Source organism: Benincasa hispida, chromosome 4 (genome assembly GCF_009727055.1).
Source record: "Benincasa hispida cultivar B227 chromosome 4, ASM972705v1, whole genome shotgun sequence".
NCBI lineage: Eukaryota > Viridiplantae > Streptophyta > Magnoliopsida > Cucurbitales > Cucurbitaceae > Benincasa > Benincasa hispida.
In genome coordinates, this window is record NC_052352.1 from 32,969,254 (window position 1) to 33,041,342 (window position 72,089).

General features: G+C 34.3%; 3 protein-coding genes across 4 annotated transcripts; 2 read left to right on the forward strand and 1 right to left on the reverse strand.

Annotated features, from left to right (window-relative positions):
• Positions 1 to 17,913: 17,913 nt before the first annotated feature.
• LOC120075439 lies at positions 17,914 to 28,008 on the reverse strand. Of its 2 annotated transcripts, none has more exons than XM_039028831.1 (14): positions 27,328 to 28,007; positions 25,797 to 25,883; positions 25,425 to 25,528; positions 25,242 to 25,292; positions 23,379 to 23,550; positions 22,946 to 23,266; positions 21,515 to 21,718; positions 20,901 to 21,413; positions 20,559 to 20,768; positions 19,927 to 20,115; positions 19,613 to 19,773; positions 19,010 to 19,162; positions 18,799 to 18,880; positions 17,914 to 18,716 (listed from the first exon to the last, which is right to left on the reverse strand). In XM_039028831.1, the coding sequence occupies exons 1-14, from the start codon at positions 27,796 to 27,798 to the stop codon at positions 18,327 to 18,329; spliced, it is 3,108 nt and encodes a 1,035-aa protein (XP_038884759.1). In that variant the 5' UTR covers positions 27,799 to 28,007; the 3' UTR covers positions 17,914 to 18,326. The 2 variants fall into 2 exon arrangements, with proteins under 2 accessions (XP_038884759.1, XP_038884760.1); XM_039028832.1 differs by having other exon boundaries at positions 18,592 to 18,733; positions 27,328 to 28,008.
• Positions 28,009 to 51,626: 23,618 nt separating this feature from the next.
• Positions 51,627 to 52,828, forward strand: LOC120075187 (DNA-directed RNA polymerases I, II, and III subunit RPABC5). The gene is made up of 4 exons (XM_039028384.1): positions 51,627 to 51,833; positions 51,992 to 52,050; positions 52,245 to 52,339; positions 52,452 to 52,828. The coding sequence occupies exons 1-4, from the start codon at positions 51,798 to 51,800 to the stop codon at positions 52,475 to 52,477; spliced, it is 216 nt and encodes a 71-aa protein (XP_038884312.1). The 5' UTR covers positions 51,627 to 51,797; the 3' UTR covers positions 52,478 to 52,828.
• Positions 52,829 to 57,219: 4,391 nt separating this feature from the next.
• LOC120076760 lies at positions 57,220 to 62,524 on the forward strand. Its single transcript, XM_039030662.1, has 5 exons — positions 57,220 to 57,390; positions 58,355 to 58,525; positions 60,014 to 60,878; positions 61,556 to 61,725; positions 61,912 to 62,524. Exons 2-5 carry the CDS (start codon positions 58,392 to 58,394, stop codon positions 62,018 to 62,020), a joined length of 1,278 nt encoding a protein of 425 aa, XP_038886590.1. The 5' UTR covers positions 57,220 to 57,390; positions 58,355 to 58,391; the 3' UTR covers positions 62,021 to 62,524.
• The last annotated feature ends 9,565 nt before the right edge of the window (positions 62,525 to 72,089 follow it).

The window sequence follows — 72,089 nt, forward strand, 5'->3', positions numbered from 1 at the left end:
TGCTGAGAGTGGTCAGTTCGTCGACTCAATATAACTACCATTTTGGGGATAAGGCCAAGTGGGTAGCTGGGAACATAATCATACAAGATGGATTTCACTCTTTCCTAACTTTAGGGTAAGTAGATGAGTGTTCCCATAAGTGGTGTCTTTGGGACTTGAACAAAGGACCCTACTGAAGAAAATCAAGCACGAAGATTTCCATGAGCAGCGGAATGATCATTCAAAATTCTATTCGAAATTGAACACAATCAATTACAGTACAGGAACGGAAACTAACAGGTCATGCACAAAAAGAAATTATAACAAACTAACAAGAGTATCAAGGGATAGAGCATGCATACCTTTGAAGAACATTCTTCATGAATCCCTCGATCAATCTCCAAGCGTCCAAAACCAGCAACGCTCGAATGCAACGACCGGTGCACAACACGATCAACAACATGAACACAACGAACGACCAATGACTCCTCGAAACCAATCGAGTTGAGTGAGGGTACCACCACAATGGTTACCTTAGTATTCTCGGTGTGAGAATCCAAGAGTTGTGGGCTCTATATGAACTTGGCTTGAGGAAGAGACTGGAGGACAACGATCGTGTAGACGATCAAGAAAGTGGGAGATAAGCAACTGGTCTATCGTATAGACGATGTGCTCGATCGTGTAGTAAATGGCAGCCTATCATATAGACTTAGCCATGCGATCATTTAGCTATGATCAGCTGATGAGCTATCGTATAGTCAATGCTCCACGATCGTTTAGTCTCTATACACTATCGCTTAGTGAAACACTTTCACTTGATAGCTTGTCCGTGAGTTACTTTCTGAATGAGGCAACAACTAATTTTAAGAAAACAATTTTCCTTTTCTCACGGTTACCATAAAACTACCAATAACCTCCTGCTCAATCGGTTATTAGAGAAAAAGATTTAATTATCAAATAATTAATATATTATAAATAAATATGATAACCAACTTACCATATTATATTTATAATCTATAGTTTTAATATTTCATCTCATGAAACATACAAACCATAGTTCTTTTCTATTTTATGGTACTTAATATAAATCATATTTACATTAATCCTCCACTTGATGTAGCTCATACATCATACCAATTATATCATATATAATTGACTTTTCTCTTGTTAATTTGAACACTTCAAACTAACCCCAAGAACTGATTCTCAACTTGAATCCATTGAGCTATCAAAAAGACCTTATGGACCTGTAGCTTAAAGCTTTAACGGTACGTGAATAGCTTACTAAACTCTTTAGCCACGAGATCCACCATCCATTAACTGTCGGACACTCCACTAAAGACTGATAGTTGCACTCTCCTCACTACAGATATATTTTTGTGTCCATATCAACCAATCAACGGTGCGATAACCCTTCACAGAATGCTCGTAAGTACAATTGGGCCAATTTACCGTTTTGCCTCTGCAGTTACATCTAACTCTTTAAGTACCACTAATTTCTCTAATGAATAATAAGTCATAGTCCTATTATGACTGGGTCCTCTATTCCAAAGAGAGGATGTGGCCACTATGTTCAAGACCTGGAATCAGCCCTTAAGGGAGCAATCTATCTACTAACCCTTACTTCAGGGAATGAGTGAATTATGTCCTGTGTAACTGAGTTCCCACCTCCCCAATCAGAAAAATCCCGAAAAAGTTAGGCTTGTTGAGTTCGCAATCTGGCCACTCTCACCCATACTAATCAAAGGACCGCCCTCAAAGGCAAGAGTTCCCAAAACACTCAGGATTAAGGTCATGTCACCTATGATCGCTTAGGTGAGATGAAGTCTCAAGTATCAACAGTGTTATATAAAGAGACTAATCATCTCGTGGTTCAGTCTTATACAAACTCTTTGTATAGTTTGTATAGGACACCCCCGTTCGCATGTCTCCACATGAATGGTCAGGATCAGACATCTATAGTAGTTCACAACATTTGTAAACCTCTACAAAGAGGGTCATATCCGTAATGTCACCAGAATAAGATATCCCTCCTTAATCTGTATACTACAGACCTTTTAGGCTATTACTTAAGGCACGATCCACTTGTATATCTCATATACGTTCTTAAGTTTACATACAATAACCATGAATCTTTGTTTATTGGATATGAGTAAATGCAAATAAAATAACTCTTATTTTATTAATAACAATGTATACAAAGTTTACAAACTACGAGTCTCTGGGAGAATTAGGACACCAATCCCAACAATCTCCCACTTGTCCTAATGCCTCGGGAGACTAATGTACAATACATGAAAAACAAGTACAATATACAATAAACTAAGGCATACTCTATACCCCAGGATCATCTCCCACTTGCCCTAGAGAAGATGTCGCATGTCCCGTAGAAACATATTTATCTTGCATGTGATATAATAAAATTACAAGCCACATATTTCTCTTGAGTCTGGTCAGTTCTTTAAGGATATATTTTCTTAATTTGAATCTGGAAAACTCTTACTCAAAAACCTTTGTCTCATTTCAAGCACTTTTGTATCATTTTTCTTTTCTTTTCTTTTTTTTTAATGCGCTTGTTTGAAAAGAATAACAATTTTTAACAGCTTGCGGTTACTTATTCAAATTATAGGCAAAGCGTTGAACTTGGTTACACCCTTCGTTTTGGCCTGTCCCAACGGATATCATGCGAACATCCAACTGTTGTTGCGTGCCAAGTTCAACTCAACTCTTATCTTAGCTAAGTTTAACTTTTTTCCAGACAGTGGAGTTATTTTTAATAAAGCTACTTACATTGTGTTGTTCCTGGTAATTTACCTTTGTTTTGGCTTACGTGCATGGGTGTTATGCGAAGTATCCAACTACGAGCAAGTTCTTTTCACAACTTAAACTCTTATCAGGTTGGGTTTCTCCCTTTCACTGATAGTGGAGAGTTCATTATTCATGATTTTTTTGTTTTTTTTTTGTTTTTTTTGTTTTTTTTTTTTTGTTGAAAGTGTATAATCGCAACATGTAAGTTAAACGCATCTGCTCAAACCTCTCCCACCCCCAAATTTTTTAGAATAGCAAGGTCCTCATTGCTTAAAAAAATGAAAACGAAATTACTCTAAATTTTTTAAAAAGATGATTGAGCAGAGGCTTGCGTGCATAAAATTTAAGACTGTCAAACGATGAAGAAGTTGCTAAGGCTAGGATAAGTATGCAACTCTTTGGGAGTGAACTAGAGAAGTACATAAGGATCTTCACAGTTGTTGATTTATCAACGTGCAAAAAGACATAAAATAAAGATAAATTGCAAAAGGATAAGCCATGAAAAATAACAAGACAAGAGGAGATAAGGCAGAATAATGAGCGCAAACAAACATAGAATTCATTTGATATAAGAAATCATGCGTTGAATTCAAAGTTGGTAAATAAAAACAAAGGAAAACAACAAATAGAGAAAAGAAAATCCAAATCCAAAACATCGTCATTGCATGGCTCGGAGGTGTAGGGCTTTGCACATTAGAAAACCACAAAGGTTGGCAGAGATGAGAGGGAACGGTCAAGCCATGAAGGTAAGCAATTAGGAAATTAAAGTACTCATGGTTTCATTCTGCTTACGTGTGTTGGAATTTGTAAAGGATGAAGATATTTCACTGCACATTGACGAGGGACTGACGGATGGTGTCTATGTCTTATTGCATGTTGATGAGGGATTGACGGGTAGGCACGAGCTGAGCCTTGAACTCTTGGGCAATGAAAACTTTGAGTTCATTAAGGCTGAAGGATGGAGTAGGTGGTGGTGAGGGGGTGAGGCGAAAGGATTGGTGTGGTGAAATGTCCAAATCCTCACTAGCTTCGATTTGGTACTGGTTAGATAGGCCAACGCTCAAATTTAATGGGTCATCAGATTTATCCATTAGATGCGGTGAGAGAGATTTTTCTTGATGGTCAGCGAAGGGAGACTTTTGTGGTGAAGGGGAGGTATGTTGTTGCTCAATAAAGGTTTGGCCTTTTGGATTAATAGGAAGAGGAAACAAACTTAAGGGTTCAGGCAAAGGGGAGATTAGAAGCAAAGGTTGTTGGGGAGTAAGGGTTTGTAACAACAATGGGGAGTGGCACGACTCTTTAAGATCAATGTGCTTATGGCTGATGTTGGCCACTTCTTTAACTTTGGCCTTAGACCTTTGGCGTTTAGCTGGTGAAGGCCAAGGGTCATTAAGATCGATGAGAACTAGGAACTTAGGGGCAGGTTCAAGGCAAAGCGGGGAATTCCTCAACAATCAACGTAGAATCTTATTAGTGATCAGCCTGTTTACCTTTGCCAAGGGCTCCTCTTCAACACCGAAGGCCACGCACAAGCAAAGACTTGTGATGGTCTAGGGAAAGAATATTTTTCATCTGGGCTTGTAGAATATTCCCTATATTTGTGGTGCGATGAGGCGCCTAACATCGATGGGGATGTCTCTTGCAATGCAGTAGGTAGCCATCAGGTGATCCCTTAGTACTGTTTTATCATGCGTTGTAGGGATTAGCCATTTCTTAATCAAATAGACCCAGAGTCTCTCTTTTGGAAGTAATCGGTTAGAAGCCAAAGTCTAGATGCCCTTTAGGGAAATCTTCCACTCGGAGTTAGGTCGTGTCAATATCTTTACCGCATCATCCATGTGCTCATTGCTCGACGCCTTAATCAGCCTATTGCCAGGTGCATCAGGTTGCCTTTTAACTTGAAGAGTTCATTGGTAACCTTGGCACTGAACGACACACTATGACCTGACACAGTCACCACATCGTCATCCTCATGCAAGTTGTCGTGGTAGAAGGCACGCACGAAGTTTGGCATAACGATTGAGGGACTCTGACAGAAATCCTCCCATCCCAACTCTGTGATGATGTTGGTGATGTAGTCGGGTAATGGCAATTGCGTTGGGAAGAATGCCATTTCCAATAGCATATCATCGCCTTCCTTCTTCCCTTTCAGTGTTGCTTCTTTGCCAGGAGATGACTCATCCGTCTTCTCCTTGCCCTTTGTCTGGGTTTTTTAGTCTCTTGGGCGCTCAACAGTTATGCACCCAACTTTTTGTTTCTTCTTCTCTTCTTCTTTATTCTCTCTTTCTCCCATTGCTCTCTTTCAATTCTCTTGTCCTCTTTTTTATGCAAAATTTTCTCTTTCCTACGCGCCTCTTTTTCTTCTTTTATTTTTCTCTCTTCTTCTTCCTCCTTTTCCATCTTTCAAACCAATTCTCTGGACGTTGTCGCAATGTGTTTATCTTCTTCTTTCCTTTTCTACATTTCTTCTTCTGTCATTGAATTTTCACAGTGGACTTTCTCTTGATGCAACCTCCTCCCTAAGTCTCCGAAAGCGATGTTTAGGCGGACTTTTTCCATCATATCTGCCTTTCTCTTCTTTTTTTTTTTTTTCCTACTGTTCTTTTTCCAACTCGATGCGCTCAGTTATCCGTACATCAGCTAGGTCCACAAAAGATCTAGTCGCAATGACCTCAGAACCGGTCACTTGTCCATCTACCTTGGGCTCAGCATCCCTTTCTTCTACTCTCTTTTTCCTGACCTTCGGATGAGAGGTGCATGTGTCGGGGTTGATGCCCTAAATCTCGTAAGGTCCTATAGTTTGTAATTGTATTGTACAAACATTTTATTTATGTAATGTATATATGATGTTTTATTTCAAAATTAGTTACATTAACCACAAACCAATAAACTAACATCCAAGATTGTCTTGTAGCTTAAACATGTATGTAGAGGTATACGGGTGGATCATGTTTAAGTGATAACTTAAATGGTCTGTAGTAAATGGATAAGGCTAGATACTTTATCTTGGTGACACTACGAGTTAGCCCGCTTTGTAGGTGTTACAATTGTTGTAAAGTGATACAAATGATTTGATCCTGATCATTCATGTGGAGACATATGAGCGGGGGTATTCTATACAAAAGAGTTTGTATAAGATCGGACCACGAAATGTTTAATCTTATTATATAACGCCGTTCATAATAGAGACTTATATTTCACCAAGATGACCATAGGTAACATGACCTAAATCTTGAGTGGGTTGTGAACTCCTACCTATGAAGGCGGTTCTTTGATTTGTATGGGTGAGAGTGGCCAGATCGCGGACTCAACAAGCCTACCATTTTGGGGATTCGTCTGATTGGGGAGCTGGGAACACAACTACACAAGAAGAAATTCACTTCTTCCCCAACGTCGAGGTAAGTAGATAAATTACTCCCTTAAGGGCTGATTCCGGGGCTTGAACAATGTGGTGTTGCACCCTCTCCTGGCCCAAGAGGGGTTTGGTCATAGTTGAACTATGATTTATTGTTCATTAGAGGGATCAGTGGTACTTAAGGAGTTATGTGTAACTACAGGGGCAAAACGATAATTTTGGCTCAACTCTACTTACGAGCAATTTGTGAAGGGTCATCGTACTGTTGATTGGTTATATCCAATGAACATAGAAATATATCTGTAGTGCGAAGAGTGCAGTTGTCGATCTTTAATGGAGTGTCTGATAGTTAACAAATGGTTAATAATTTAATTAAAGAGTTTAATTATTTATTCACGTACCGTTGAAGCTTCAAGTTACAAGTCCATGACGTCCCCTCAGTAGCTCAACGAGATTTAATGAGAATCAGTTTTTGAATTAATTTGAATTGTTTAAATTAATTGAGGGAATTAATTAATTGTATATGATATAATTAATTAAATTTTAATTATATATGATACAATTACTATAATGTATTTGATACATTATAACATTAAGTATTAATTTGAGAGAAATTGAATATTTGAATATGATTCAAATATTAATTATGTGAATTGGATTCATATAATTCAATTTAATACAAATGAGATTTATATTAAATATCGTTGTTGAGAGAATTAAATTATAGGCTGTCTCTTATACACATCTAGATGTGTATAAGAGACAGGTTTTAGGGAGGGAGTTGTACTTTTCTCTCCACAACGTGCAGGAGTGGGAGGCAGGGGCTTTAGTCTTCTTCTTCCTGAAAGAAAAAAATTTCTCCTTCCTCCTCCTCCTTTCTCAATTAACTCTTCCCTCTAAAATCCAAATTAGTCAAGCACCACACATTTTAGATTCTCATCCAGAGAATACTGAGGTCGCCTTTGTGGTAATACCCAATTGAAGTTGGAGGGAATTCAATTGAAGATTCATTCTTCAAAGGTAAGGGTTATGAACCCTATTTTATATTCTGTAATTCTTTTTCTATCATGCTATATTTTTCTATTTTAGATGCATAATGTATGTTACTGTAAAATTCTGCATTCTGGAAAATTTTGGAGAATTGGAATGTTCCGTCTCTTCCGCTCATTGACCCTTAATTGGATCCTTCAAAAGTAAACTGTGTACAACTTATATCAGTTAAGGCAACATGATTATTAGTTATGTGCTGAAAATTATTAATTTGTAAGTTTTAAGAATTTATATAACATTGCCGCAAAAAAAGTCGTAGATTCAAATCTTATCCTCCTATTTGTATTTTTTTATGTAATATTCTAATTTTTCTATAAAAAAAAATAAAACAAATTGATTCAAATAGTTCAAAATATTTCGTCAATATTTTATTTTTAGCTTAAGAAAAATATAAGTTACAAGATAAGTCCTCCTCAGGTACAGTTGGAGATATGGGGAAATCTTGTCATACAATGGACAAAGTTTGCTGCAGATTTCCCCACGATAGTTATTGGAAGAGGAGAAAACAATCAAACATAACCAAAAGCAAATGAGGACATATCTGAAAGTGGAAACCAATCTATTATTGTTATTATTATGTGTGACCAAAATTGCCTTAATAATTGCTATTTTGGTTGTACAATAACAACATAACAGCAAAAATGGTATTCCCTATATTTTTTTTGCTATATGAGACCTAGTTCTAGCAGATCTTCTGACACAACTTCAGAATAATGACCACGATAGTAGCCCTGACATTCTCATCTACCTAGTCAAGGATAGTGACTATCCATTATGGGATCCTCGAGGTCGTCTGCGGATGGCTCTATAAATAGGGCCTTGACACCAAGGTCAAAGTATCCAGGATTTTTGCCTTAGGTAGATGTTGGAGTTGATGCCCTAAAGTCTCGTGTCCTATAGTTCGTAAACACTTGTGATGTATAATATATGATATTTACTTCACTTCTTGATTTTGTTTGCTTGAATGTTTTATTTGCTTTACCACAAACCAATAAACTAAAATCTCTGGTTGTCTTTATGTAACTTAAGCATGTATGTGGTGACATACAAGTGAATCATGTCTTAAGTGATAACCAAAATTATCTGTAGTATATGGATATAGGAGGGAAACCTTATCCTGGCAACGCTATGGATGCGGCCCGCTTTGTGGAATAGTTACAAGTGTTGTGACTTGTCACAGATGGTCTGATCCTGATCATTCGTGCAGGGGACATGCGAGCGGGGGCGTCCTATACAAAGAGTTTGTATAAGACCTGACCACGAAGTGTTAACTGTTAGGTTTTATGTCCTAAAACTCGTGGTATGTAAACAATGGAGCTTATTCTGAAAATCCAATAAAGGTGTTATTAAATAAATCTATTGCTTGAATAGAAATCCAATAAACCTAAAAGTCCCTTGACTATTGGATGAGTACTTGAACTTTATGTGAAGATATAAAGGTGGATTAGGTTCGAGTAAATAGTCAAAATGATCTATAGTACATGGATAAGGTTGGGTACCTTATTCTGGTAACACTATTGGATGCGGGCTGCTCTGTAGTTGTTACAAGGAGTTGTAAAGTGCTACAAACGAAGTGATCAGAATTCATTCATGTTGGACATGAGGAGTGAGGGTGTCCTTGTGTAAAAGAGTTTGTACAAGATCGGACCACGAAATGAGTCACTCTTACTTTATAACGTTGTTTACTGTTTAAGACTGACTATTTCAAAGCGATGACCTAGGTAACTTGACCTTAATCCTGAGCTAACTATGAACTTTTGTTTATCTGGGATTACCCTTAGATTTGCATAGGTGAGGGTTGGCTCAACAGCGCCGGCTCAATATGACTGCCATTTCAAAGGTAAGACTGGATAGATAGCTGGGGACATAGGATACAAGAGGGAATTCACTCCTACCCACTTTAGGGATGGTAGAGAGGTTGTTCCCTTAAGTTCTAATTCTGGGGCTTGAACAAGGGATCTCGCCCTCTCATTTGGTATGAGAGGGACTCGGTTTTGTGATTGGATCACAAAACAATTGTTCATTAGGGGAACAATGGGGACTTAAGGAACAAGAGGTAATTTTGAGGGTAAAACAAAGATTTGACCCAATTGTTATTACGAACAACCTGTGAAGGGTTAACTTACTAATTATGGTTATATCGAGTGGACATAATATATCTACAGTGGGGGGAGTTCAACTATGAACTTTAGTGGAGTGACCCATTAGTTAACGAATGGGGGTTAGATCCGTCTAATGAGTTTAGCCGATTAATCTCTGATCGTTGGAGCCCATGATCTGTAGGTCCATGAGGTCCCCTACTAGCTGAAAGTGGATTAGCTCTAGAGTAGTGTGATAAGTTAATTTGAAACATTCAAATTAGAATCAAATGGAATTGGAGAAAATATATTTAAATATGATTTAAATATATGAAAATGAATTTGTAAAAATAATTTAATATTGGATATTTAATTAATTAGAATTATTTAAATTGTTTAAATAATTATTTATTAATTTTATTAGAAAATTAATTTGTAAAATTAATAAATTTCGATTTTAGAAATAAAATATGATTTTAAAATCAAAATAGATTTTTGAAATTTGAAAAATTACACAAAATTGAAAATGGGTTTTTCAAAGTTCATCTTCAACTAGCTTACAAGGAACCCACCACCTCCTCCTTTGGTTTACTCCAAGCATGAGCTACATCCCATGCAGTATATCTCTTTGCATGATAGTCTACAATATATTAAAGAGATAGGAGTGAAGAAATGAAGGATAAACCAACTGAATTTTTGCTGAAAAATTCGGATGAAGAAGGTGTTCTTCAATGGGTTGGTTTAGTGAGCTTTCTCCATATTCCCTTTGATTCCAACTTATTTTGAGTCCCACAACTCAATCCAGAGTACCAAGAGGATAGTAGAGAAGATCTCATGGTGGTCTACACAAGGATTTAGAGGATTTAGCAGCTGGAAATAGAGATTTCGTTGGTTTGGCCAAGGTATGTTCTTGAAACCCATTATACTCTGTTTTTAGCATGTTTCTTTTCAACCAAAATTAATGAATTAGAGTGCTTATGGATCGTGATTTCTTCCGTTGCGTGATGGTGTCGATCCAACATTAACGTCTCGTTATATAACACCGTTCATGATAGAGACTTCACTTCATTAGTATGACCATAGGTAACATGACTTCAATCCTAATTAAATTGGGAACTCCTGCCATTGAGAGCGGTCCTTTGATTTGTATGGGTGCGAGTGGCCAGGCCGCCGACTCAAACCTACCACTTTGGGGATTTTTCTGATTTGGGAGCTGAGAACTCAGCTACACAAGATGGGATTCACTCTTTCCTCGAAGCAGGGATAAGTAGATAGACAACTCCCTTAAGGGTTGATTCCGGGGCTTGAACGATGTGACGCCACACCTTCTCATGGCCCGAGAGGTGTTCACACATAGTTGGACTATATTGTATTGTTCACTAGAGGGATCAGTGGTATTTAAGAAGTGAGATGTAACTACAGGGACAAAACGGTAAATTGGCCCAACTGTACTTACGAGCATCTGTGAAAGGGTATTGTACTCATGATTGGTTATATCGAATGGACACAGAAATATATCTGTGGTAAAAAGAGTTCAGTTGTCGGTCTTTAGTGGAATGTCTGCCAGTTAACGGATGGTGGATCTCGTGGCTAAAGAGTTTAGTCAGCTATTCACGTACCGTTGGAGCTTCGAGCCATAGGTCCATAAGGTCCCCTTGGTAGCTCGGATACAAGTTGAGAATCAGTTTTTGGGTCAGTTTGAAATATTCAAATTGACAAGAGGAAGTTCGATTACATATGATATAATTGAACTGGTTAATTATATATGATATGATTGACTAAATGTATGAGATGCATTATTTTGGAGGAAATTAGATATAAATATGATTTATATCAAGTAGAGGAGAAAACACTATAGTTGATATATGATATCAAACTATAGGTTAAAAATATAATATGATTACATTCATTATTTTATTAATTGGGCGATTATGAGATAATTGGCCAAAGTTTTCTCCGAATTCATGTGATAGTGGGAAGTTCAATTCAGTTCTAGTAACTGAAGAATAAAATGAAAATAGTTTTCATTTTGCAAAATACACGCTAAATTGCTCACGGTGTGAAAGTCTGGTATCGCTTAGTGTTGAGAGCCTATACAATAGCACCCGCTTACTAAACGATCGCCTGCGATTATCTAAACAATCGCTTACCTTTGCTAGACGATCACTTAGCACCTGAGCGTTTCTAAACGATCGCTTACCTTTTCATAAACGATCGCTTAGCAATTACTACACGATCGTGTACCCCGACCTAGATGATGAAGCACCCGACTATATAATAGTCTTCCCTTTCTCCCACTTGCTTGATCGTAGTACACGATAGTCTTTCCTCCTCCCCTCTACCAATTCCATCAAAGTCCACCCTTTGGACTCTCACTCCAAGAATACTGAGGGCTTCGATTGGTGGTGTCGTCCCCGTTGCCTGTTGTTCGTGCGCTGTTGTTCATGTAGACAATTGTGGTGTTGCTAGGAAATTGCTTGCTAGACAAGAAAGAGTGAGAGGAGTTCGTTCACGGGAGAGCGAGATTTCTGAAGAAAGTCTTCAACTGGTAAGTTCTCGATCTCTTGTATTTTATCTATAAAAGCATGCCAGTAATTAGTGTTTTCAATGGATATCTATATGTTAGAATGTATGTGTGGAAATTCTGTCACAATGAATTGAAAAGATCCGCTTCTGCTCATAGATACTCTTATATAAGAGTTCCTTCAGTAGAATCCTGTGATCATAGGCAAGAGCATAATCAAGAATTTCTCTGAGAGTTCTTCACTTCCACAAATCAACTTTGACGTACCACCAAAACTTTGTCGAAGCAAGAGCTTGAGAGAGGACCTTCTCCATTTCAACAACCATTTCTTCATCAGCAGCCTTGACATTACATCTGTTGGAAGCAAAAGATTGTTGAAAACTAGCATTTCACCATTCTCTCTTATCTTTACTGTTGTATTACATTTTAGCTTTAGGACATTAACACATTTTGTAATCAACGCTTCTATCTATATATCATTATGATTACTTCCATTGTCTTCTCTATCTCTACCATCTTTTCCTTCCTTACCATGAGTAGCTGATTTTCAATAGGGTAGGAGGGGAGCTCAATACCATGAGCTAAGCTCAGTTCTCGAGAGTTAATCCTGTTTGCTTAGTGTAAGGTGATGTAAATGCTTGCCTTTGATCACTTATAGAATCAAGTAGCTATAACCAACTGCCTATGAGGGTAAGTAGTTGTGGAACTTACTAAACAAAGTAAGTAGTGTTTCTAGAGATAGAAATAACCTTATGCTCAACGCAACATCACTCATGCGTCATATAGATATGAAAAATGTGGCTGGTCGTCGAGAGTGTGACGAATGGATGTTGCAGGCCTGGATTACCCTTGAAGCTAAACGTTGGAACTTGGCAATGACTTCCCCCCAAACCCTGCTTTCTCCATGCATTTTTATTGCACGTTAAAGTTGTTGCTTCCTTAAAGACTCTTAGAATTATTCTTCAAGTGCTCACTACTTGCTAATTAGTCTAATCGCATTATTTAGTTCACCGCATAGTAGTTTTAGTCGCATGCTTCTTACTTTTTTTTTCCTTACTATATTCATTTAGTCTTCACTGCAAACGCATTACTTCACAATCATTTTTTAGTTACAAGTCTCTGAGTTCGACCTCGGTTCACACCGAGAAACTTATAGCTTATTTATACTTGGTATTCTATACAAAAACTTGTGATAGGTGCAAATTTAACTGCGACTCAACGCATATCTAGTTCAGGGATAGTCATTCTAGCTCAATTCATGTTAACGGCATGCAGTAGTAGCCCCATGATGAGGACCACCACTGACCAATTCCCAATTTCTTCTCGTACCTTCATAGTACCCAGGGACGAAAACCCTAGAACGAATTTCAACGAAAGATGAAGGTGCTCTTCTTGCGTGATGTAGTTATATTTGACCACTTCTTCGTCGTACTCTTCATATTCTAAAAGCATTTCATCGTCTTCCCTTACCCACAGAACCCTTAGTTCACATGAGTCTCTCACCTTGCAATTGTGCCTCGAGGAGTATTTCTCATCACACTTTTAACACAACCCTCTCTCTCGTGTTTGCTTATACTCTTTGTCAGACAGTCGCCTGATCGTGGGCTCTCTTTGTTGGGTTTAGGCCTTGTTTGATAGGGTAACCATGCGCTTTGGATTCTCTTGAGCCTTGGGCTCTCCTTTGTTCATGATTCCTATCGGTTTCCATCTGATCACCTGTGCCTTAATGGTCGGACTCAATCCATTAAAAAAGGTGTTTTCTAAGACGTCGTCAGCAAGGTCGAAGAGAGGCGCCGAATACGTTTTAAATCGATGCTTGAATTTTGCCATTGTAGAAGTCTGTTTAATTCCCAAGAATTGCGAACAGAGGCTACCTTCCTGCGTGGAATGGAATGGTTCGAAGAGACGTGTTTTCAAATCAGCCCAGGTTTTAAACTTCTTTCGATTATGTGCCCATCTATACCAGTCCACCACATCATGATCAAAACTAATGATGGAGACCTTGATCTTCTTTGCATCGCTTACCTCGTAGATTTCAAAATAACTCTCAGCCTTGAACAGCCACGCATTCGGATTCTTCCCTAAAAATATCAGCATTTCTAAATGTTTGAACTTTTTTGTACCGTTGCTCTCTTTGCCTTTTGTTCTTGTCGTTTCATCGACTTCTTGCATTGTTTCCTGGTGTTCATTCTCATCTGTCTTCAACTATTGTTTTTCTGACAAGTTTGCGACTACCACCGCCATTTCTCTGCCCTTTTCCATTACCTTTATCTTATGCATTGCCTCCTGGTAGTTCTCCCTCATTTCGAGTGCAATCTTTTCTAATGTCTTGGAGAAGTTTGCCATCGTTTCCTTTATAGCGTTGGAAAGAATTGTCATCGTCCCCTGGATTATGTTCAATCCCTTCTCCGTATTCTCCAGTCCCTCTTCCAACTTCTTTTGAGACATTGTTTGTGTCTTCCCCAGAATGAATGTGCTCTGATACCGCTTTGTTAGGTATCCAAATACCTTTCCTGCAAGAACAAACAACAATAATAGAATACTAAGGGTGTTTGTTTCAAAGGTTGGGATTGGATGGGTTAGGCATCCTAAGCCCAACTCTTGTTTGGGGCATGGATTTAGGAATCTTTGGCTTCCTACATCCTTTTCCCCTATTCAAACCCATGGGACCCCTCTCCCCCCCTTTTTTTCTAATTTAATCTAGGAAGTACATCGGCCAACCTCCAGACATCACCTTCGATGATCACTGTGGCCAACTCCGGTCGCCGCCCTCCGACGACCGTCCTCGACCAACTCCGGCTGCCACCCTCTGGCAACCGCCGCGAGCCAACTCCAGCATCCACCTTCGACCAACTCCAATGAATGTCGCCGGCCAACTCTGGTAACCACCTCCGGGGAACGCCGCCACCTTGGTGACTGTCGTCAGCCAACCTCCAGTCACCACTGGCCAACTTCGACCACCATCGACCAACCTCTAGCAACCCCCCTTCCCCCCACAATGGCAAAATTCTGGCCACCAACTCCGTTGGCCATCCTCTGACTGCCACCTCCAGCGACCACCATCAACCAACCTTGAAAAACATTAATAAAAATACACTTAGTATATAACAAACTAGACAAATTTGTATACAAAAACATTTTTAAGAAAGAATTGCAATATATGTATTTTTTTTTTTTTATTTTAATGAGTTTCTATTAAAAGTGTTTAATTAAAAATGAATTTTTGAAAGATATTTTTTTTCTAAGTCATTCCAAATGCGTCAATAGACTACAATTGTATAGTTATATTTATTTAAGTTGTATGTGTAGAATTATATATGTTTGAAAGCTCTAATTTAATCTAATAACCTTTTGATTTTTTTTTTGTTTGTCAATTTAACTAGCTCGAACACTTAGAATCATTTTCTATACGTAAAGATTTAAAATGTTTAAAACAATTTAGCGACCAAATAAAAACTAAAACTCAAAACTTATGATTTTTTATTCTTCAAATGTAATTTGATAAGAAAAAAGTATAGTTTTTCAATAATTGAATTTAATCTTAAAATATTATTTTATTTCAACTTTAAGATAGTGTATTATGGTAAAAAAGAATTAATCATTTTCAAATTAGTTAAAGTGACAAAAGCCTGCGAAATTTTATTTCAAAATCTAGTAAGATTAAAATATAAAATTATTAAAACAATAGATTAAATAAAATTATAATTTTAGTCAAAACCTCTATTTTAATTTTTTTTAAAAAAAATATTCTTCTAAATTTTTTAGTTTATTTTAAACTTAACTATATTAAAATAATTAAGATGACAAATTTAAATTAATCTAAAATCTAACCGGTGATTAAATACAAGAAAATATTTCACAAACTAATATTTATAAATCTAGACTATTTAAGTCTGCACTCTAAATACAGGTTTTTTAAACCCAGACTTCCAAAACCTATACAGTTTTCTTAAACTCACGCTACCACTTAACATTCTCAGGTTTAAGATTCCAACGCGTCAAACGCCCCCTAAATGCTTTTAGGACAATATGCATTCACCAACCAAGATCACAAAATATAGAAGTTCCTAGCTATTCGAGAGAGCGGGTTCTCTCCAATACACAAGTCAAGACTCCAAAAAATACCCTCCTCCGCTTCAAGGTTCTCCAAACTAAATAAGCCTCCCTTCCACAAAAAAGGTAACTTTCCGTTCAACTACCTCTCTTACACAGCCACGTACACTGATATACGTAATTCCCGAATTGTCCTTCCTTTTGTACGTTTTGACTATTGGTGCCCTCACAGTCCATCAGTCGAGATGGAAAATATTTGGCTTTGTAAATGGATCACATTGTCAAATTAATTGTTACTATCTGCTTTAATCGTGAGGCTGAAATCTTTGTTAGATCAATTGATAAAGTACTTCCTGATACCTCGACTTTGATGATATCAGTGGCAACAAATTAGCAAGATCATTTGAGACAGTTCAACAGTCTTTCTGTCATTTCTTTTCTGCATACCAAGCGTCTAATTTTACGTTTTTTGTTGCATGTTTCAGTGTGTTTTGCGCTTTATTGAACAATGTTCTTTCTAAGTGTGATAATTTTTCATTCTAGAGGAAGTAAGGATGGGGATGTATGTGTGGCTGAAGTAAAGAAGATGGAAGTCAGTCATATGAGCAAGAGGCTACATCTGGGTACGTCCATAAAAACTCTAGAGTTCTTCCCTAGCCTTAAACCTCATTTCAGGTTGGCTTGTTTGCAGCATCATCCAAAGAAAACTGAGGCTTAATGTAGTTGTTATGATGAACTAGCTGTTGTCTGTGATCATTGAGTTAAAAGGACAGAAATCTTAATCATGTATAATTTATTTATCGTTTATGGTGATTTCCTACGGTTAATTTGTTTGATTATGGCCTCCATGAGTAGGCATATGTCATGCCATTGGTATTGTATCGTATAATGAAAAGTGTTAAATCTCATCAACCTCAAAATGTTTAAGCTAATTGATTATGGTAAATTTGACTACATGAATATGGAACGTTTTTCTCTGTCATGTTTTTCAAGATGGCTTTCATTTATTTAATTTATGTCCCATTTCGTAACCATTTGGTTTTTTGTTTGTCTTTTAAAATTAAGTCTATTTCATCCATATTTCTTACAATAATTTGAATATTTCTTATATACAATTGTGAAATTTTTAACCAAGTTCTAAAAACAAAAACAATTTTTTTAAAGCTTACTTTTTTTAATTCTCAAAATTCGGCTTGATTTTTTAAACCATTGATGAAAAGTAAATAACAAATGAAAAAATTTGGAGGTGGAAGTAGTGTCCATAAGCTTAATTTTCATAAACAAAAACAAAAAACAAAATGGTTACCAAACGGGACCTTAATTTTTTCTTGATAGCAATTTGAAATCAACACCAAATTATTAATGAAAATTTACTTTTTAAAATAAATCCACTCAGAAATATCCATAAACTATACTTTTTCATTAAGGAAAAAAATTGAAAGAATACAAGGGCATACATACAAAAAACTAAAAGAAAGAGTTTCCAACTAAATAAAATGTTGCAAAAGAAATAAATACAAAAAGTCTTCAAAATCGAAGGCCAAAGAGAACCATGAAACCTCCGCTAGTGACCAAACCTCACAAGAGTCCTATCCACACCCCGAAACACTCTATTATATCAATTAAGGCATACCAAAAAAAAAATCAAACCCACGAGTAAATAGTGAACAACTTAAATCAATTAAGGCAACATGATTATTAGAGCGTGCATGTGCCAAAAATTACTAATTTGTAAATTTAAGAATTCATATAACATTGTCACAAAAAAAGTCGTAGATTCAAATCTTATCATCCTATTTATATTTTTTATGTAATATTCTAATTTTTGTATAAAAAAAATAAAACAATTTGATTCAAATAGCAAATAGTTCAAAATGTCTCATCAATATTTTATTTTTAGCTTAAGAAAAATATGAAGATAAGTCCTCCTCAGGTACAATTGAAGATATGGGGAGAAGATATGGGGAAATTTTGTCATACAATGGACAAAGTTTGCTGCAGATTTCCCCACCATAGTTATTGGCAGGGGAGAACAATCAAACATAACCAAAAGCAAAACGAAGACATATCTAAAAGTGGAAACCAATCTATTATTATTATTATTATGTGTGACCAAAATTGCCTTAATAATTGCTATTTTGGTTGTACAATAACAACAGAACAGCAAAAATGAAATTCCCTATATTCTTGTTGCTATATGAGGTATGTTGAATATAAAAGAAAGAATCTTAAAAAAGAATATTTAGTACCTCTCTTTGGTAATATTGCCTCTAATAACCGAGCTGCAATTTTTCAGCTTTCCCTTTTTCCTCAGTTCTGTTGCCTAGAAATATTGCTCTGTAGAGTGATAAGAGTATAATTCAGAAAGAACTCAATTTCGTTTACGTACCAAATGTAATAGGAGAGTCTTTCTTTCTTTCCTTCAATCTCTTCTACCCAAGTCAGCCAGTCAGAAGTGCTTTCAGAATTCCAGCCCTTCTTATCCTCCAAGTGATTTTTGCTTGTATCCAAATTTCATCCTCTCCGCTAGTTTTACTTTTGTAGTTCTCTTCTTGTCCATTTTCACCCTATACCTTTCTTCTCTCTCTCTTTCATAAATTCCTTGCCAATGCACTTCTCCTGTTAACGGCCATAACCCCGTTTTACCTGAACTGCCTTCGTCGTCAACGGCTTCTGCTAAATCTTCATCCATACTTTTCAACAGCGTGAAGTTGAAATATTTTGCCCACATAAATTCCTTGCGTTGTTCAACCGGATGCTGCTCTTCGAGGAAACCGGATTGAGGATTGATATAAACTATTCTCCGGCCACTGTGGTAAGCCCAGACATTGACCAGCATTTCCAATATCCGACAGTAACAGTGTTTTTTCTGCTCAATCATAGAAACTAACAGGAGTTGAGAGAGAGAGAAAATAGTATGGAAGGAAAATGGATTGGACTCAAATCCTTACCTCAAGCTCTGAGGAAGCCAACAAACATCCATTTGGGTGACTCTGATTTCTATTCAGAGCATCAAGGTAATGGGTGAACATCCTGTAGTTACCACATCCAATTATAGAATTAATGAGATTGACTCGATTACATTAAAACAATGACCAAATAATGAAGAAAACTACTTTATATGCGTGGGTTATGAACACCAAGAAACTTGCTACTAATCACCTGGAAAACATGATGAATTCCAGGAAGGAAGGGGTTGGCATCACCCAACTATGGAGGGCAGACCAGCGACCACCATCTTCTGGCATAGGCGGAAGAGCTCCCATATTTGATGACAATCCATACATCTTGCGAAAGGTGCTCTTGAAGGTGGTTCTGCAATCATTTGGAGAAGAATGAGCCAAATTCAAATTTTAGTTATTTTCTCAACTATAATAAGGGTCAAGTCCACTCAATAGAAATGATCATAAATAAAAATAAACAAATAAAACCACATTTTAGAGCATTCTCAACATATTTTATATTGCATTTGGCACTTATGAATGTATGCACATCCACAACGGACATTGAAGCAAGTATCGGTGCTTCAAATACAATTTTAACGTCTTTTCCAAATAATAGCTAGAAAATCAGAATGTTTCATATGTGTAGGAACAAGGGATGATGCAGATCATCGTTGCAGTTTCATGACTCAAACCAACCAAAAGCAGCAGAGAAGTAAATACGTACAAGTAAAATAGAATCAAATGATGCCATCCCTACACCAAGCATTCGTCCAAACTTGCTTTAGATTACATGCTTTTCTTATTTGACATGTAAGATTACCTGCAGAGACCACCGTTCAAGATATCACACACCGACCAGAAAGTGAGAGGAATGATTCCACGATTCACTTGCAAGTGTGCCCAGAAGTATATAACATCTCCTTTAGGGTTGTCTCGTATAGCGTCTTCCAAAGCATTTTCAGCTTTTTTGCACAAGGAAACCTGTTTAATGATAAAAGACTGAATGATATCTATAGTTCTGTAGGGCACCTACTCCCAAGGAGGAGGACCAAAGTTCACCTTTGACAGAATGGAGAGGGAAGGGGGACTCTAGCAAAATCTAAACTTTGTAATAGTCAACCAGTATATTAGTACCTTTCTTCCAGAAGCCCGCCATGACTGGAAACCAATCCAAGGTCTCTTATGAATGTTATCAATTTTATTTGCAATAGCAAACATTCCTCCTATCTCACAGAGAGTGTCCAGATAGTAAGAGTCATTGAGAAGAGGAAGCCGTCCAACAGCATTGACATCATCAGATTTTAACCTCAGTGCTTTCGTAGACTGCCATCAGATTTAAAATTCTTTAAAAACTCAAACATTACAAGGTCAAAACTTACTTGGCTGCCCTTAAGAAGCAAATGACAAACAAAAATATCCAATTCTATGTTTTCATTGTTTAATCTTATAGCGTCAATTATTTGAATAGAACAATGAAAAAGAAGGTCCAAGTAAAAGGGAGAAGAAGGAACTTATTCCGCACTGACTTCAGAAACTTTTAAGGAAATCTTCAAGAGCTAAAGCATCAGAAGTAAAAATTTGAACTAAATGAAGTAGCTACAAGAATGAATTTCCAACAGAAATCTAGCTTAGGAAAAAACAGTTAGGAGTGGTTCTAAGAAAATAGATGAATTAGCCGATTCTTATGCAATTGACTAAGAAAACAGAAACAACGAGAAGTAAATGGAAAGTGTCACTTGATAAAAGTAAAGATGAATGGAGCGCACAAGACTTAGTCCACGGTACAAAGAACCATGGTGCATGAATGGCCAAGCTCCAGCACCACTGTATATCTCATATATGGATACAGTCTGTCCTGTTCTTTCAAGCTCACCCTCATCCCGTTCATTTGCTTCAAACTTGAGTTTTTCTGATTTCCTAGCATTTCGATATATATCATCCCACGCACCTAGATCTCTCTCCATTCTTTCTTGAAACTACATAAAAGGAAGACGATTCTACATTAAGCTTTCTATTTGAGAAGGAAACGTGAGAAACGAATTTAAGAAACAGGGAAAGGAAATGGTTAGAGCAAGTAATCCAATTTCAAGAAGGGTACCGCAATATACCTCTTCCATTTCAACAGTTTCATACTCTTCAGCATTTTCTATTTCCTCCAAAACATCCCAGTCTTGAGAAGTTGGAATATCATACTCAAGAGTCCCATTTTCATTCTCAGACAAAATTGTTAAATTAACAGAATTAGTTAATTGCGCTTCAAGAGCAAAAATAACACTGGCTTTATTTTTTGCTGCAATTCTTTCTTCATCATCTGCATATTCGTCAATTTTCTTCACCATCTCCTTCCTGAACAAATTCCATTCCCATGCCCCTAGTTGAAGCTGGGAGGCAGAACTTGGAAGCTTAACATCTAACGGGAAATTCAGAACATTCTCCAGGAGCTGTGCATAACCGGTAACACATTCTGATGCAAGTATATTCTTAGCAAGCAATCTTCCAGAGGAAGCTATTGCTTGTGCAAATCTCGAGAGCTTCCCATCTGATATCATTTGTGAGAAAGAGCTCAATAGAGCATCAGGATTATGTTTTGGGAAGATGACCCCATGGACACCATCAACGATCTGAGAACCAGAGAAAATGCATGAGATAAGAACAAGGAAAAAGAAAAAGAGGATCGGGAGTTGTTCTGTTGCATTATGACAGCATATCTCAAAAAACTTACATAATTTCTCAAGGCAGGTAGATCAGGCACCATGATTGGGATTCCAAAGGACATGGCTCGAATGAGTAGAGGAGGAAAACTCTGAATTTCTTGTGAAGATCCATAAAGCACAATGTCAGCCATCATCAGTACATTGTTGACATCTCCATTTAAGCCATAATGTGTTATAGATCCATCAGGAAGTCCTAAACGTGAAGCAATTTCCTGCACATAGGTTTAAAGATAGATCCCTTGTCAGACACGCCTTTTCTCCTTGTTGTGAGACAGACTCCAAGTGCAAAATAAAAAGAAATTAGGAAGGATGATTTATCTTCCTTCTTTTTCATCTATTTATTTTGAGAAAATCAGGTATAAAACAACAATATAGACAATAACAAGGAAAGTTACCAAAAGGAATATATGGAGATCAAGAATAATGAGGCCAATAAAAACATTGTAAGATGAAGAAGAAAAAGAATCGTACATCAAAAGATAAACGATCCCTACAAATTCAATAAAACTTCAGAATTTAGATTTGAGAGAGAGAGAGACCAGGTAAGTGCGTGAAGCATTTAAAAAGAAAAAAAACATACAATTGAATTCCTAAGGCAAAGGAAGATCAATTATGTGACCAAATAGAACTTCATGCATGTATAACTGGTAAATTGGCAAATTATTAGACAGCAATATACAAGAAAATATTAAAATTTTAATATAAGCTCGCTTCACATGGTTTAGCTAGCTAGTGTATGACCGTTTTGAAGAAAACAAAAGGCTAGACTATGGAATTATATGTAGATCCATAATTTCATTAAGCATTTCATGAAGTCAATATTCACCCAAATCCTAAGATTAAGAATGGGAAAATCACTCGATTGCTAACTTAGAAAGTAACTGTCTGTTCTCTTTTTTTCCTTAATATTTTACATGCCTCTCTTTTGTTCATTTCCTCCCCACCACAAAAAGTTAAGAAAACATAAAAGGGAAATGAAGAAACAAACCACAAGCATAACCTTTATAGACAATCTTCATGTGCAATATAGAATGTAAGTAACAATGAATCATCCAATGGTCAGGGAAGAATCAAGTTAGAAATTTCAGATATACTCTTCAATCTCAACATCGGTACAGAACTAAATAATATTCTCTTCAATCTCAACATTAGTATAGAACTTGAATATCCATTCACACTTGAAGAAAAGCCACAATGCGCCCATATGATATATGAAACAGGTAAAAGTGTTTCAAGCCCTCGAGTTAACTTAATTTAAAGCTCTTGTAATCTCTCAAAGCTGGTCACGGGTTGAAAAACCCTCCCTGATGCAATGAGTGGATGTGAGCCGTGAGCATGATGCAAGGAGCGGAGTTCCAATACCCATCATAAAAGTATTAATAATAACAACAAATAAATAAATAAAATTGTAAGTTCCAAGTGCAAAAGAAATTAAATACCTTTAAAGCATCATGGGACCCATCAGTTGAATTACAACATAAGAAAACAAATTTAAATGATCCTCCTACTTCTTTCCTCCTTGCATATATTGAGAGTAGAGGACCAATGCTGTGCATAGCCACGGCATAGTCCCATGACAGCTCATTTGGGAAGAACAAACTTCCAACAACGAGAACCAGTATATCATCTTCACTGAATCCATTTTTCTCTCTTAATTGACTTTTGGAGTGATTGTTCTTGTAGTTTTCTGCAGCATAAACATCTGCTGGAGATCCAGGAATTACGTGGAAGTTTCCACTGTCCAAAGTGCTATACAACATCTGATATCATAAGGAAATTGCAAAGGCATAGGAGTGATGAATGTGAAACACAAAACTTACCATAAATAACCACAACATCCAATGAAATAATAGAGAAGAAAGAAAAATTTACTGGGAGAGCAAAATCAGGGAACACAACAACATTAGCCCTTCTAAAAGAACTCTTCCAATGTGAAATGAGATGCTTCCAGCCTCTTTGTTCATATACAGGCAAGCGGTTGGCTAATGTATCTTCTCGAACTATCCATATGAGTGGTAGAGAACAAAAAGGTTCCTGCATAAGGCTGCATAAATATAAACCTCACTAATCATAGTATCTCAATTCTCAAGCTACAACAATATGTCACATGATTATCATATGCTTTTAAGCACATGAAACAATTGAACTCAACTCAAAGTATTCTTATTTGCACAAACAAACCCATGAACTTACGACTTACCTTTTAATGGCAGTGTGTTTTACAAGTTACAAGCTCACGTGTAAACTAAAACATATTGTTTTTGGATAAGAAAACTAAAACATATTGTTTCTTTGAAACTCTTACTAATTCATCCAACTAAAATCAGAACCATCGGAATCTTCGTGCAAAATGTTCCCAAAATATAGGCACTGTTTATTTATAGGTTGGGTTCTTATTAGAATCATAAGCACTGATCATGGTTAATTTATTTTTTTTTTATCAATTTCAATGTAGAAATACATTGACAAAAGTGAGTAAAATTCTTTTCTGCAAGTCACCCTTGATAACTTCTCTATAGAATAGTTCTTTAAATCAAACTACCACACTACTCTGTAGTTAAGTTTATAAGTTGCTTTTTGTTTTTGTCATACCAGTGACAGCATATTTGGGTAATCACATTTTGAAAGTTGAATTTTCCACTTAGAGGAGACTTAATGGTTTAGAACATCTTTAATTGTTATCTCACTTGTGAAAATGAATTTAACTTACAACAAACTCAATCTTTAAAGCGAACAATTTCACTTATTTTATTTCATTTATGTTTAAATACTACTTTGGTCCCTGTACTATAGACTGTGGTAGATTTTGGTCCCTATACTTTTAAAATGTCCATTTTTGTCCTTTACTTCTAAAAAGTGACCATCTTTGTCCCTTCATTTTTATTTTTATTTCATTATTTAACTTTTAAAGAACCAAAATAGTCATTTTTATTGTGATCAATGGGCTTATCCCTTTATTTCATTCATCAATGAAATGTTTTTAATTTCAAAAAAGAAAAATGGTCACTTTTTAAAAGTACGGAGACCAACTTCGACCTTAGTTAAAAGTTCAAGGTTCAAAATGAATATTTTGGAAGCACATGAACCAAAATGAACCAAAGTTGAAATTGTAGGAACCAAAATGAACCAAAATCAAATGAACAAGGTCAAAGTAGTTTTTAAACCTTTAATTTATTTTCTTAGTTCAACAATGTTCGGGTGGAGATTCAAACATCTGACCCTTATGCGAGATGTATTATATTTTGACCAGCAGATCAAAGCTATGCTCAAGTTTGCCACCTATTTTGCATTTCTATAAACGTGTTGTTAGAGCTAAAAGGTTACACTTTAAAAATGAAATAATGTTATTATAAAACCTCTTGAAATTTTGTAATTCACATTTATCATGCCAAAGCACCATTAAATTGTGTACCAATGAACATGAGATTTACAGTGAATCACCTATTGATCCAGATTCACTAGAACGTGTTTATAAAAATACTAACACACAATCTAGCAAGGAAGAGATAGAGGCAACCCCAACTATAATAGTCTATCCTAAAAATTGCACTAGCTTGTACGCCTATATTCTGCAGTCATGCCTAATGCAACTAAGTTCACGAAGCACATCACAAATACTGTTAGACCAAGAAGTAGGACCAGTGACCACATTGCAAGTATACAAAGATTACATTAGTAAGATTTCACAAGGTACTTTAGGCTATAAAGAAAAAGAAAAAAGAAAAGTAAAAAGACCTTGCAATTGCCCCCTCTGCTTCCAAGGAGTCAGCAATAATACCATCATATCTGCAAAGAAAAATGATAATAGAATCAAAGTATCCCAAAGAGTTCTTGAAAGACCCAAAAAAAAAATATCTCAGAACATAAAATAAAAGAATGGTAACAAAACAGTTCGACAAACAGAAAGGGAGCCTGTACATTGACCAGTCAACACGACCATAATGCCTCGGACTTAATATTGAAGGCTGGCCACCTATCTGTTCCCATATTGAATGTTTATTTCCACTCTCTACTGCAAAAATCTGTCAGATACACCTTCATGAGGATCCAAAAGAAATAACTGTAACCAGAAGTTAAAACATCTTTAAATATGTAAGAGAATCCAATCACAAACAACTACATAAATCTACAAGAAAATCCATGCACCATATGAGCATTAGGAAAAAGAAACATAGTACCACATTACAACAGTGGACAAAAGAAGACAACCTACATGTGAAATAAATATCCCAAACAAATGTCTCTTTTTTAAGTATAAATCACCCAAGGGAAAAAAAATCAATGACTCACCTCAAGTAAATATCCAAGTTTCTGTATGTTCTTCATCACAGTAATCAACATTAATGATTGTGGATCATTCTCCATGCTTCCCAAGATCTGGTATCAACGAAAAAATTTGGAAAAGTAAAATTGGTACTTGACTTTATCCCTTGATGAATTCAGGTCCAGATACCATTCTTAAGTAGTCCAGAGTAAAACAGGAAGCCAAGCATATACACTGAAATTATTATGTTATCTCTTATCTGATTTCATCATTTGGTTTATCACCATGACATTGATAATTTATTCCAATCTGAACTTGCTGACAAACTAGTCAATAATTAATACATAGTCATAGCAACCTAATTATTAAACAAAAGTCACGAGAAAGAGAACATGATCTAATCTATACCACAAGGACTAGAACTCTAAATACATCATAGATTGGTAGAATTGTTCATGAACTAGAATATAATTCAAGATTAATTCCATTGAACAATCAGTACCGGTCAGTTATCCTCCTTTTTTTTCATTTTTATTTTTTTAAAATAATGATAATATAAAAATGGGCTGTTTTCAAATATAGAAAAATTAACTAACATATTTACAAATAATAGTAAAATATCACAGTCTATCGCAGTCTATCTATATGTGATATTTTGCTATTAGTTAGTAAATATTTTTAGCAATTTTGTCATTTAAAATAATTTCCCTATAAAAATGTACCAGACAATCATGAAATTATAAGGAGAAACATTGCTCAAAGCTTTTTGTCTCCTCTTTGGCTCAACCTTCTTATACTTTATTATATTTAATATTTCTATGACTGTATTCGATTAGAGAGTCATTTGTTTGAACTCCAGTTCCAAACGTTTTGCCTCCTTCCATTTAAGTTATTTGTTTGACAAGCCTCGTTTCTTTGTTTTCTTTTTTCTTTTTTTCTCTTTTTTTTGGGATAAAAAATTAATTCAAAGCTTTTGGATACAAACATCATTTCATGATCCAAAAATCTGACACTTTTGAAGAAGTGAAAACTGTCGTGTTATTGCAACTACAGGCATTCCTAAATAGTAAATTGTATTAAGTCTCCATGAACAATTATATTCATCTTACTTTCAATGTTTTCATAAAACTTGTTTGTCATAAATTGGAAATATCTTTCGAACTTGAAGAGATCCTCCAAATGGATTATAGTTATGGACCTAAGTTACAGAGGGGGTCCTATGTCGGTGTCATTGGATGGTGGTACAGGATCCAAATAAATGGTTCTAAGTTAATCTACTTCACATAGTTAATGTGGATTAATGTATACAAGTAACCACGACATCGGAGTTCACTTAACGTTCGGGAGAGGGAAAGGGGGGTGGGGAAGGAATGTTCCAACTGATGGGAATCTACAGCACTAGCTTTGACAAATCTTCCATTCGTGGGACTTGAGTGTTTGTGCACATAATCAATAAGAAATGCAATCAACTAAGTGGCATATGCTAAGTACTGATAGCTAATCAGTAACTTGAACGCAAGTAGTTTCAAATAGAAATCAAAAACTAGAAGAACTCACTAGAGCAAGCCTCGGTGAACGAACACCAACTCGGTCCTTCTTCCGCATCTCGTCAAGCCCATCACCTTCCACCAGCTTCCTGGAAATCCCCCCTGGCACAAACTTCAGCGAGCTCCCAAACTTAATACGCTCCATAAGCCACCGCTCCCTTTCACTTCCAGGGCTAGACATCAAGCTAATTGAGCTCTGCAACAACATAGACCCGGTAACAAATCCGAATACCGCAAAAACGACAATGAAGTAGAACAGCGTTTGCCCTCTAGCCGGAATCCACCAGAGCAAGCCCTTGCGATTGATCCGGCTCTGGTGAGATCGGGAGCGAGAGGCTGCGTGATCCAATGAGTCCTTGGCTCGTAAACGGAAGTGACTGGAATTCCGCTTGAAAGGAAAACGATCACGAATGGAGTGAGTGCCGGGAACGGCATTTCCACTCCCATTGTCGTCGATCTCAGAAGATGAACTTCGTCTCATTCAGATGATTTTGTGCTCTGAATTTTGAAGAGAACGTTGATGGAAAATGGATTTGTAATGATTGAAGAAGAAGAAGAAGAAGAAGAAGAAGAAGAATTTGAGAATGAAGATGAAATGGTGCGAAGAAACTTAGATGTGAATTGCTCTCACTGCCATGGCTTCCATTTAGAAGAAGACGAATCCAAAATGAAATAACAATAACTTTTCACATTAAAGAAAATTCGCCAAGTCGGCTAATTTTACAACCACCTTTTTTCTTTCCATGACTTTATTTTCATTGCCTTACATCGTAAATAAGTTTTTTTTTCCCCTTTTTTTTATTTTATTTACATTTATATTTTATGTTAAAATACCGATCTTAGTCCATAAATTTTTAATTTTTAAATAATAATTATTATTTTCGTGTGAAAAAATAAAATATTTTAATATATTTTCAAATTTTATAGTAAAAATAATATAAGTTACGAAAGAATATTTAAAAAATCGACAATAAACTAATATTGACGACTAAATTTAAGATTCATTGAAAGTACAAGGATTAAAATTAGACAACTGAAAAATAGAGATTAAAATTGAACAAACTTCAAAGTATAAGAACCAAAATGATATTTTAACCTAAATTTTATTATTAAATACCGTAAACTTGACTTTTGCAAAATTATGTAAATATACTATACGATTTTTTCAAGTTTATGGTCCAAGTCGATAGAAGAAAAGCTTATAGTTAAAATCACTTTTCTTAATACATCGAGTTTGTAGTGTTTTATGTCAATGGAGCAATAAGTTATGCTTATATTAACTCTAAATTACTTTTTTTCTTATTTTATGACATGTTTGATAATGATTTTGAGACAGTTAAAATCAATATTTGTATTTAATTAATTTAAAATATATTTAGATAATTCAAAATGAAGTTTAATGTATGGGAATAGTATTTAAAAAAAAATAAACCAAACATTTGATTGTTTTTAAATTATTAAAAACGTGATTGAATTGCTTGAGCCTTATTTGTTAATGATTTGATTTTTGAGTTTTTGTTTTTAAAATTTAATCTTATAGACACTGATTCTACCTCCAAATTTTTTCATTTGTATCTACTTTTTACCAATTGTTTAAAAATCCAAATCAAGTTTTAAAAACTAAAAATAGCTTTTAAAATTTTATTTTTGTTTTCTGAATTTGGTTAAGAATTTAATCACAATACTATATAAAATACAAATCATGATAAGAAATTGGAAGAAAACATACTTAATTTTCATAAATAAAAAATAAAATAATTATCAAACAAGTCATTCGTTTCTCGTCCCAATTCCCAACCCAATCAATCCATATGTTTTTTTATTCTATTTCATAAAACACCACCCATCCTTCCCATTTCTACAACTGGCCTCATTTACACCATCTTGTACAAATTAGAAGGGGAAATTTGACCGTGTGACACAATTCAATATTTGTTTTTGGAAAATGTGAAAATCCATAATTTTAAGGACGGTTTGGTTTAAGGGTTTAAAGAGGTCCAAAAATTAAAGATCTCTAAATAAAAAGCCTTCAAATAAGATTGCTAGAAATCAATAATGATTGTGTTTAGTTGTACATTAGAATGTTATCTATATTTTATGGTAACAAATTATATTTGTATTTAACTTATTTAATCATGGATACTTCTATAAAACTGTAACAGATTAATTGATAAACAATAAATTCAATTCAAAGTTTTTGAGCAAAATTAATCATTTAACAATCAAATAATAATATTAGTTAAATTATTAATTACAGGTATTAGTAAAACGAGTAATTTATAATTAAAGTTACTTGATTACATAATTGAATGTATCAATTTGATGAATTGATATAATTATGATATATTAATTAATAGAACAATCAAAATTAGTTTTAAAAAATCATTTTATGACTAAAAATTAATAAATTATAATTAATCAATGATAAACTAATCATAATTATTAAAAAGGTAATCTAATAAAATATTAGTGATAATGATAACTAATTATCTATATATATTGATGAATCAATAGTACCAATGCATATTATATATAATTTGTTTATTTATTTATAAATCTAGCGTAATTAAATTCAAATATTATAATCTAAAATTTAATATAATTTTCTAAATTATAAATATAATATTCATATATTAATCAATTTTAATAATATACAAAACAAGATAATAAATATAATGCATTAAAAGACGAGAGAGAGTGGACATAAAAAAATTCACAATTTTTGTATCATCATCGGCGAATATAAAGAATAAATAATAATAGCTTATTGTCATGTCTAAAGCTTTAAAATATATACCAAACAAGAAGATGTGTATTTCTTACCTATTTCCACTCCTATTCTCATTCCAAATCTCTCAATTACATATTTGTGACAAACATGAAATTTCAACTTTCCATAATTCTGAAATATCCTATGGAGAATTCACGTGCTAACTATATTTCTCTTCCAACTTTCATGTATTTATTCTTATTCAAACTTTAAAAATAAATAAATAAATAAATAAGGGAAAATTTTATAAATAAAAATATCGAAAAAATATTTACATTTTATAGTAAAAAGTTTTAGAGGTACTTTGTACTTTTAGAAATTTTTTATATAGATATTTTTACATGTTTTTTTTATTTAAAAAGGCCCAAAAAAATAAATTAAAAAAATGTCTATTTTCCAAATACAAATTTAAACATTTGAAATAGTCTTTTTATCCATTGTGGTTTGAATTACTGAATATTTCTAGTTTTGGGTGGAAATTAATTCATAATTAGGTGAATTGGTTTTTGACATTTAAGCGAATTATAGGTGAATTGATATTTAGTTGAATGGTCTATTCAAAATTAATAACTACTTTTTCCATTCTCTTTATAAGGGGAGTTACATATATCTATCTATATCATTTATCGTATTTCCATTCTCTTAGTTGTTGACCTTTTCAATTGGAGAGAAAATATGCATTTAATATAATTTTATTTTTTATTTAACGCATTTCACGTCTCAAGTAACTCGTTTTACTAGAAGATTCATGTTAGTTTTCGATATACCTTTAAATATTGTATTAGATTTTTGCAAATGTTCTAACTTATATATGAAATATACTAGTAAATATATTTGATATGTTCTCAAATTAATTGATTTGACGACAACTTGTTGATTTTTATGATAGATTTATGGTTATTTTTAAATATACCTTAGAACATTGGGTTAAATGTTTGCAAATATTATAACCAATATATGAAATATGAATATGCTCAAATAGATAGTTGTACAATTCGATTGTTTCGATATAATAGTATCCGTATGACAGTATAATATATAAATTACGAGTATATGTTGTTTAACCAAATTCATTTACCAGTTATACCACATTATATAAGCACATTTTGACTAAATGTTCAATATAAATCACACACACACACATATATATATATATATCATATTTCATTTATGTCACGATATATATCATAAATTCAAAAGTAGTCGAAAATAAACAAATATATATACTACAATATCTTCCACAGTATATAAATCACATATTGACTCAATGTTCAACATAAAACATGTATATGAATGTATATATCATTAAACAAAAAATATAAATAAAAAACCATCACCACTTATTTCAAAAAAACGTAGGCATACATCTATTCATTGGTTTGCCCAACGCCCAAACTATTCAACGACTACTCAATCATCGTCCGACGTCCATCTTCCGTCACCAGTTGCCGGCAACTCGCGTTGTAACGACCTGATCCTCTAGGACTCAAGCTAGGTCGTTACTAAATACATGCATGCATGAAATTTAAAACGACACCCTTTTATAGTAAAATAAATGCTAAATAAATAAGGTAAATTCAAAAGACCTTCATTAAATTCAAATATTAAAAACAAATGATAGAGTACCCATAAATCATAAATGATAATAAATAGGTATGAAAACAAATCTTACAGCAAGTTTCAAACATCAAAACTGAAAGTTGAAAAACATGAAAAGAAATCTAAATATCATGAGCGGAAGCATAAAACATGGAAGCACAACCTCTGGTGAACCCCAAAGGAGACATCACCTCTAGTAAATCCCGAAGGAAATACAACCTCTGGTGAATTCCGAATGAAAGCACCACCTTTAGTGAATCCCAAAGGAAACACAACCCTTGGTGGATCCCAAAGGAAACTACCACCTCTAGTGAATCCCGAATGATACATAACCTCTAGTGAATCCCGAAGGAAAACACCACTTCTAGTGAATCCCAAAAGACACACAACCTCTAGTGGGCATCTAACTAACGGTGAGGACACTATCACGATCTCAACATCACAAGTATCATATCATGGTTCTATAACATACATATACATCTCATCATTATAGTTCTATAACATAAATATAAATTTCATCATCATAGTTCTATAACATACATATACATTTCATCATTCTTAGTTCAACGAAATCTCCAATAATAATAATATACTCAAATCATGCTAGCATTAAAATATCTATATGCACATCTAGTCTTTTAAATCCACATGTCGCAAGGCATACATAAACCACAAACCATCATCCTCAGTAAATCATAACTACATTGTCTGGCACGTGGGTAGTTTCAGTAGTAAAATTACTTACCTCAAATTAAGCCCAAAAATTAATCCAAGAGAATAAACTCCTGTCTAGCTTCCCACAAACCATAAATTAGATCATAGAACACGAATAAAAAATCACTTTTAAATTTTAAGCCCAAATCCAACCAACCAATCATTCCAAACTTACCAACACGACTTACCCAAAAATTAGGATAAATCCAAATCCACTTTACTACTTCACCAATGGACTCCAACCTATACATAAATCACAATTAAAGATCATATAACTAATTTCCAACAATAACAATCAATCAAAAAAAGTTTCAAAACCTTCATACACACTAAAATCCTTAGAAACAACTTTGAATTTGCTGGAAAACGACTTATGACACACCAAAACTGAAGGAACTCTAATTCTAGAGAACCAGTGAGCGAAAGCAGATCGTTCCAAACTCCATTGTGAAAGAATACACACATGACAATCAAACAGCAACAGTTATGCATCAAGATGAATTACAACATGCTTCTTAGTTAAAAACAAGAGATCGAGTAAATAATACCTTTTGATAATCCTTTATTCACATATCCCTCGATCAAACTCGAACTCATTGATCAGCATAAATGTAATGAGCAAACTCAGTAAACAGCACGAGCTGAAAAATCCTCGATCACAACCGAGTAAAACTCGATTCTCAACCCTTGAATAGAGTTGGACACCACCACTCGATTGCCTTGGTATTCTCAATATGAGAATCCATGAGTTGTGGGATCTATATGGATTTGGGTAGGGGGAAAAAGGAACTAGAGTATGCAACAGAAAGAAGAATAAGTCTAAGTCTATTGTATAGACTTGGTACTCGATCATTTAGTAAGCGAGTAACTATCGTATAGTAAACTCGACTCCTATCATTTACTCCCTCAACAATTTATCGTATAACTTGATGCTTTTTGCACGTGGAATGAATAATGAAAACACTTTTCATATTTATTTATCAGTTAGCCATAAAACCGTGTAAAAACCACCCACTAAGGTGGTTATTGGAGAAAACGAAAATAAATTATCTCATAATTAATTAATTATAAATAAATACAATAACTAACCTATCATATTACATTTATAACCTATAGTTTTAATATTACATCATATGCAACATATAAACCATATTTCGTTTTCTCCTTTATGACATTTAATATAAATCACATTTATATTAATTCCTCTAAACATATAATAATGTATCAAATACAATTAATAAATTATATCACATATATGAACTAATTTAATTATATCATACATAATCAAATTCCCTCTTGTTAATTCAAACATTTCAAATTAACCCAAAAACTAATTCTCAACATGAATTCATTAAGCTACCAAGGGGATCTTATGAACCTGTAGTTTGAATCTCCAATGGCACGTGAATAACTAACTAAACTACTTAATCACGATATCCACCAACCATTAACCGTCGGACACTCCACTAAAGACCGACAGTTGCACTCTTCGCACTATATATATATATTTCTGTGTCCATCGGATATAACCAACCAACAATACGATGACCCTTCACAAATCGTTCGTAAGTATAGTTGGGCCAAATTGTGGTTTTTATAGTTACATCTAACTTCTTAAGTACCACTAATTCCTCTTGTGAATAATACATCATAGTCCCACTATGAGTAAACCCTTTTGGGGCCAAGAGAAGGTGTGGCGCCACATTGTTCAAGTCCCGAAATCAACCTTCAAGGAAGTAATTTATCTACTTACCCTTGCTTCGAGGAAGGAGTGAATTCCTTCTTGTGTCGTTGAGTTCTCAGCTCCTCAATCAGACAAATCCCCAAAGTGGTAGGTTTGAGTAGGCGATCTGGCCACTGCACCCATGCAAATCAAAAGACTGCCTTCATAGGCAGGAGTTCACAACTCATTCAGGATTAAGGTCATGTTACCTATAGTCATCCTAGTGAAATGAAAGTCTCTGTCATGAATGACGTTATATAACGAGACTAAACATTTTGTGGTTCTGTCTTATACAAACTCCGTATAAAGCATCCCCGCTCGCATGTCTAATACACAAATGATCAAGATCAGACCATTTGACACCTACAAAGCGGGCCACACTCGTAGTATCACCAAGATAAGGTACCCCTCCTTTATCCATATACTACAGACCATTTAAGTTATCACTTAAAGCATGATCCACTTGTATGTCTCCACATATATGCTTAAGTTATAACAATAACCAGAGATCTTAGTTTATTGGTTTATGGTTAATGCAACTAAAATATCTCATATTTCATAGACCGAAGTGAATAAAATATCTCATATTATAAATCACAAAACTGTTTGTTCATATAGATATTTACAAACTACAAGACCCTACGAGATTTAGGGCATCAACCCCAACAAAAGCAACCTTCAACCCGCTGGACATTATTTCAAAACCTTCAAACCTCTAAATCTAGCATCCAACCATAATGGGTAAATTAAAACCAAACCAAAATCAAGTGGGTAACAAAAAATTAACCAAAGAAAACCAAAAAAAAAAGAATCATGAATCTCTTTACCCACTAGATCCTCACCAGCCGTAGAGTTCTCGACGGTGGCGACTGCCAAAACCAGGCATAAATGGCAACTGGATATCGGATCTGGCGGGTCTAAGATGAACAATGGCGACTGACGTGAACAGGCAGCGGAACTAACTGAAGGCAGCTCAACGGACTTACCTGTAGTGCTGATTTGACCGGTGAAGAAGGCACCAGACGACCGCCGAGCGCAAGTGTTGGAGGGACGTGGTGAAGAAACTGATAGTGATGGAACCGGAGGCGTCCCTTCATATGATGGAAGAGGTCGTCGACGAAACCAACGACGCGGGGTTGACAATCCGCGATAGCGATGAAGGACAACGAGCGGCTGAAGGGCTGAGCGGCTGGAAACTAGTGGTTGGTGAGGGCATGGGGTTTTTGTGTGAAAGTGAAAACCGATGGGGGGTTGCTTGCACGTGAAAGAGATGGAAGGATTTGGGTTTTAAATAAAATAATGATGATAATAATAATAATAACTCAAAAGGAAAAAGGGATAAAATAAATATTTTATTTTATTCTAAAAAAACCCAACTTACTATACATATATATATATATATATATAACTATTTCAAATTCTTTCCTTTTCCTCTTTAAACCCAAATTTAAAATTAAACCAATTCTCCCAAATAAAATATCAATTATCAAAAATTGAATTTCCAAAATTCTAAAAATGTTCTCAGATATTAGAAGATACTGAAATTATTTTAAGAACAAAAATTTGGGGTGTTACATTCTTCCCTCCTTAAAGAACTTTCGTCCTTGAAAGTTCATTCCTGAAAAAGCTCTGAATACTAAGCCCTCATCTCATCTGCTCGTTCCCAAGTAGCCTCCTCGAACTGGTAATTATGCCACAAAACCTTCACAAGTGTTATTTCCTTATTGTGTAACGTCTTTACCTCTCTGGCGAGAATCTGCACATGCCTTTCTTCACAACTCAAGTTGTCATTTAACTGCAATGGCTCAAAGTCAACTACATGGGATGGATCTGTCACATACTTTATCAGTATCAAAACATGGAAGACATTATGAACTAAAGAAAGTGATGGAGGCATAGAGTTGGCAACGGGGCCGGGGCGGGGTGGGATGGGGCGTTGAAGGAAATCGAACACGAGGATTTCCATGAGCAGCGAAATAGATCAATCCAAATTACAAATAATGTATAACATTACAATTACAAAACATACAGTTATGCAATCACATACAAAATCTACAGCATGAAAACTACAAATGATCAATAAGAGAAATCTCTACACACATTTGTAAACTCGTCTCCACACTCCTTGATCACGAACACTTGAACAAAACAACCTCGAACGCTCGAACAACACGACCACTCCACAGCACGAACACCGCGTACTTGTCCTCAGTGATCGCCTCGGTCACAAACACCCCAACAGTACGAACGACCTCGACAGAATCTCGACGGCGTCGAGTTGAGTATATCACCACCAAAAAGGCTACCTTGGTATTCTCAGAGTGAGAATCTATAGGGTGGACTCTGTGTAGACTTGGTTTGAGGCAGACGAAAGAGGAAACAACAATCATGTACACGATTGGGTATGTAAGAGATGGTTGAAACTTATCGTATAGGTCGATGCCCAATCGTTTAGCAAAAGCTAAACGATCGTCTAGCTCATCGTTTAGCAACGTGTTTGTCGCCTACAAACACTACACGATCGTTTACCTTTTGTCAAATTGTCATTTAGTAAATTTGTATTTACTTGACAAGCTCCGTGATATTCTTTTTTCCGAGAGAAAATCTCAAAACAGTTTTTACAAAAACTTACTAAAATTAGGAAAACAATTTTTCTTTTATCTCATGGTTACCATGAACCACCAATAACCTCCCACTCAATTGGTTATTAGAGAAAAAGATTTAGTTATCCAATAATTAATATTATTATAAATATAAATGATAACCAACTTATCATACTATATTTATAACCTATATTTTAATATTTCATCTCATGAAACATATAAACCATAGTTTTTTTTCTATTCCATGGCACTTAATGTAAATCTCCTTTACATTAATCCTCCACTAAATGTATCTCATACATCATACCGATCACATCATATAAATTCGAATTATCTCTTGTCAATTTTGAACATTTCAAATCAACACTAAGAACTGATCCTCAACTGAATCCATTGAGCTACCAATGAGACCTTATGGACCTGTAGCTCGAAGCTCCAACGGTACGTGAATAACTGACTAAACTCTTTAGTCACGGGATCTGCCATTCGTTAACTACCAGACACTCTACTAAAGATTGATAGTTGAACTCTCTTTACCACAGATATATTATGTGTCCATGTTAACCAATCAACAGTGTGACAACTCTTCACAGATCACTCGTAAGTATAGCTGAGCCAATAACCGTCATGCCCCTGTAATGAACATAAATCATAGTCCTACTATGACTGAGTCCTCTCTTCCAAAGAGACGTTGTGGCCACTATATTCAAGCCCCGGAATCAGCCCTTAAGGGAGCAATCTCTCCACTTATTCCTGCTTCGGGGAAGGAGTGAATTTCATCTTGTGGATTGAGTTCCCAACTCTCAGATCAGACAAATCCCCAAAAAGGTAGGCATGTTGAGTTGGCAATCTGGCTACTCTCACTCATACTAATCAAAAGACCGCCCTCAAAGGTAGGAGTTCCCAAAATACTCAGGATTGAGGTCGTGTCACCTATGGTCGTTTAGATGAAATGTAAATCTCTAGTATCAACAGCGTTATATACAGAGTTTAGTCATCTCGTGGTCCAGGTCTTATACAAACACTTTGTATAGGACACCCCCGCTCACACGTTTTCACATGAATGGCCAGGATCTACCAACTATAGTAGTTTACAACACTTGCAAACCTCTACAAAGCGGGCCATATCCATAGTGTTACAAGGATCAGGTATCCCACCTTAATCCCTATACTACAAACCTATTTAGGTTATCACTTAAGGCATGATCCACTTGTATATCACATATACATGTTTAAGTTCACATAAGACAACCAAGGAGTTTTGTTTATTGGATATGAGTAAATGTCAGAATTAAATAACATTATTTTATTCATCAAACAATGTGTATCTTTACAAAACAACAAGACTCCGGGAGAATTAAAACACCAATCCCAACAATCTCTCACTTGTCCAAATGACTCAGGAGACTAATGTACAATACAATAAAAAAAACATGTACGATATACAATAAACTAAAGCATACCCCAGTATCATCTCCCACTTGCCCTAGACAAGATGCTGCATGTCCCGCAGACCCAGACTCTCTAGGTGACCCTCGAACACTTTAGCCGTGAGAGCCTTTGTAAAGGGATCAACAACGTTGTACTCCGATGCAATCTTCGTGACTATCACATCACTGCAATGCACAATCTCCCTGATTAGGTGATATTTCCGTTCGATGTGCTCACCCTGACGATGACTCCGAGACTCCTTCGAATTTGTCACAGCGCCGCTGTTATCATAATAAAAAGTGATAGCAAATCATATTTTGAATAACTTCCAAATCTGAAAGGAATTTCCTCAGCCAAATAGTCTTCTTAGCTGCTTCACAAGTGGTCACGTATTCGGCTTTCGTAGTGGAGTCCGCAATGCATCCTTGCTTGATGCTTCACAACTATATAGCCTCTTCATTCAGAGTAAACACTGACCCTGATGTCGATTTGCGAGAATCTCTATCGGTCTAAAATTCAGAGTCAGTGTATCCTATAAGGATTAGATCCTTATCTCCATACACAAGCATGTAGTCCCTCGTTCTCCGAAGATACTTGAGGATCATCTTGACTGTCGTCCTGTGATCAAATCCTTGATTAGACTGATACCGACTGACAATCCCTACTGCATAGAAAATGTCGAGTCTGGTACACAATTACATTGCATACATTAAGCTTCCGACAACAGAAGCATAGGGAATCCGTCTCATCTCCTCAACCTCTTGAGGTGTCTTAGGACATTGATCCTTAGACAGAATGATTTCATGCCTAAAGGGTAATAAACCCCTTTTGGAATCCTGCATCCTGTACCTGATCAACATTTGATCAATGTACGATGCCTGAGACAGGGCTAACCGTTTGTTCTTACGATTCTAAATGATCTAGATCCCTAGAACGTACTGTGCATCACCCAAATATTTCATTTGAAACTAGGCAGCTAGCCATTTTTTTAATGTTAGTCAGATACCCCACATCATTCCCAAAGAGTAGAAACAAACACTTTATTCTCACTTGGATCATAGAAGTATCCACCTCTCGTTTCCTTGGTGTAGCCTACAAATAGGCAAACCTTTAAACATGGTTCCAACTTCTTTGGGTTAGTCGCTAACATATGTGCCAGACAACCCCAAATCCTGAAGTGGTGTAAACTACCTTTACGGCCTCTCCATAACTCAAAAGGTGTTTCAGAAACACTTTTCGAGGGAACGTTGTTTAGGATATAACATGTAGTCTCCACTGCAAAACCCCAAAATGAGTCTAGAAGATGAGCATAACTCATCATAGACCTAACCATCCAACAAGGTTCTATTTCTCCTTTCAGATACACCATTCTGTTGAGGTGTACCAGGGGCCGAGAGTTGGGATGCAATCCCATGTTCTATCATATAGTTCTGGAATTGAAGGTCCATATACTCTCCACCACGATCAGATCGTAGTGTTTTTATCTTCTTAGCTAACAAGTTTTCAACTTCAGCTTTATACTCCTTGAACTTGTCAAGAGCTTCGGACTTACGTTGCATTAGGTAGAGATATCCGAACCTTGAATAATCATCTATGAAAGAGATGAAATATTCATACCCACCTCGAGCTCTGACATTCATCGGACTACAGAGGTCTGAATGTACAAGCTCCAAGGCTTCCTTGGCTCTGCAACCTTTTCTAGTAAAAGGTCGTTTGGTCATCTTGCCTTCGAGGCATGATTCACATACTGGCAATGAGATCTCTTCTAAACTCTTTAGAAGTCCACTTTTCACTAAACTCTTGATCCTATTGAGGTCGTTTGTATAGGTCGATGCCCAATCGTTTAGCAAAAGCTAAGCGATCATTTAGCAGCGTGTTTGTCACCTACAAACACTATATGATCGTTTACCTTTTGTCAAGCTGTCGTTTGGTAAATCTGTATTTATTTGACAAGCTTTATGAGATTCTTTTTTTCCAAGAGAAAATCTCAAAATAATTTTGACAAAAACTTACTAAAATTAGGAAAACAATTTTTCTTTTATCTCGCGGTTACCATGAACCACCGATAACCTCACATTCAATTGGTTATTAAAGAAAGAGATTTAATTATCCAATAATTAATATTATTATAAATATAAATGATAACCAACTTATCATACTATACTTATAACCTATAGTTTAAATATTTCATCTCATGAAACACTATTCCATGGCACTTAATGTAAATCTCATTTCCATTAATCATCCACTAAATGTATCTCATACATCATACCGATCATATCATATATAATCGAATTACCTATTGTCAATTTGAACATTTCCAATCAACATCAAGAACTGATCCTCAACTGAATCCATTGAGCTACCAAGGGGACCTTATGGACACCAAGCTCTAACTGATCCTCAATTGTACCAAGGGTACCACCAATCCCACTAATTAATATAAGTCACAGTCCTATTGTGACTGAGTCTTCTTTTCTAAAAAGAAGTTGTGACCACTATGTTCAAGCCCTAGAATCAGCCCGTAAGGGAGAAATCTCTCTACTTATTCCTACTTCGAGGAAGGAGTGAATTTCATCTTGTGGATTGAGTTCCCAACTTACATATCAGGCAAGTCCCCAAAAAGGTAGGCATGTTGAGTTGGCAATCTGGCCACTCTCACCCACACTAATCAAAGGACCGCCCTCAAAGCAGAAGTTCCCAAAACTTTCAGGATTGAGGTCGTGTCACCTATGGTTGTTTAGGTAAGATATAAGTCTCTAGTATCAATGGCGTTATATACAGAGTCTAATCATCTCGTAGACTAGGTCTTATACAAACTTTTTGTATAGGACACCCCTACTTACACATCTCCCGATGAATGGTCAGGATCTACCATATGTAGTAGTTTACAACACTTGCAAACCTCTACAAAGCTAGTCGTATCCGTAGTATCACCAGAATCAAGTATCTCACTTTAATCCTTTTACTACAGACTTATTTAGGTTATCACTTAAGGCATGATCCACTTGTATATCATATATACATGCTTAAGTTCACATAAGATAACCAATGAGCTTTGTTTATTGGACATGAGTAAATGTCAGAATTAAATAACATTTATTTTATTCATTAAACAATGTGTATCTTTACAAAACAATGAGCCTCTGAGAGAATTAGGACCCCAATCCCAACAGGCATCCCCCGTCCCTGGCCCCGTGGGGGAAATTCACCCCATCCTCGCCCTGTCCCTACTATTTAAAGGCAGGGATTTCCCTACTAGTTCCTCGTGAGGAATCCTCTACCATATTCAATTTAGGGTTTTTTTTTTTTAGTTTTTAAAGTTTGGGCTTAGAGTTAGAAATTAGATATTTAATATTGGGCTCCAATCCAACACTATATATTATAAACATATATATAAATAAATTATTTTATATAGTTATATTATATAAATATAAATACATCAAGTTGGGTCGAGATCGAGGACGGGGGCGGAATACCTCCCCGGCCTGTCCCCGAAATTTTTTTTTTGGTTTGACCAATCCCACGTCAAACGGGGGATTCCCCGCCCAATCGGGGCGGGTTCCTGCGAGGATTATATTCCGATCTATCCAGTGCGACACATAACAGTCCGGGTAGGGGGAATTTTATCCACCCATAAAATAGGAGCCAATGTCAAATGGTAAGCTACAAGGCCAATCCACTACAGGACCTCGAAAGGCCCAATAAATCTCGAACTCAGTTTTTCTTTCCTTCCAAACCTCAAAACACCCTTCATAGGTGCCATTTTTAGGAATACCTAATCACCCGTCTCAAATTCTAAGTCTTTACGTCTCACATCGACGTAGTTTTTCTGTCTGCTCTGAGCTGTTTGCATACGAGCCCTGATCTTCTGTATTGCCTCATTCGTGATTTGCACTAGCTCAGTTCCTTGTAACTTCCTCTCTCTTACTTCATCCCAACACACAGGAGACCTGCAGCTCTTCCCATAAAGGGCCTCAAACGGTGACATCCCAATAGTAGACTGGTAGTTGTTACTGTAAGCAAATTTCATTAGATGCAGGTGAGAATCCTAACTCCCTGAAAATTGTATTGTATAGGCGCGCAACATATCTTCTAATATATGATTCATTTTATCTGCTCATCAATCAGTGGGTGAAAAGCTGTACTGAAATCCAACCGAGTTCTTAATGTTGTTTGCAGACTCTTCCAGAAGTTGGATGTGAAACGAGGGTCTCTATCTAACACAATGGACATAGGCACTCTGTGCAATCTCACTACCTATTTCATATATATTTGTGCCCATTTGTTTACTGAGAAAGTAGGTTTCTCTGGTATGAAGTGTGCTAACTCAATGAGTCTGTCTACTACAACCCAAATCATGGTGAAACCTTTTGCTGTTCGGGGCAATCCAGCAATGAAGTCCATAGACACTTTCTCCCATTTCCATTTTGGCACACTCAATGGCTGTAACAAGCCTATTGGCTTCTGTCTCGGGGCTTTCACCTATTGGCACACCAGGCACTTACTGACGAACTCAACTTTCTCTCTTTTCATGTCATTCCACCAATAGTAATGTCTCAGGTTCGGTACATCTTAGTGCTGCCATGATGAATCGAAAACAGGGAATTGTGAGCCTCTAACAACAGCTCATTCTTAAAATCACTATTTGCTGGCACGCACAAACGTCCCTGATAGAGAAGATTACTTTTCGCTGATATAGAGAATTCACCATCCTAGCCTGACTCTATCTTACGAACTCTCTCCTCCAGATAAGGGTCACACGCTTCGTATCGATAATTCTCTGCCTTAGATTCGGTTGTACTGACAGCTACGCTAACTGTGTCGTGACTTTCCCCACTGCTACTGCAATCTCGGCCCACTCTAGTTCCTTGAACAAATGAGTCTGTCTGGTAATGAGGGCTGCTGAATGGGCTACCTTTTTGCTTAGGGCATCTGCCACTACATTCACCTTCTCTGGGTGATACAAAATTTTGCAGTCATAATCATTCACCAGCTCTAACCACTTTCGTTGCCTCATGTTCAACTCATTCTGAGCGAAAAAGTACTTTAAACTTTTGTGGTCGATGAAAATCTGTATCTTCTCTCCATATAAATAATGCCTCTCGATATTTAGAGTGAAAATCACTGCTTCCAATTCCAAATCATGGGTGGTATAATTTTGTTCATGATTCTTCAGCTAACGAGAAGCATGAGCAACCACTTTACCTTGTTGCATCAACACGCATCCCAATCCTTTCTTGAAAGCATCATTGTAGATAATGAAACCGCCCGATCCATCTGACACTGTAAGAACTGAAGCTTAAACCAACTTCTGCTTGAGATCTTGAAAACTCTTCTCACAAGCCTCACCCCAAACAAAAGAGGCTCCCTTCCAGGTCAACTGATTCAAAGGGGTGGTTATACGAGAAAAATCCTCACAAATCGCCTGTAGTAGCCTACTAACCCCAGAAAACTACGCACCTCATCGATTGTGGTTGGGCGAGTCCAACTTGTAACTATCTCAATCTCCGCAGGATCCACAGAGACTCCTTTCTTCGACACCACATGCCCTAGAAAGGACACTTGCATCAACAAAAATTCACATTTAGAAAACTTAACATACAACTTATTGACCCTCAACGTCTTCAAAACTTTTTGCAAATGCTTCTCATGTTCTGCCTCGGTCTCGGAATAAACCAAGATATCATCAATGAAAACTATCATAAAGGTGTCAAGGAATTCCTTAAACACCCTATTCATCAAGTCCATAAACACTGTTGAAGCATTCGTCAGCCCGAACGAAACTTATAATGCTCATACCTTGAACGAAAAGTTGTCTTGGGTATATCATTATCCTTTATTCTTAACTGATGGTATCCTGACTGGAGATCAATCTTAGAGAACACAGTAGCTCCTGCAACTGGTCGAACAAGTCATCAATCGTGGGAAGTGGATACTTATTCTTTATAGTCACTTTATTTAACTCTCTATAGTCGATGTACAGACACAATGATCCATCCTTCTTTTTCACATACAGTACTGGTGCACCCCATGGTGACGCATTGGGGCATATGAAACCTTTATCTAACAAATCTTGCAACTAGATTTTAAGATCCCTCAATTCTGCTGGTGCCATTTTGTACGAAGCTTTCAAAATAGACATTGTGCCTGGCTCTAACTCAATAGAAAAATCTATCTCCTGCTGTGGAGGCAGTTCGGGAAGATCCTCAAGAAAAATATCTGGAAAGTCTCTTACTATTGGTTCTAAAGTCAAGGTGACTTCAGCCTCTCTAATGTCAACCACACTGGCCATGATACCTAGGCACCTTAGTCAAATAGTCTATTGGCCCTCAGTGCTGAAATCACTTTGGGTAGAACCACAGTCTCAACCCCCTTAAACTTAAAATTGGCTTCTGTAGAAGGGTTAAAGATGACCTCCTTACGAGAGCAATCTTTGCTGGCATGATTAGAGCTAGCCAATCCATGCCCAATATCACATTAAAATCACGCATGTCTAGAATTATCAAGGTCACATCTAATGCACGATTTGTTATCTCTACCTGACAAGCCTTTTTTATTTTTTAGTAGCTAGCATGATTTCTCCTGATGGAGTGGAAATTGACAGAGCATATTGTGAGGGTTCTGATCCTAACATGGCATGCTTTACAAATGTTGAGGATATGAAAGAGTGCAAAGAACTGGAGTCAAACAAAACTAAAGCATGGTGCCCCAAGATGGGAATTGTACTTATCACAACTGTGCCTGACTTCTAGGCCTCATATCGAGTAGTAGAAATCACTCTACCTTGTTGTTGTTGACGGCTCGAGCCTCCTTGAAACGAGCTTACGAGTTGGCCCATAATCTCAGACACATTCCTCCTTAGGCATTTCTCTGACATATGCCCCTTCTGACCACACCAAAAACAAACTCCAGTACCGGCCAGACAACGCCCCCAATGATGTCTACCATAGGTTATACAGACCAACTTATCCTCCTTGACAGTTACAGTTTGAAAGCCCTGCTGTCCCCACTGACATGGAGCATTAACTACATTATGGTTCCTTTGCTAAGGCTCAGAAGCCCTTGGCTTAGCCTTTCTTTTCTGACTTGTAGAGGTCCCAATTCTGAGCGACTTCCTGTACTCTTCTCCCTCCTAGAAGTCAGCATCAATCCTTACGGCGGCCCGTAATGCCGTAACATACGTCTTGAGGTCCAAGGCATGCACCATACCTCGCAATCTCCTCTCCAGACCCTGGACGAACCACTTTGTCCTTGCTGCCTCGGTGGCTACCAACTTAGGGGCAAAGTGGGATAGCTTGTCAAATTCCTGCTTATATTCCTTTACCCACATAACCCCTTGTTTTAAATTTAATAACTCTGCCTGCTTGTTGTATCAAGTGTTGGCTGAGAAATATTTCTCGTAAAAACGCTCCTTAAACTTCTCCCAGATCGAAAGTCCCCCATTGGTATCAATCATTTTTTCTACTGAACGCCACCAAATCTCTGCATTGCCAGTCAGCATAAAAACTGCACATTGGAGCTTGTGCTCTTTCGGGCACCTCATACAACGGAATATCGTCTCGATCGAAGATAGCCACATCTCTGCTTCAGTGGGATCCCTCAATGATCCATCGAATGTGTTGGGATTGGTATCCTAATTCTCTCAAAATCTCGTAGTTTGTAAATTATACACATTGTTATATATAAAATAAGAGTTATTTATTTTGCATTTGCTCATATCTAATAAACAAAACTACATGGTTATTGTATGTAAACTTAAGCATGTATATGAGATATACAAGTAGATCATGCCTTAAGTGATAACCTAAAAAGGTATGTAGTATAAGGATTAAGGAGGGATACCTGATCCTGGTGCACTACGGATACGACCTGCTTTGTAGAGGTTTACAAGTGTTGTGAACTACTACAGATGGTAGATCCTGACCATTCGTGCGGAGACATGCGAGCAGGGGTGTCCTATACAAAGAGTTTGTATAAGACCGGATCATGAGATGATTTGTCTCTTTATGTAACGTTGTTGATACTTGAGACTTACATCTCACCTAAACGACCCTAGGTGACATGACCTCAATCCTGAGTGTTTTGGGAACTCTTGCCTTTGAGGGTGATTCTTTTATTAGTATAGGTTAGAGTAGTCAGATTGCCAACTCAACATGCCTACCTTTTTGGGGATTTGTCTGATTTGGGAGCTAGGAACTTAGTTACACAAGATGGAATCCACTCCTTCCCCGAAGCATGGGTAAGTAGATAGATTGCTCCCTTAAGGACTGATTCTAGGTCTTGAACATAGTGGCCACAACTTTTCTTTGGAAGAAAGGACCCAGTCATAGTAGGACTATAACTTATGTTCATTAGAGGGATCAATGGCACTTAAGGAATTAGATGTAACTACAGGGGCAAAACGGTTAATTGGCCCAACTGTACTTACGAGCGATCTGTGAAGGGTTATTGTATTATTGATTGGTTGATATGGACACAAAATATATCTGTAGTAAGGAGGGTGCAATTGTCGATCTTTAGTGGTGTGCCCGACAGACAAGGGATGGTGGATCCCGTGACTAAAAAGAGTTAGTTATTCACGTACCATTGGAGCTTCAAGCTACAAATCCATAAGGTTCCCTTGGTAGCTCAATGGATTCAAGTTGAGAATCAGTTCTTGAAGTTGATTTGAAATGTTCAAATTTACAAGAGAAAATTTGATTATATATGATATGATTAGTGTGATGTATGAGATACATCAAGTGGAGGAATAATGTAAATGTGATTTACATTACTATCATAAAATAGAAAAAGAACTATGGTTTATATGTTTCATAAGATGAAATATTAGAACTATATGTTATAAATATAATATGGTAAGTTGGTTATCATATATATTTATAATAATATTAATTATTGTATAATTATCTATTTTTCTCTAATAACCAATTAAGTGAGAGGTTATTGGTGGTTTTATGGTAACCATGAGATAAAAAGAAAAATGTTTTCCTAAAATGGTCGTTTAGGTGAGATATAAGTCTCTAGTATTAACGGCATTATATACAAAGACGAATCATCTCGTGGTTCAGTCTTATAAACTCTTTGTATATGAAACCCCCGCTCGCATGTCTCCACATGAATGGTTAAGATCTACCATCTGTAGTAGTTCATAATACTTGCAAACCTCTATAAAGCGAGCCGTATTCGTAGTGTCACCAGGATTAGGTATAACCTTAATCCTTATACTACATACCTATTTAGGTTATCACTTAAGGCATGATCCACTTGTATATCTCATATACATGCTTAAGTTTACATACAATAACCATGGAGCTTCATTTATTGGATTTGAGTAAATGCCAGACAAAATAACTTTTATTTTATTCATAAAAATGTGTATATATTACAAACTACGAGACTCTGGGAGAATTAGGACACCAATTCCAACTGTCGGCGCGTCCCTACCCCTATCTGAAACATAAACATGAGAAATGATGAGTATAAAATACTTAGTAAGTAACCCACTACTGGGATCAGGCTAGACATCTATGTCTTCTAGATGCCTACCTCTAGTGGGACATAAGCACTCCCCTAGTCCTCATGGGACACGTATATACATGATTAATTGAACTTCATCATACTGTAGTTAAGTATACCCACTACCTTTAGTAAGTCCCGTAGGACCCACAACCTCTGGTGAACCCCGAAGGAAACACCACCTCTAGTGAATCCCAAAGGAAACACAATCTCTAGTGAATCTCGTAAGAAAGTACCACCTCTAGTGAATCCCGAAGGAAACCACCACTTTTAGTGAATCCCGAAGGACATACAACCTCTGGTGAATCCCAAAGAAAAGTACCACCTCTAACGAATCCCGAAGGACACACAACCTCTAGTAGACATCTGACTAATAGTGAGGACATTGTCACGATCTCAACATCACAAGTATCATAATATGGTACTATAACACACATATACATCTCATCATCATAGTTCTATAATATACATATAAGTTTCATCATCATAGTTCTATAACATACATATACATTTCATCATCCTCAGATTCAACAGAATCTCCAAGAATAATAATATACTCAAATCATGTTAGCATTCAAATATCTCTATGCGCATCTAGTCTTTTAAATCCTCATGTCAGAAAGGCATACATAAACATCAAACCATCAACAAATCCTTAGTAAATCATAATTACATTGTCTGACATGAGGGCAGTTCCAGTAGTAAGATTACTTACCTCAAATTAAGCCCAAAAATTAGTCCAAGCGAACAATCTCCTATCTAGCTTCCCACAAACCTTAAATTAGATCATAGAATATGAATAAACAATCACTTTTAACTTTTAAGCCCAAATCCAACCATCCAATCATTTCAAACTTACCAACACGACTTACTTAAAAAGGCTAAATCTAAATCCACTTTATAACTTCACCAATGGACTTCAACCTATGCATAAGCCACAATTAAAGATCATGTAACCAAATTCAAGCAATAACAATCAACCAAAAAGGTTTCAAAACCTTCATACTCACTAAAATCCTTCGAAACAACTTCGAATCTGCTAGAAAATGACTTATGACACACCAAAACAATCTTCAACCCCATTGGATAGTATCTCAAAACCTTTAAACCTCCAAATCTAGCATCCAACCATAATGGGTAAATTAAAATCCGAATCAAAATCAAGTGGGCAACAAAAAATTAACCAAAGAAAACAAAAAAAAAATCATGAATCTCTTTACCCACTAGATCCCCACTGGCCGTGGAGTTCTCGACGACGGCAACTAGCGAAACAGGCAGAAACAACGGCTGGATGTCGGACCTGGCGGGTCTAAGACGAACAACGACGACTGACGTGAACGGACTTGGCGGTGGAACTAACTAAAGACGTCTTAATGGACTTATTTGCGGCGCTAATTTGACCGGTGAAGAAGGCATCGAACGATCGTCGAGCACGAGCGCTTGAGGGATGTGGCGAAGAAACTGACGACGATGGAACCGGGGGCGTCCCTTCACGTGACGAAAGAGGCTGTGGATGAAACTAATGGCGCGGGGTTGACGATCGGCAGTAGTGGCAGAGGACAATGAGCAGCTGAAGGGCTAAACGGCTGGAAACTAGTGGTTGGTGAGGGCGGGGGGTTTTGCGTGAAAGTGAAAACCGAGGGGGGGTTGCTTGCACATGAAAGAGAGAGAGAGGATTTTGGGTTTTAGATATAATAATAACAACAACAATAACTCCCAAGGAAAAAATATATTTTATTTTATTCTAAAAAAATCCAACTTACTCTCACACACACACACTCTCTCTCTATATATATAACCATTTCAAATTCTTTCCTTTTCCTCTTTAAACAAAAATTTAAAATTAAACAAATTCTCCCAAATAAATCTCAATGATAAAAAATTGAATTTCCAAAATTCCAAAAATATCCTCAAATATTAAAAGATACCGAAGTCGAGAAGAAGAAAAAAAGAGGGAGGAGGAAGAAATGATTTAATTAGAAGAAAGAAGGAGAAAGAATAGAAGATTCTGATGTTTATTTTTTCTTTTCAAAAAATAAACATCAATGTGCATAGAACCCTAGGTTATGTATAGGGAGAGATACAAAAAACCTTAGGTATTTTTTCTAATTTTTTATTTTATGAAAATCATAGACGAAGCTTTAATGGTAAACAGACACCAATAATACTAAAAATTTGTAGTCTATTGGGTTATTTATGAAATAAATTGAAGGTAGAAGACGATAATGTAATATGGGTCTACAATAAGGCTATTGCTCTCTTTCAAAAGGGATTTTTACATACAACATCCTCTTTATGCCATATATTTCAAAAATGTTTTTAAATTTGATTTTTTTCAAGAGAGACTTTTAGTATTATTTTTGGATAAATTTACCATTTTTATTATTTTTATCTTCGATTTTTATATATATTTACCTATTTACGAAATTTTCGTAATGATGGAGAGAGAAACTACTTTTATTATGGAGAGAGGAAATGCATTTAATATGATTTTTTAACATTTTCAAATGGAGAGATAAAATGCATTTATTTGTTGATATTTTCTCATTTATTTAATTTAATTGGAATGAGAAAATATATTTAATAAAATTTAATTTTCTATTTCCATTGGTTTCACGTATTTTTTTTCTTCTGGATTTTTGGTTATTTAAAATATACCTTAGAACATTTTGTTAGGTATTTAAAAATATTCTAACAAATATATGGTATATACTATGGTATATAAATTAGAGTTTGATTCAATTATTGACATAAATCACCATTTCATTTTTCATTTTGATTTGTTATATTATGTGAAATATTCCATTATTTGTTCATTTGTGCATATAATATATTCTATTATTTATTTGGAAACATGCTAAAAAATATATGAAATATATTGGTAATTGGTAAATATATGAAATAAGTTGGTAAACATATTTGATGTCTACTCAAATATTCTTGGTTATTTTTAAATATACCTTCGAATATACATTTCAAAACATATATACAAGTGTGTATATCTCATATATCATAAATTCAAAGTAGTTGAAAATCAACAAAAATATCTACCATAGTATATAAATCATAAATGGACTTGATATTCAACATATAACAAATATATAAGGGTATACATCACAAAACAAGAAATCTAAATACAAAAATCATCATTGTTTATATAAAATAAATGATTATATATATCACTGTATACACACACACACACACACACACTTGTTATTGTTTTGCGTGTCCAATAACTATCCTCATCTTTATATTTTCTTCTCCCCATCTCGTCCACCCCCTTTCCCAACCGACCGAATCTTCTTGCCTAGATCTGTCAACTGGATCTGCTCGAGTTCACATGCGAATTTGATTGTGCCTGTTGTCGGAAGCTTTGTCATGTCGTCTCACGTTGTTTGTTTGCTTGAGCCCACGTCGCCCTCAACTGTATCTTTCCGAGTTTGCAGCGAAATTGCTCGCGCCTAGTGCCGGAAGCTTTGCCCCGCACCACGTCGTTCATCTGCAACCATGACATTGTCTACTCGAGCCCGACCCGAAAGTTTCGCCTTATGCGAACCCGTCTCGGGCCGTCCGTTTGTAACCACTCCCAGGAAGGAGAAAAAGAGAGGGAAGAGGAAGAAGATTCCAACATATTTTTATTTTTTAAAAAGCAACATCAGTGGGCACAGAATCCTATGATTGTGCATGGGAGAGAGAATCAAATATATATCTTTTTAATTTTTTTTTTTTATAAAAAATATGGATGAGGCCTAAATGGTACCATAAACCTTAATAAAAATTTGTATTCTATTGACCTATTTTTGAAATAAATTAAATGTTAGAGACAAAAGTGTAATATGGGCATAGAATTAAGACTATACATGTAGAAATCCCTTTTTTCAAAACTTTAGTCCCACTATTATTTAAAACTTTGGGCCGTGAAGGGGAACGGTCCATTGCTCAATGTGCTGATAGGTCAAAGCCTAAAGAAAGGATCTTAAAAAACGTACACGTAAACCTTTCGGAATCCCAGAAGGTGAAATTGGAGGTATCGTCGGTATCGTCGGAGGGTTGAGTAGAAACCTCTCAAAACCCTAGAACGTGATCGGAGGCACCGTCGGAGGGCAAGGCAGTAAGCGAAGATGATCATTCCTGTGCGTTGCTTCACCTGCGGAAAGGTTAGCCATGGAGAACTCTGTTGAATTTTGAGTTTAAAATCGCGATTTCCTGTTCTCTATCTCGTCTGTGCCACTGTTTTTGGATTGCTTGCATAGGAGAACGACATAGTTTTCAATTAGTTTCGACTCTTAAAGTTTCTTGGTTTATATTTTTTCAGGTGATTGGAAACAAATGGGATCATTACCTTGATCTTCTACAGGCAGACTATTCAGAAGGGTAATGAAGTAACACTCTCGTTCTTCTTCTTCTTCTTCTTCTTCTTCTTCTTTTTTCTTCATATCGTTATATGTTTTGGTTTTTTAAACTGCCTTTTAAATTCCGTGTTGATTTTTGAAGAACGATTGTTAGTAGACAAAATTATACCCTTTTACCTTGTTATGGAGATGCTAATGTGTTCTTCCCTTTATTAGCGATGCACTTGATGCTCTGGGGTTGGTTCGCTACTGCTGTAGGCGAATGCTCATGACTCATGTTGATCTTATTGAGAAGCTTCTTAATTACAATAGTATTCCCTCTCTCTCTCACACACACTCTTTCTCTACATCCAAGCACGAGTAGTCTGATTGTTGATAGACAATTTTGCTGCCCTAATACGCTTTAATTGCTTTATGTTTCAGCTCTGGATAAATCTGATACCAGTTAGCCGGGGACAAGTTTTCTGCTTTTTCATGTGCAGCAATCAGTATTTACGATTGTATGGTGTTTGCGAAAAAAAAAAACTACAGGAATATTCAGTGCAGTGGAGGACTCGAGTTAAGCTATGTCATAGCGTTCTAGTTTGTTTACTTATTAGTTCATACGAACCCAGGTATTTAATCATCCCCGTGTTTATTAGTGTTTAGGGGTTATATATCAGAGCCATGTACCATTTTCATAGGATGTAATTACTTATTGATTTCTGTTCAGTTAGTATTGATGTTTTTATGGTGCTTTTTCATCCAGTTTAGAGAAGAAAAACGGTAGGAATATTCAGTGCAGGACTTTAGTTAAGCTATATCCTGGTGTCCCAATTTGTTTGCTTATTGATTCATACGAACCTAAGTATTTAGTCTTCTATGTGTTTATTAGTATTTAGGAGTTGTATATTAGAGCCGTGTACCATTTTCCATAGGATGTTGTTATTAATTTTCATTCAGTTAGTATTGACGTTTTTATGGTGCCTGCATCCAGTTAAGAGAAAAGAAAAACTATAGAAATATTCGGTGCAGGACTTTAGTTAAGCTATATCTTGGTGTCCCAGTTTGTTTGTTTATTGATTCATTCAAACCCAAGTATTTAGTCTTCCATGTGTTTATTAGTAGTTAGGAGTTATATATTAGAGTCGTGTACCATCTTCCATATTATGTGGTTATAAATTTCCGTTTAGTTAGTAGTAACGTTTTTATGGTGTCTGCATTCAGTTAAGAGAAAAGTAAAACTATAGGAATATTCAGTACAGGACTTGAATTAAGCTATATCTTGGTGTCCCAGTTTGTGTACTCATTGATTCATACGAACTCTAGTATTTAATCTTCTATGTGCTTATTAGTTTTTAGGAGTTCTATATCAGAGTCGTGTACCATTTTCCATAGGATGTAGTTACTTGTCGATATCTGTTCAGTTGGTAATGACGTTTGATGTGTTTGCATCCATTAAAGAGAAAAGAAAAACTATAGGAATATTCAGTGTAGGACTTAGAGTTAAGCTTGTTTACTTATTGATTCATACAAACCCAAGTATTTAGTCTTCTATGTGTTTATTAGTTGTTAGGAGTTGTATACCAGAACTGTGGTCCATTTTCATAGAACGTAGCTATGCTAGGAAGGATTTCAGTTTACTTAATTGGTTTTGTGGAATGCTTTTTTATCTGCATTATTTGCACCTACCAGATGTTTATGTCGAGTCAGTCTTGGTTTTGCAATTTCGACTAATGGATGTGACAATAGCATGAAGGAGTGATGGTCCTCTTACAGCTGTATTCTAGGTTTTGTTGTTTGATAGGATGTTTGACTTAGAAATGATATATAGACTAATACCATGGATGTCATCAGTAGTGAGGGGTCCATTGTTCCCATCTTAGAGGATTTGTACGAATGGCCTCTATTTAGGGGTCAACTCGAAATTTGGCATCATTTTAAAAGACACTCAAAATTTGGCCTTTCGACATTATCTACATGTGAAAGTATCCATTTGACCTCAAAACATGTGTGAAGGGTTGTTTCTAGCTCCTCACTTTTGCTTTTATTCCCTAGTCCTTGTTGTTGCTTATTTTTCTTTTTCATTTGTTCAAATCTTCTTCTCATTTTCTCGTCTTTGCTCCTCGCTCTCTGCTCTTGTTCCTCTCTCCTTCGTCTTATTCTTCGTCAAATATACTGCAAGTTTTTCCTTTGGGAAAGAACTGTAGATCAAATAATAAAGAGAAAAAAAAAAAAAAAAAAAGGTGGTGACAAACGAAAACCGAAAAGGGAAATTGCCTAGAGGGCTGTGTAAATGGAAGAAATTGTCAGAAATGAAAAAAGAAAAAAAATAAGAAGAAAAGTAGGAAAAGGTCAAATTTTGAGGGAACTCTTAAATAAGGGTCATTCTTCCGCCAAGTTTTCCATATATTGCATGTTCTTTGTGATAAACTGTGTCATCTACAGTAACCTAAAATGATAGTTCCAATGTCCTCTATCAAAATGAAACTAAGGGGTTGTTTGAACCAATGGTTTGGAGAATGGAGAGTAGGAGTTGTGAATTTCAATTATTGTTTAGTCTAAGGAGTTTCAAAGGGTCTTATTACTAAAAAAAACATTAGAGCAAATATCAATTTAGGCTTTGAAAGCTGTATCAATTTAAACTCTAAACTAATACTTATATTAATTTAAAATTTGAACTTTCATAAGTATATCAATTCAAGTATTAAATTAATTATTGTATCAATTTAAACTCTTAATTTTCATAAGTGTATCCATTTAAACTTTAAAGTTTCATAAGTGTATCAATTTAAATCCTCCATTTTGATACATTTAGGAAAGTTTAGGGTTTAAATTAATATATTTATGAAGTTTAGGTTTAAATTGATACAATTATTAGTTTAGGGTTTTAATTGATACAACTCTGAGGTGTAAATTGATATTTGCCTAAAACATTAATTTTATTCCTTATTAATTTTTTTACACCATGGACCCTAAGAGTTCATTCCCAAACTTTATTATTCTATGGAGTTCTCAACTCCACTTTTCACCTCAAACACCTCTTTTAATGATTTGTTAGTTGTTCCAATGTCCTCATTTGCTCGAATGCTTTGAAGGTTGATGACCAAAATATACATTTTAGAACAAAATTGTATATTATGAAAATTATGTTTAAAAGTATAAAATTAAACATTGAATTGGTTTTGAGTGATTAAAAATATGATTTAGAGTGATTTAAACGATTCAAAAATGAATTTCAAACATACATTTAAATTTTATTCATTCTTTATTAGTGTTTTAGGATGTTACTTGGTACTACTTACAACACTGTAGTAACAAAATAATGATTCAGGATTTGCCAATATATATATATATACACAAATAGACACGTGAATCAAATGGTGTTTGCCTTGTATGTTTTGCGATTAACAAATATGCACACACACATGCACACACACATACACACGAATCAAATGGTATTTTCTTTGCATGTTTTCATATTGGAAATGATAAAAGGATAGTGACATCAACATAAATAATGAATGAATTGACATTATCATTATGTCATAAGAAAAATCATGGAACATAAAAAGACCACCCCTAAACTTTAGGAATTGTATTAAGTTAAGCATAAATTAACAATCGTATCAATTTAAATAGTAAACTTTAGGTTGAGATTTGTATCAATTTAAACCCCAAACTAATAATTATATCAATTTAAACTTTGAATTTTCATAGGTATGTGAGTTTAAACTTTGAACTTTCCTAAGTGTATCCAAATAAATGGAGGGTTTAAGTTGATACAATTATGAAAGTTACGCTTAAATTGATACACTTATAAGAGTTCAAGGTTTAAATCGATACAGTTATTAGTTTGGAGTTTAAATTGATACAATCGCTAAAGTTTAGGGTTTAAATTGATACAATTTCTAATGTTCAAGGTTTGAATTGATACAATTATTAGTTTTAGGTTTAATTGATATAACACCAAAAATGTAAGGGTATAAATTGATATTTGCCCTTAATGTAAATATCAAACGTAATAAACAAAATATAAAATGTCTACTAGTTTAAATATTTATGGTTAAAATACCAATTTGGTTGATGTACTTAAACTTTTGTTTCATTTTAGTCCATATACTTTCATTGTCCAATTTTAGACCCCTTACTTTTAATTCATCTAAATCCAGTCATATAGTTGTAATAAATTTTAAACTTAGTCTATCAAAGTTAGTTTCAATTAAAATTTGTTAGATAATAATAATAGTTTCATGCCGGAAAAGATACTATGTAAATATATTTTCACAATCTAAAATATAGAACCAAAATGAAATTTTAACCATTATTTTTTAATATAAAATTTCAAGTGGTATCTATTAGTAAACCCAAATTATAGCAACGAAAACAATTTTAAAAGGGGTTTTGAAGCCCAAACACTTGATGAAATGTCCCTATATGCTTCAACCATTGTTGGATAGCGACTTTAATCTCCTAAAAATTCGAATTTAAACTCGAAACGTCATAGATAAATTGTTTTATGCTAGATCATGCGTCGAGTAATCAATATCAATATATAAAAACCCTTTTCTCGTGGATATTTTATACCTTCACATCCCACAGTGTTAAACTATGCATTGGGAAATCGATATACTTGTTGGACGTCAACTCTGGCGACTAAATAGCGATCAAACGGAAGGGATGACAAGTGAACGGTGCTAAACTACGAGGAAGAAGGTGGGAGAGAGAAGAAAGAAAGAACATTTTCGTTGCACTAGACGACGGAACGTTTTTGTTGCAATCTTAAAGTTTTCTCTTATGACAACAAAGTTTTGATTAAACACAAGCGAAACATAGTATGTATTGTAGACCTTATTGTAGTAACCCAACCTCTTAAAAACCATATCAAAGCTCTTCCCCGTTGGGACTAATTTTCTCTAATTATTTGAAAGATGCAGTTACAAATATAGCAATCAAGCTCGAATTATTAATATATATAATATAATGCAAAAAATTATAGATATAATAAAATTTAAAATCAACTCTCGAAGTCTACGAGCGAGATAAACTCTTATAATTGGTGGAAATTTATCACTGATGAAATTCTATTAGGGTAAAGATTTGAAAAATCTCCATTGTATTGGGCCACACAAGAGGCCCATTAAAGCTTTGACGGCCCAATCCATGGAATAGCAATAACAATGAGAGAGAGAGAGATATTTCGAACATAATTACATATTCATTCTCCCACACTCCGCCATTCCCATCCCCCACTGCCCATTTCTGTTGGAATTTTACAGAATGTATCACTGCTTCGCTCTCTCTAATCCATCGGTAGGGTTTTAGGCTTCTTTATCTTCAATTCTCCTTCCACCCTTTCATTTCGCGCTCTCTCTGCTTCTAGGTAAACTTCTCTCAGCTTTTGCATGCCATTCTTATATTTTTGGCTCCTTCCCCTTCAATGGCCATCATTTTTTTTTTCTCTTTTTTGTGTTTAAGTGTATCATTTGCTCTCATGGGTGCCATAGTTTCCTGCAGTGTTAGATTTTGGCCACTGGGTTTTTCTTCTTTAGTTGTTTTGTTATCTGGGATGCACTTACATGGGCTTCCTCTGGTTCTTGGAAATTTGTTGGGACATGAACTGTTAACGTGTATTTGGGTTGTTCATCGTGGTTAAGGATGTGGTGTTTGATTGTATCCGGGCTTTGATCCTAATTTAGTTTTTATGTGAGATTTTAATTTTTAATTGTGCGTCTCGTTAATATGTAATCCAAATGACTATGCCGGAAGGGACAATGTGTATTTGTAGATACGGTTCAACAGTGTTTTAACCAATGGAGTACTTGGTTGGTATGAGTTAAACCTAAGATTATTTTGTTTTAATATGAGTTGCAAATTTATGGTTAGAAATTCGCTGCAAGCAGCAATTTATTCATTTTCATATATGATCTTTCAACTTCAACTAATTTGTAGCTCAAAAAGTGGATAGTTGTATGTGCTATATCAGAGGTGTGACTTGTGATAAGGAAAGTTAGCTTCCAGTATACTTATATGATATCAGACTTGTTAAAATTTAGTGTGGAGCGACATTAAGCAGTCACTCCACATGTTGCAGGTTGTTTATAATAATTTCTAAGCTGGTCTAAAAGGGTAGTCAATCTGTTTCTGTATAATCTATTAAAAGATCTTTTTCTTTTCTTTTTTTAATTCTTTTTATTATAGGCAACAGAAATTTTTCGTTGAAATCTGTTGAATGATCTCGTCAATCCATTTTTGAAATTCCAATGGCTCTTAGCTTATCCAGTTCATTCTGGAACACAAACGTTATATGGGCTGAGTCATCTTATTACTGCTCTGTTATCTTGTAGGCTTGTACTCTTGGAAAAGCTGAACTTTGTGGATTTCATGCATGCTATAAAGGGTGGGTGGACGGGGCATCCTCTTGCCCTAGCCCAGAACAATGAGGCTGAAGGGAGGAAGACCAGAATTCGGCGTTCAAAGGAGGAAAGGAAGGCAATGGTTGAAGTCTTCATAAAAAAGTAACCACTCAATGGATTTAAATTCAATTCATATTGTCTATACGATGCATGGATCAGTTAGGTTGTTGAAATTATTCATTGTTTCTGCGAGACACCTGCCATTATGTTGAATTACCAAGTGCATGATATCTTTCTTGAGAAAACCTTGTCCTCCTAGATGACGTTCTCACTCCATAATTTATCTGGCTGTTCACGTTTAAAAATGGATCATGGATCGTTGTTGTTTGGCACTTGTTCTTGGATTTATTTACGTTTCTGTTTTCTAGTTGAGATTTTGTGTAACCTTTTGGATAGGAAAATTCTAGAAACTGTTAGGTTGATAAATTCTCCTGCAGCTTAGTAGTCATGGTTATTTCCCCTTAGCATGAAGTGGGATAAAAACATAATCCAGTTAGTTGAGCTGTCAACAGGGAAATAATTATGGATGTGTTAGCTTCCACTAATCAGGATGGATAACATTTTGTTAATAGCATGTATATTGGACGAACATTTGTATTTTTGAACAATAAATAATGGATGAGCATTTTTTTTTTCTTTTTTTGTTCTCAGGTAGAACCATTGAAAATTGAGATCCTTGTGAAACAATGTTGTGTATAAGCAAAATAAAATTAATGCTAAGGAGTATAACCTTCCAATGTTGAGAGTTCAAGGAACTCAACTCTTGAAAAAAAAAAAAAGAAAAGAAATAAGAAGAAGAAGAAGTAGAAGAAGAAGAAGAAGAAGAAAAGAAGCGAGTTGTTCATTTCTTCCACTTGTTTCATGAAAAATCTCTTAAACCGAACAAACCTTGCAATAAGTGAGTTTGTTGACTGATATCCACACCACATACTAATAAAGATGAATTAAAGAGGTTAAAAACCTTTCAGAATACCTAGTATCTAAAAGCATAATTTAATTAATAACATAAAATAGGATTATGGCCTTCCCTCTCCCTTACATGACCAACCTTTTCCTAGAGGGGGAGATATTTGAAGATGATTCTGGTATTATGTGACTTGTCGTTGGGTCTTTCAATAGCAAAATTCACCAACTCCTTTGATGTGTTTTCTACAAATCTCTGTATTGATGCCTTTGAAAATGTTAGAGCTCTCTTGGACGAGGTGAAAAGGCTCTAGTTCTTTTCTTAGGTCCAGAACTGGTCTTCTTCGTTGAAACCAGCTATAGTACCAATTCACGTGGTATGTTTTGGAAAAAAAAGATATTGAAACAGAAATTATAAAGTTATTCAAGAGAGTTTAGACCTCTATGGTTGAACTTTGGAGAATATGATACTTCCCAAATTCCTCTTTAATGTCATGATTTAAATAAATACTAGGATATGAAAACAATTTCCTGTTAGAAATCCTAAAATCAAAGAAATTACTAGACCACGAGAACTCCCATTACAATAGGAAACTTATTTAACTATTAATGACTAAATCTAGACACCAATGTAATTTTTTTAATTTGTAGAAGTATGAAATCACATCATAACATCTTTGCTTGCAGGTACCAGGAATCAAATAATGGGAGTTTCCCCTCACTCAACCTTACTCACAAGGAAGTTGGTGGATCTTTCTATACGGTGCGAGAGATTGTACGTGATATAATCCAAGAAAATAGAGTCCTTGGTCCAGGAAAGTTATTAGAAGAGGAAGAACACAGAATTGATCATTCACTTGAAGAGAATCCACTCCACTCAATTGCTATTGAACCTCAATCTCCTTTAACGTTATCGGCTAAGGAAGTCCATTTTCCAATCAACTACGACCAAGATATAAATGAAGAACCAATCTTTGTTTCAGATGAGCAATGCACTACAACAAATATTCAGGGATCACAGAATGGGCCAATAATTAATGGTAGCCTGGTGGACATAAACGACAAGGAACCTGGGGAATTTATCGAGTCAGAGTTGCTAGTAAATGAACACAAGAAAGTAGAGGAAGTGGTAAAAGAGGAATCAGGAATGCCAATTAATCATGTAACTCCTTTGGCAACAGATGTTGTGGTAGAGACATTCCCATTGGATTCAGGTTCTTGGGGTGTTAATGGTTCAGATGTAAGATCTGAGATATTGATTTCAACCAGTGCCTCAGAAAAGCAAGTTAGTCAAACCATTGAGTTAGAATCAGATGTTGGCTTGTTTAACATTAAAGCTTCTGGCTGTGTAGTTGAGAAAGCAGAGGAAAACTTTGCAGGTCCATTATCAGAATCTGATATGGTGGAGGCAGCACAAATTGTTGAAACATCTAATGGATCTACTGTGAAAGAAGGTATCATTTATGAAGTTGGGGGTCCTGAGTTGGAAGTTTGCAGTGATACTCCAATATCTGTGACCTTTGAACAAGGCCAGAAATCTAGTGAAATGAAGGTGAGTGTTCTACTTTTTTCTGGCCAAGCATATAATGACTTTAATTTTCTTTTTTCTTTTTAATCTACCATCTTTTAAATTTCTGGGGCATAGGTATAACTTCTTAATGTTGACTTTTAGATTATGACAAAATAGTGTGGGGACTATTACTTGAGTAGTTTCTGGGCCAGTTGAAACTTTAGATTTAAGAAAAATAATAGAAGAATTCCTTTTATCTAAAACTTTATTGATGACATTTGGACGTTCATTTGCATGGTGATCTTGTTTCCATGTTTTTGAAATACCTACTTTTCTCGTTTGAAAAGTGCACCCTGGATTAGGCCAACCAGTTGTCTAATCAAAGTTCGTCACATGGAGAACTCTTCTTTCTTCTTTCTTCGAGTTTTATTTTATTTTATTTTATTTTGCTGTGTGATTAAGATGGGTTCAACCCAGAATGCATCCAAGCATCTCACGTAAATAAATTGTCAAACAAAATGTTCCCATCTAACCAGAGAAAACCCTGTCTTTCTTCTTTTTCTTTTGGTGGGGGAATGAGAAAGAAAAAGGAAAAGAAGAAAATGATACGTTGAACTTTGGAGTTGTTTATTTTGAGGATTTGCCACTCTTTTTGTGTTTGTAACTCAACTTTTGAAAGGCTAGTTTGCATTTGGACCATTATTGATGCTCTTTTACAGGCTCCAAATGCTTCTCCAAGTACTATTGAGAATCTCAACAAGACATTCAGCAATGGGTTTGATCAGGCCTCAAAAATCAAAGAGGAGACAGAGATGGAAAATAAAGTAGATGCTGGACAAACTGGTGGCTCCCAGAAAGAAAGCATTCCAACTTTAAACAGAATTAATCTGTAAGAATATCCAACCGCCCGCCCCGCCCCCTCCCTCCAAATTAGTCAATCATTTTACATGGTTATTGATGAGAAGATACATTTTTTCTCTTATTGCCCATTGATTTTAAGATGAAATCCCATGATTATCTAATACTTATCAAACAGTTTAACCAACATATTCATCTTCCATCTTTTTGTTTTCAGTGAATCATGGGAAGGGATGTCCAAAAACTCATCAAAAGCCGAAAACAACCCGGTTTTGGAAATCTTCAAGGCATTTATCGCTGCCTTCGTGAAGTTTTGGTCTGAGTAAATAATATGATTGTCGAGTATAAACGAATAGAGAGTAGTAGTAGTTAAATTTTCTGCCACAGAACCTGTCTGTCTTTGTACCAAGTTGCAATCGGTTACCCCGTTCACTCGAGTCGGTCCCATCGTCGATAATTACAAGGACAAAACTGGATTCTGGATGTGGGTTGGCATTTCTGTACGCTGCAGTAAGAAAGAAAGTTTAGGAGTAGGCATTTCCCACCCCTCTCAGTAGCTTGTAGAAGGGGTATTTTTCTTTTTAATCTTTTTACTGTAACCGTGAGATATGTCCCACCCTTATGATTTTATTCCAGATATGAATGGTTTCCTATTCATTTTTCATTACCATATGATAAAAAAGAGGAAGAAGAAAAAGTTGGAGTAACGTGAGAAGGAGCCTTTGATGGTAAGGTGTTTGTGTGTTAGGAGGAGGACAGGGAAACAAGAGAGAAAGGCATATACAGATTGGAGTTTTAATAGGCATCTTCTTTCCCCCTTTTTGCTCTGACCCGACATCTTATATCATATGGATCATGTAGTCACATGATTTTCTGGATTCCCCAATTTTCTAATACTACTTTTCTACCCTTTTTTTTTTTTTTTTTTTTAAATAAAAAAAATTACATTCCAAATAATGCACTCTTATTTTGATTCAATTACTAATTTAGTCCATCTACTGTCAAAGTCCATATTTGGGCTTTGAGGTTTTAAAGTTCTAAATTTAGTTTAGGCAAATCTACCCGACACATAATTGAAAGTTCAAATCTGTCTCATAACCATATGAGGGGTGTTTGTGTCCTCAATTTCAAATGGGTGTAGTTCACTAATAGTTACTACTCCATGTGGTGAGCTCTAATTATACTAATTAGTATTGTTAATTAATTATAATGGTATTATTTTAAATTTTTCTTTGTTATAATGTTTACTATTTTTTATTTATCATTTTTTTCCTCTTTGTTACCATGTTTACTATTTTCTACTCAGATCATTATAATTTAGACTAAAATAGTTTGCGCACAAAATACATATTATTATAACCTATAGATTATAATAGTCATAGACTATAATAATCAATTTAGTGCCTCAAAATTAAAAGTTTAGATCCATTTGGTTTTTGGATTTTAGTTTTTGAAAATTAATTCTATAAATACCTTTTCTAATCCTTTTGTTTTGTTATCTACTTTATACCAATGTTTTTAAGAATCAAATCAAATATGGAAAATTTAAATAAAGTAATTTTTAAACATGTGTTTTTGTTTTTGAAATTTGGTCAGGAATTTAACTCTTATACTTGAGAAAAATGCAAACCATGGTAACAAAATAGTTACCAAATAAGATCTTAACGTCTCATTACACATAAAATTTGTATATCCATTCAATCTATTAATTCTAAAAACTTTGAATTTATCAAAGATTCTTACAAAAAGTTTAGGCTGATTAAAGACACAAAAGCTAAAAAGTTAAATTTAGAAACTAAAGTCTGTTTGGATTAACTTAAGAAACAAATGTTTCTCAAAATTTCATTTTTATTTAAACAATTTTGATAAGAACAGTTTAAAATAAAGACACTAATGGTTTTCAAAATTTATTTTGAGTGGTTGTCAAATACTTGTAATTCTTTTCAAATGACTTATTTTTAAATTAAATATTCGAAAAGATATTTCAAACCTTCTCTAAATTATGTAATTTAACCTATCATTTCTTTTTAATTTCTGTTACAAGTCAATTCCATTTCTCACTTTTGTATTTGATTCCGAATGGTTTACACCTGTTTGATAAGGACATTTTTTGTGTACAAAATGTGAAAACAACTTGTACCTAAGTTTTCTTTATTTAGTTTTCGACTTTTACTAAATAACTGAAAAAAAAATAAAAATAAAAATAAAAAGAGAAATGTTACAGACGAACTCTCGGGTCTTGACAGAAAAGATTCATCAATCTATGTTATTTTTTCTTACTCCAAATATCAAATCTCTGAGTATACGACAAATAATGTTACCGATTAAAAAATATTTTTATCCCTAAACTTCCATGAAAGTAACAATTTAGTTATTGAACTTTGGCTTGTAACGATTTAGTCCCTAAACTTCTAATTGTGTAACAAATTAGTCTTTGAACTTTTGTAGGTAATAATTTAGTTCTTATACTTATAAATTTGTAACAATTTAGTTCGCAATGTAAAAAAATTCATCACCATTTAATGTCAATTTTTATTATTTTATGATGTGGATTTTGTATTTAATAAAAATATTAAGTTTCTAATTAGTTTATCGTTTATTTATATAAGAAATTTCGTTAAATCTTCACACTAATTTCTATGATAGTGATTAAATCATTACAATTTTGAAATTATAAGGACTAAATTGTTACAAAATTGAAAGTACGGGGACTAAATCGTTACAAACTAAAGTTTAAGGACTAAATTGTTAGTTCTATGAAAGTTTAGAGACTAAAAGTGATTTTTAACCAATGTTATTTTTGGTTGGTAGGAACAAGAGTAATTTTCAAAAAAAAAAAAAAAAAAAAAGACTTTCTATTTATTTATTATCATTTTTTAGTTCGACAAATTTAAAACGGAAGATTTTAACATCTGACCTATTAATTATGGATATATTATACTTAAGTCTTCAACTAGTTAAACATTTATCTTTTAAACTACAAAGATAGTAACTAGTATATAAAAAAGGTCAAATGCAACACACGTGCAAAAGAAGAGTAATAATTGTAAAAGCGTCGCGTCTCATTGGTCCCTTTCTGTCGGCACCCCTCGTGGGGTTTACGACAAACCTTGAAGCTCGACGAAATTACGAAATGTCATCACTCGTTTATTCTTTTTCTTTTATTATGAAAATTTTTAGTAATAGAGATGAAATAAAGACAATATTTTGTGTTCACCACATGATCAATTTTCAATCTTTTTCACATTAGGCAATGACCAAAACTGATTTCGAAAGTAACCATTTATCATTCCTATTTAATTAGTGAGTAAAACTTATAATTAATCACCAAAAAAAGAAAGACAAATTTTCAAAGTATATAATATAGAGTCAACTACATAGATTCCTCTCATTATTGACTTCCACTAATAAAAATAAAATAAAAAGAGAAAATTATATATTATTTTATCAAGCCTTGTAATTAACTCTTCTATCTCCCTTTCCCCATGCCATTGGATCTGGAGTTTTTTTTTTCTTTAAAAAAAATTATTTTATTTTTCCAATTTTAGTATTCTGCAAAATAATAATAATAAATCGAAAATGATTACATGGAATTCGAGGAAATTAATAATTTATAACATATTTTTAAAAGAAAAAATTGCAATGTACAGAATTTGTAATTTTCAAGCAACCTTCGTATTAGAAAAATAGATTTATTTAAAATTATAAGACGTGGAATGTTGTTTTGTCTGCATTTTTAATATATAATATTAAATAATTAATATCATTACCGTGGGTCGCCAAATTTTTACATACAACCATGTTGGAAACGTTCCACGTGTCATTTACTTATTTTTCCCCTTCAGAAAAAAAAAGGTCATAAATTAGGGGATAAAGCTATAAATTATAATGCGCATCACATTCACATGTCACTTATTACACACATATTTATTCAAAATTCAAGTACATTTATTATTTTTTTGCCGGAATTTTTAATTTTTTTAAAAAATGAAATATTGTATTATAATGACTGCCACAAAATTAAGTATATTAATTTAAAATACGAGATTTTTTTAAAAAAAATTAATTTCTAATTTGGTTGAACGCGAGGTTTAAAACGACGGTAATATGAAAATCTCAGTGGTGTCATTTTAAAGAAAATAACGATTTTTGATGAATATTTCTAAGTAAATTATAAAAATAAAAAATTCAAACAAATTATTTAAATTAATTAATGAATTAAAATGTTTGTTATTTATATTATTTTTTCATTAATGAGAACTTTTACTTAATTTTTTTTATGTTTTATGAATTTTTTTAACTATATAATAAAAATCATTAGTGCAATTGAGAAAATGTCGATGAAAATTTAATACTACATCCATTAGTTTCATAAACTTGAATATGGGGAAATTTTGGTTTTTGTTATTATGTTTTTTTTTTCCCCTCCTTTGAGTAAGGGTAAATTTGTTACTAAACTATGATAGTTTGATAGATAGACAAACATTTTTTTTTAACATAATCTATTATTAGGTTGCCTATTCTTTTCCAAATTTATAAATTGAGTCAAGCATTTGTTTTACATTGAGTCAATATTTTACTATTGGGTTTTAACCTTTTTTTAATTAATCATCTAATTTTGTAGTTGTTTTATTGACTAACTTGACACCTTGTTTTATTGTTGGATTGTAGGGATACATTCAATTATTTATATAGTCATTTTCATGGTTGTTTGTTTGGCTTACTAGCTAAATATAAAACAACTTATTACTTACTATATAATCAACTTTATATTAGTGAAATTTTAAAGAAGATACAACTTTATTGTGTATATATATATATATATATATATAGTGTTATAGGGTAAATTTATAGATATAGGCAAGTCTGAGAGTCTATAAAGATAGTAGGCTTAGGAGGTCTATAAACCCATGGAGGAGCTTAGGAGAGCTCAGAGAACTCAGGAGGAGAGCCTAAGAGAGGACCATGGAGAGTTTATAGAGAGAGCTCAGAGAATCCATGGGAGATCTTAGAGTTATTGAGTTTGAAATTGTTCAGATTCTCAACGAACAAACCATAAAGGGGACGCCAAGAATTTGTGTAAGTGGTACACTTAAACATCGGTTACAGCGATAGTATAACCACCCAGTAAGTATTAACTCGACAGTTCCAAACATTTCGTGAGGGAGGGCTAGTTATGAGTCTGAACGCCAATTATACTTTACTATTCTATATAAATAACCAAAACCATTGGTCAAGGGTGTGCATAAGTATCCTATTATTTTCTACTTTCAAGCTACAAAACTCGAGATTGACTTGAGTGTCGGAGTGTGTGTGGTTTGACACCACACCGGTACTTAATCTCTTTTGTCATTCAGGTACTTGAATAAAGTTGTTCCATAAAAAAAAAAAAAAAAAAAAGTGTTGATCTTTTTTTGACATCAAGATATAGCATATTGTATATATTATCAATCTCAAAAATTATTGGTTTGATTATGTATACTACAAATGGTAAAAAAGAATATAGAGTAATTAAAAAAAAAACATATACAGCCACCATGAAAGAAGAAGAAACAGCATTCTCCCACTCAAAATTAATAAAATCATTTTATTCGTTTTATAATTTATTAAAGTTTATAATTGGATTAGATACTCGGTCAAAAAAATAATTGGATGGGATAAATTTTAAAATAAAATATTTGGTTAAACTACGTTGTGGTCCATATACTTTTAATTCTATGTTCTATTAATTCTGACATAATTGGTTACATAATAATAATAAAATTTTCAAAATTATAAAATTTTTTAAAAAATACACTTTCCACCTAAAAGATAGATAGTATTGCCCGAAGGTTCATCCGTAAATATTCAAACAAAAAATTATCCGGTTGCAATCATCCCAAGAAAAAGCTAATTTACGTTTCTACCCTTGTGGATAAAAATAATAATAAAAACAGATTGTGTTAATCCGGTTTAGAGTTAATTTAATATACACTTAATAAAGGCCAATGATTGACGGTGAAACCAAGAGAGAGAGAGAAATAACATTAATTTGAAAAATTAAAATAAAAACTGTTTAATTAAACAAAAAATAAATAATAAATTTAAAAGAGAGAGAGAGAGAGAAAAAAAAAAACAGTTTCACGTGGGAGATTCATTTAGGTAATGTGTTTGGTTTGTGATTTGGTAAACCCAATCCATCAATGAACTCATTTCTCAAATTCTCTTTTTTAAAAAGAAAATAATAGTTTTTTTAAATAAAAAAAAAAATTCATTACACAAACTTTAAAGATAGTTAAAAGAAACTGCCTAATAAAATTTTGAAGGTTGGATGTGTTGTTACTAATTTATTATTTGTATTTTTATATTATTTTATTTTAATTTAACATAAAATTAAAAGGTGAAAGTGTTCATAGATGTAAGACTATGGGTTTTTCTTTTCTTCTTCTTCTTTTTTTTTTTTTTGATATAATTTGCTTATGAATTTTTTGAAAAATTATTAAATACAAAATGAAACATTTGAATTTGTTTAGTCATTTTTAAGTTTAAGTGATTTATTGAAAATTAAATCGAATTTAACGAACTTTAACAGAGTTTTTGTTATTCGTATTAACAGCTACTCTAGAAGGAATGTTTTTATGCGGTGGATGTTTATAAAATTCATAAATATAAAATAACACACATTTGAAAGTTAGAAGGAGATTAAATAACGTTCACTTAATTATCTTTGGTAAAAAAGTAAGGGAAAAAATAATAGTTGAGATTAATCCCCATAGGAGAAGAAATTTATTAAAAAAGAATTCGCAATGTCAAACTATTTACAGAAATAGCCAAAAAAAAATATTGATAGACTTCTATCAGCGTCTATTAATGATATACTTGAATGACAAAAAAAATCGATAAACTTCCATCAGCATCTATTAATGATAAACTTGTATGAATTTATATCCTTGATAGATATTGATAATATTTATCAAATAATATTAAAATTTACTATTTTGTGTATATAGTATTTTTATTTTTTTATTTTTAAAAATAAAAAAATAGAAAAAATAACAAAAGGAAACAGAAAAAGAGAAAAAGTAGGGTTAGCGAAAGCTCAAGTTGGTGGGTATCCAATGCCGTCGTCGGTGCGGTGACATCACGCGCTTTATTCTTTATGCCTTTTTTTAAATAAAAAAAAAAACTCTTTATTATTATTATTATTATTATTTTCATTAGTTAGTTTTGAACATATTGCATACTTGGTATTAAATTTTTGTGGATAAGTTGATATTTTCATTGACAATTTTATGTTTTTATAATTTTGACATCGAAATGAGGGTATTGACATTCTATTATATCAAAAAAAATAAATTTATGAAACATAAAAATAATTATTAAAATATTACTAATGTTAGTATAATATAATATAATAAACATATTAACGTATTTAAAAAGGATAAAATATTTTTTTTACTATTTTATGTATTTTATTTTAATTGTTCATTTTTATTAATTTTTATTTTTGAGAAATACTCATCAACAACGATATTTTATAAATATTTTTATCGATATTTTTCTAAATTTCATACCTCGACATTTACATAAACATATCAACTAAATCTTTATTGCATATCCTCTATTACATTTTCTTTTTAATATTTTCTTTTGAGAACCCGCTTTGTAAATATTCGACTATTCAACTTTTAGTTTCATCATATTGAACTTTTTTTGTTTGTTTAAAAATTTACAATTATAAGTGAGCGTTATTTCGAATGGTTAAATGTGTGAAATCACTTGTGAATTCTCTCTCTATATATGAGGTTACATTTCAAACTTTTTAACCTATAAGCATTTACTTTTTCGGGGAGGGTCGTTGAACTATACTCTACTAATTTTTATATGTTCGTTCAAGAGTGATTCAAGAAACTTTGATAAGGATGGGCAAACTTTTACATTATAAATTTATAGTTAGGTAGAATCAAAAGCTTAGACCATGAACCTTCTAATAGAATTTTTTGTCTCGTGGGATTCTATAAATAATGTTTACTTGAATTTCTTAAATTATTAAACATTTCAAAGATCTTTTGACATAAATACATGACTTTAATTACTAAACTTACTATTTAACCAAGTTTATATCTATATCATCTTTCAATCTCGATCAAATCATATATAACATACAAGATTCACTTTTATCATTTTAAATGTCGATGGTTTCATCCTTTTTCTTTGAATTAAGAAAAATATTTTAAAGGGATAAAATTACATGAAAAAAACCTTTAAACTTGAATTAATATATATCCATATATATATATAATAAAGACAAATTAAGAGGGACACCCCCACCCCCCTTCTTCTATCTTCTTACTTGGTTGTGTTGGCATTTTCTTTAAATGGGGTTTTGCATGTTAAGATAGGGTTTTGTGTTTTTTGGCTAATCAAATTGATTGATTGTGTTAATTTAAAATAATAATAATATATAATAGTAATTAATGATTGCTTTTCTAAGCTAGTAAAATAAAAACAAAGACAGTTTAGGGTTGCCAATAAAAGCATAGCTCAATTAACATAGTGTTTGTAGTATCAACTCGTGATCTGAGGTTTGATTCCCCATCCCATACTTTAATTACAATATTTTTGAAAAAAAAAAAAAAGACCATTAAGACAACACTATTAAATTGATTGTTGTGTTGGGTTGTCTTTTGGCATGACTTGAACGTTCTTCATTTTGAATGCTTTTTTTTTTTTTTTTAATTTTTAATTTAGAATTTGGATTTTTTACCAGCCAATGGCCAGTTTGTTTATTAATTATATTACTATACTTAATTTGGGAGAGATATATTAACCTTATTATTTACACTATTTTAGAGTCCAAATGGATGGAATAAAAATAATAAAAAAAAACACTTTTCGTTGTATAAAAGTAAAAATTTAGCCGATAAATTTTGATTCGTGACGTTTAAATTTTTAAAATAAAGATATTTGAATTGTAGGCAAATTTTTATATTCAATTATATTATTTTGTCGATTACTGTAACATCCTGAGTTTTTATGAAAATTTAAATTATTTATCGTAAATTATTGAATTTTGGAATCAAATTGTTACAGAAGTTTTATTAGTTATGTGGATTCTTTGAGTGGAATTTTAAATTAATTGGAAGAGATAATTGAATTATTTGGATAAGAAATTTTGAGTTTTCGTGAAACTTGCAAGGGAAAAGGAGAAATTGTGGTTTTCAAATTTTTTACCCTTTTTAATTTTGGAATTTGGATCCAAAATTTAAGTAAAGAATTAGGAAAACAAAATTGGTTTATTTGGAAGTTATTAAATCAATTATCTAAAAAGATTTTAATTTGAATTTAAGTTAATTTGGAAAGTTAGAATTTAATTTTGGGATTTAGAATTTTTTGGAAAGAAGTGATTTAAAGTTGGTGAATTTATTTTGAGTTTTATTTAATTAATTGGAGAAGAGTTGAAAAATTTGTATTTGATGTGATATGTTTATTAAGGAAAGGTACATATATATATAGGTTTTGGAATTTAAGAAAAGAAAATAATATATATGGATTTTGGAATTTAAGAAGGAAAGGAAATAATATTATATATATTATTTATACTTTTGTGTGGTGGAGAATTAAAAAGAAAGAAAAAAAAAAAGAAAAAGAAAAGAAAATACCCCTTCTTCTCCCTCTCACGTGACAACACTCCCTCCTCTAAGGCTCTTTGGGTTTTGGGTTTTGACTTTTGAGTTAATCTAACGGTAGCTCATTGTGTTGGAAATTTAGACCGGAGTTTGAAGTCGGGATCACGCTATTCAACATAAGATTGAATTAGGAGTTCCTGGTTGGATTTTGACTTGGGTTTTGGAGGTGATTTAAGATTAAAGTGCTAGTTGGGTAAGAATTTTGTTGGCTTTTAAAATTCCATAATGAGCTTGAAGACTAAAATAAATTTTCTTCATGCCCTAGAATTGGACTAAATGTTGTGAAGTGGGATTGGAGAGTTTGCTTGGGTGCAGAATTATTATTTTAGTTTCATATTGAGGTAAGTAATCTTACTACTGGAACCACCTTTGTACCGAACGATAGATTTACGATTTATTTTGAGGATTTTAAGACTGGTTACAAGGATAATTTTGATTGTTCCGAGATTTAATGAACTGTTTAGAAAAGATATATGAGCATGTGACAATATGTTTGAAGCATGTTAATGTAGGAGCATGATTTAGAATTTTATGAGACATATTACAAGTACGATTGAGCATGACCCTAAATTATGAGTTAAGCGACACTACTACTGGAATGTCTTAAAGCTAGGAGAAAGTTGGAGCATTTATGAAATTTCGAATGTTTGATTGTATACATGAGTTAGTGTATGAAAGTGATGTACTAGAGTTGAACCATTAAAACTAGAATAAACAAGTACGTTGA

Bases quoted from the DNA above. Each gene is read 5' to 3' on its own strand.
- LOC120075439 (XM_039028831.1), bottom strand. From the start codon at position 27,798: ATGAGACGAAGTTCATCTTCTGAGATCGACGACAATGGGAGTGGAAAT. The intron at 19,163-19,612 runs GTAATCTTACAT...AAATGATTGCAG, and splicing joins TTGAACGGTGGTCTCTGCAG to AACCACCTTCAAGAGCACCT. The intron at 18,881-19,009 runs GTGATTAGTAGC...TGGTAACTACAG, and splicing joins GAATTCATCATGTTTTCCAG to GATGTTCACCCATTACCTTG.
- LOC120076760 (XM_039030662.1), top strand. From the start codon at position 58,392: ATGCATGCTATAAAGGGTGGGTGGACGGGGCATCCTCTTGCCCTAGCC. The intron at 58,526-60,013 runs GTAACCACTCAA...CTTTGCTTGCAG, and splicing joins GTTGAAGTCTTCATAAAAAA to GTACCAGGAATCAAATAATG. The intron at 60,879-61,555 runs GTGAGTGTTCTA...GCTCTTTTACAG, and splicing joins AGAAATCTAGTGAAATGAAG to GCTCCAAATGCTTCTCCAAG.
- LOC120075187 (XM_039028384.1), top strand. From the start codon at position 51,798: ATGATCATTCCTGTGCGTTGCTTCACCTGCGGAAAG. The intron at 52,051-52,244 runs GTAATGAAGTAA...TCCCTTTATTAG, and splicing joins CAGGCAGACTATTCAGAAGG to CGATGCACTTGATGCTCTGG. The intron at 52,340-52,451 runs GTATTCCCTCTC...TTTATGTTTCAG, and splicing joins GAAGCTTCTTAATTACAATA to CTCTGGATAAATCTGATACC.